Source organism: Gouania willdenowi, chromosome 10, assembly GCF_900634775.1.
Source record: "Gouania willdenowi chromosome 10, fGouWil2.1, whole genome shotgun sequence".
Lineage (NCBI taxonomy): Eukaryota > Metazoa > Chordata > Actinopteri > Blenniiformes > Gobiesocidae > Gouania > Gouania willdenowi.
In genome coordinates this window covers 7,916,044-7,988,132 of record NC_041053.1, presented here as the reverse complement: position 1 = coordinate 7,988,132, position 72,089 = coordinate 7,916,044, and the positions used below count along the sequence as shown (strand labels likewise).

At 39.3% G+C, this 72,089-nt stretch overlaps 2 protein-coding genes across 2 annotated transcripts; both read left to right on the top strand.

Moving 5' to 3' along the window:
• The first annotated feature begins 2,775 nt into the window (after positions 1–2,775).
• On the top strand, positions 2,776–20,235 carry slc25a43 (solute carrier family 25 member 43). The gene is made up of 5 exons (XM_028459767.1): positions 2,776–3,184; positions 8,039–8,280; positions 11,093–11,265; positions 18,705–18,839; positions 19,598–20,235. The coding sequence occupies exons 1-5, from the start codon at positions 2,913–2,915 to the stop codon at positions 19,808–19,810; spliced, it is 1,035 nt and encodes a 344-aa protein (XP_028315568.1). The 5' UTR covers positions 2,776–2,912; the 3' UTR covers positions 19,811–20,235.
• A 14,122-nt stretch (positions 20,236–34,357) lies between these two features.
• LOC114471559 (E3 ubiquitin-protein ligase BRE1-like) lies at positions 34,358–71,153 on the top strand. The gene is made up of 15 exons (XM_028460405.1): positions 34,358–34,418; positions 55,214–55,257; positions 58,389–58,547; positions 59,248–59,359; positions 59,480–59,530; positions 63,167–63,244; positions 63,317–63,373; positions 63,467–63,526; positions 64,989–65,053; positions 65,139–65,262; positions 65,351–65,428; positions 67,730–67,773; positions 67,858–67,945; positions 70,793–70,851; positions 70,943–71,153. Exons 2-15 carry the CDS (start codon positions 55,235–55,237, stop codon positions 71,151–71,153), a joined length of 1,209 nt encoding a protein of 402 aa, XP_028316206.1. The 5' UTR covers positions 34,358–34,418; positions 55,214–55,234.
• The last annotated feature ends 936 nt before the right edge of the window (positions 71,154–72,089 follow it).

Genomic DNA, 72,089 nt, shown 5'->3' with positions numbered 1-72,089 from the left:
GTTAGGAAATAGCGATGTTTAGCGATTTGGGCTATGAAAAGCACAAAATGCGGACACTCAAACTTGTAGGTACTGTAGGCTATCAGAAATTGAAAAATAAATAATTTATAATTATATTATAATTCAAAAAAATAATCAAAATATCAATTCACCCTTGGGTAGGCACTGCCTACCTTGCCTACCCTGACTGCACGTAACGGATCCTTTATTCCCTTCTGTGGTTCCTCTTAAACAGTGGATGAATTCAAATACACTCTCTTTGGCTTGAGCGAGTTCCTTGATTACATCATTCTACTGTGGTAGGAAAAATGTACTTATTCCCTCCACTCTAACTTGCAATTTTCCTATAAAATGTTGCATAATGACAAAAATAAATAAATAAACTCTCCCATTTGTAGTGTTTTTCTTTTTTTGCATGAGGTGCTTCGTCGAATACAATTTAAACATGCATTATTTACATTACGAGAGCCATGAACACACCCAAGCATGCGATTGAAGTAACAGAAAAAGCAAATCTAAAAGCAGCAACTATACAGGATAACACAACATAATTACCTTAATTCACCTATATTATATGGATGCTTCAAGCTATAGGAAGAATAAACCTTTTAAGAACTATTAGCATGAATTAACAGTTTGAGTAGTCAAACTAAAGTTTTTCCCACAATATAGAAACAGTTGAAAAGCAGTTTCTGCACTTGTTTGTGATCCTAAGAACAGTGAGGGAGCTTGTTCCAGATGACCTCAGGGCTGGGTGCACCCAAGATCATCTTATATTTTAATTGCTGCAATTATTATTTTTTAGTATGGCACCAGTGTTCATTTTGACAGCAGATTCTGATTTAGTTTCAGTCAGTAGTCTTTTTTTTTTCTTTTTTTTTACTAAGATGTAATTTAGTTTTAGTCTAAATGTAGTCATCAGGACTATAGCAGTTAAAGTTTTGGTCAACTAAATGACATTAAGGGCCTGTACTACAAAGCTGGATATCATTTTATTGCACTAACTTTTGGGATTTATCTGGTTTGTTCCTTGTCTTACCGGGCTAAATCACCATGGTAACACAAGCTGAACACCGAACCTGCTGGGGACCAAGACATGAAGTGGATCAGATCTGAGCGAATCGTAAAGCTCCGCTTCCTGACCAATCAATTCTCCTGGAAAATAATCTTGTTAAAAGATCCTGGTTGGTACAGATCTGACCGCATGGGTTTAGGAAACAAAGAATATTAATGAATTAATACAATCCTTTGATTTAGCGATGACATCTTTAGGAAAGGTATAGGTTTACATCTGATGGACTGATCTACAGTCAGCTGATGAAGCCTGTGTCGGACGCTCTCTGTATAACGGACGGATTAAGTCGGGGGTGTCAAACTCATTTTAGTTCAAGGGCCAAATATGGACCTGTTTGGTCACAAGTGGGCCGCAGGTTTTAGCCAGTGCCCAGGTTTGTACTTAAAGTTATAAATTAGACATGAAGGAAGGCATCAACAATATCTTAACAATAAGTGACAGATACAAAAATGTCCTTTGATTTTTGATTTTTTTTTTTTTTAACAATTTTTATTTAATTTTGGGAGATTTTGTGTAATATTTTGAGAAAAATTTTACATTTTTTTAGTTCTTTCTACAACAATTTACAACAAAATTATTTGGTAGTGGCCTGGAATTTAATCCATGCGGATTATGAACTCATTCATTCTTTCAGTGATGGTGTCAGCTTCAGCAGGAACATACTACAGTGAAACAATGCGCTCTCATCCCAGTGTGTGTGTGATAAATTGAGGAGGACTACATGAATATAAACACGTCTGTGCTGTAATAACGTGAAACTGATCAGAGCGCTTTATCATCCAATGGATTAATATTGTATAATCTCACGCTTTTACGCATTAACAGTGTCAGCAGCTTCCTGCCTGTGTTCCTTTCGTCCTGCTTTTTCTGCAGCAACAGTTTTGTTTTTTGTCTGAATTATGGATTTTAATTTTTCACATTTTAAAATAATTATTCCCCAATTGTGACGTAAATTGCTTTACACGCAGTTTGTCCGTGATTGTGGTTGGTCTGACGCATAGGCGGAGTTTGAGATTCTGCCAGGAGGGGCAGCGAAGAAAAAAAAGATTTTAAAAAAAGACCTCATATAATATTATTATTATTATTATTATTATTATTATTATTATTATTATTATAAATACATTAATAATACATTTTTTATAATTCAATTTTGTTCCGTGTTATTAAACGAGTGTTCGTTTTCAATAAATGTTTTTTAGACCATTTAGGTAAAATTGAATATTCCCCCACGGCACTCTGCGGTCAAGTGATCCGTCATCTGCAAAACTCCAGTCAAGCCAGCCGCCGCTCGAAATATGATGCGCGTCTATACTAAGGTTTACGGTACGGGTGCTAGGAGCGAATTACAACAATATAACTTTTGACAGTTTAAGATGTATTTTCCTGAAAAAGATTTTGAGACAATTAAAGTTTAGTTATGCTAAAGTTGCATTGAGACCGTCTGATATTTTACTCTTATTCAATATTTTATTTTGAAAAATGTGTGAGGTGGCAAATATCTTTCAATGGATTCTTGTTCCTCATGTCCCTGGTTATTATCTTGGGAATAATTTTCATCAGATTTTACTGCATAGTTTTTGAAAAAATGAAAGGTTAATTCTGATGTGTGAATGGTTCTAAACACGGTCTCTAGCGGCCTCTGGCGGCTGCTGCGCTCCTCTGCAGCAGTGACGTCACGTGAACGTGTCTGTCACATAACACACAGCACAACCCAGCAGACAGCACTGGTCCCCGCCTATAATTAGATTATTCACCGGTACAAACAGATCCAGTGTCGTGTCGTCCTTCGAGGGAAACCAGTGAGCTGTGAGGAAGCCACACACCAGCACAAACTGGGATGGCCTCAATGAAGAAGGACAACCGGCTGACCAGCTCCCAGAGCTTCATGTGTGTGGGTTTCTCTGGTGTTTTCAGCAGGACACTCACCTGTCCGCTGGAGGTGGTGAAGATCAAAAGCCAGGTGGGAACTTTCCACTGCAAAAGAGGCTTCCTGCAAACTTTTCTACTGCTCTACAAGCACGAGGGCCTCAGAGGGTTCTGGAAAGGGAACCTGGCCTCGTGCCTCCGCCTGTTACCTTACACTGTGGTGTACGTCTCTACTTACAAACAGTAAGTACTCAATAACACAGTGTGTTATTATCACCATTACACTGTGGTGTACGTCTCTACTTACAAACAGTAAGTACTCAATAACACAGTGTGTTATTATCACCATTACACTGCCTGGTCAGCTGACGTTAGAAAACATACACTCGACTCATATTTTAAAAGATAAAAACATTTAATAAGCCCAGTGCATTATAACACAATACATGACATGAAACGTCATTTACAATTTTTAATTGTTTATATTATTAGTTTGTTACTTTGTTTTGGCCACAGAAAAACATCCACTTCCTTTTCATAAGCGTCTGGGTCGTACCTTCTATTATCCACCAATCAGAGAGCTGCATTCAGCTAAGGCCATTTTCTATCGAGGAATTGACATTTTGCCCTCACTGTTGTCTGACAGGTACTCAGTGGTGGCACTGGACTGTGTTTTAAGTGCCATAATTCAGATTGTAGTGTTCCTATTATGTAACAGGCAGACCACAGCGTGCTGAACACTCACTTTTATCAGACAGACGTGTGGTGTTTGTTTTGACATTTTGTTTTTGATTTGACATCATTTTCATATTATGCGGTGTTGCTACAATAATGCATTTTGACAGATTTAATCTAAGATTATTTTTATATTCTAGAGTAAAAATTCAAGAAACCTATCACAGTGATACTAGACATTATCCACTACAGTGCGGTAGTTGTGGTTGTTCTTGACACTTTGTTTTTTCTTTTCTTTTATTCTATTTTTTTAATAATATTTTCCATTGCAGCCTATATTGATGCCTTTTTAATAGTGTCAATATATGTTTAATTCACAGTAAAGTCTAATTAAACTTATCACAGTGATAGTAGTGTCTTCAACTACTATTATGATGTATGTATTCATTTATTTTATTTATTTATTTTTTTCAGGCATGTGACATTTAATACATTTTGCGCAATCACACGTGTATATATAAAATATTCCTATACCTACACACATCCAATAATATATACACCATTTGATGTTAATAAATAAAATTATTTATATCTTGTGAAAATATTGTTATACAAAATATCTATAAACTATGTTTAATTAGACCCACACATACTTATCAACATACATACATACATACATACATATCTCTGATAAGCATGTCTGAAAAGCAGTAGGAAATCCTACCCCTTCTCCAATATATATATATATATATATATATATATATTATAATTGTCTTTCTGTATGAAAAATAGTATTACATATGTAATCTATGTTTATTGATAACTTTTTCGATATGTACTACTGTGATTTAAATTTTTAATTGATATTAGCCATAGTTTTGATTTTTATGTATTATGAACCACAAGCATAATCTGTCAATAGTGTATTTCATATGATCCTTTAGTTGGGTTGTTTTTCTATAATTTTATAGATTGCTTTGTTTATCTCTAAATCTAAATCTTACTTTTGCTTATCATACATCTGTATGAGTTGTTAACATCTTTAAATAAAGAAACAAGAAACTTAAAAAAAAAAAAAAATCTTTAACAGCAAAAGTTTAATCGAAAACAAAAGACAAACATAATGGTCTGCCACTAACATCGTTGTAAAGTATTTTACGAGCTGTCCTTGAACACACCATCGCCCCCCACAAGCCATTGCGTCTCTTTACCGTTGAACTCTGTATAGAAGCGCAACTATATTTTGAAGCCGGGATAGCGCGACCAAGCTTTCCTGACGCTTGTCCAGCAGGTGGCGCGGTAACAAACAGTGTGAAATAAGTTCTATTCTTGCTCTGAATGTTCTAGAGAACAAAGAATGGGTGTCAAACCCGAATGATGGTCTAATTATTCTGACATCCTTATATTGTAGATAGATAATACAACAGAATAAAGGCCTAACTCATCAAGTAAAACAAGATTACATTAAGACACATATGGCCATCATAGACAGTATGATTACAGTAAAATACACTGATTAAGAGCTTCTTCGGGCAAGTGCTTAGTTAAAAAAAATCAATATACACTAATAAAGAGAGTTAGTCAGTTACAAAAATCATTGCGTTACATTCTGGGCAAATATGAATAAAAATGAAGACATGAATGTCTACTGTATTCTGGCATCTAGGGGTTCTGTACACAATGGCTGAAAGTGTAATTGGATCTGAACTAACTACAATTTTTAGCTCATGAATTTCAACAAAGATACATATGTAAATGTGTAACTATGTATGTATATCTCTTTTGAGATAAAACCATTTTAGGCTGATATTTTAGTGTGAAATGCTTGCAAGAATGCAATCTTTTAATTTGGAAATATTTTTAAAAAGGGGGCTAAAGTTCATTTATCAATCACTGTTATCAGTTCTTTTTAATAACTTAATGCTGTTTAACACTACATGCAAGACGTCAACAGTCTGTTGTGACGGGGAACCTTTGCCTGTGAGTCAGAGGAAAGGGCACACTGAGCCCATCGTGCGGTTTGTGTCGGAAAAAGCGTGCGTGCGTGTGCGTGCGTGTGCGTCGTCGGCTCAGCAGAAGGACAATATAAACACAGACACGCACGGTCATAAATTCACTTGTTCACACACTTCGGAGAAAAGTATTTTTGTTTCCTGTCAGACACGTGCGTCAGTACTCTCTTCGCCCGCCTACATTTTGCCCAGAATACTATAAAATAAAACAACTGTAGAACATAATGATGGAATGATAACACATTTTAAAGACTTTCAGTATATAAATTAGTCTCATTTCATAATTAAAAAAAATGTATATATATATATGTATATATATATATTTGATAAATTATTATAATGATGAAACAGTATTTAGTGCCTCCCAAATAAATGTATTTCTATAGTTGTTAGAAACACTGAACTAGAGGACAGTGTACCGGGGCAGATGTTTACCCCTACCATGCTGCAAATTAAAGTGGCAGTGTTATGAAACATTTACTTTCTAATGGTTTTGCTACAGTGATATACATCCATTTAGCCTCATTCAGAGGGACACATTTGGAAAAAGGTTTGTTTCCTCCCTTGTTATTCCACATTTTTATAAAAAGTCAGCTCCAAATGGACAGTTGGATTTTTGCCCCAATATTACGTCATAAGAAGGAAACTCCTCCTGCAAACAATCCTGGCTCCTCCTACCCTACATAAGAATGTGAGCTCCTCCCTCTCAAACTACCTCACCGGTAGGGTTGGGTATCGTTTGGATTTTAACAATTCTGATTCCGATTTCAATTTCAATCTTTGTTCTAAATGATTCTCGATTCCGATTCTCTGAGTTGTGCACCTCGATTTTGAGTTGTGCGTCTCGATTCCAATTCTTTGAGTTGTGCAGGTCAACAGGTCACAGAAACATGCAGACTTTCACATGGACACACACGGACTTACTGTATGAAACACACACGGACCTCGGTAAATGGAACAGGCTTCACCGGACAGCAGGCACTAGGACCCGGAGGCAGAGTAAATGCATCCCAGTACTGCGTTCACAGGCTGTAATATCATCAGTTTATCATTTTACTTATTGTTAGAGCTACTGTCTTTATCAGGGCGCAAATATTTATTCTTAGTGATTGTTTTCCAGAGTTTTACTGGGCTTTTACCAGTGATTAGTTCCTATCTCTCTTCCGCTCCGTGGTCCAAACTGAAACCATGTGTTATTGTCGAGCTGCTGCTTCAAAACTACAATCAAAATAAAGGTGAAAACAGTTCTCGTGTGGTCGTCTGTGTTATAGCCAACAATAAAAGGTTTGTTGTGTGTTTTTCCTGATAGACGTGATACGTCACGTTCTCCCAATGTCCAATCAGAGCCTTCCTAACCCCTAGACCTAAAGCCGAATTATCTTAAGCCGAATAAACCTGTTTTCTATGTAAACCTCAATGGTGTTACTATTTCATCAATGGTTGGTCCCAAGGTCACAATGTGTAACATTTGACCTCCAGATGAAAGTAACAGCAGCAAGTATATATGGCACCAATAAACACTCAATGCTATTTTGGAAATTACACTTTAATTTAGATTCAGTGGACTTACCTGAAATAAATTGTCCTAAGTAACAACGTAAGTTTAGCTGAACATGAAACTACACAATCAGGTAATTGCTACATTCTAAGTTGCATTTGATTTATTCATGGGAAACATGCAACAAAGGGGTTCCAGACAAACACCTCCTGCTTATCCTCAACAAAGTAACACTGATGGAGCTCAGAACAATGCTTAGCTCCATTGCTATGCTGCAAAACAGCTTTTGACCACAAATGAAGATGTACCTGGAGGATGCTCAAAGATGGACCTGTTTGGTCCCTTCACATGATTCCAATAATGGCAGACTAATCTTCTTCTCACCTGTAGATCATCTTTATACCAGGACGTTACTATCATAGTGTACGTAGATTATGATATTAAAATGAAAGAATTAAAGTGTGCTTTTATAGATTCAGAGAACTTGTTTCCCATGATTATTGATCAAATCTTTTGTTTGCTTATGTCTATTTAACTTATCTACAGTATCTTATCTAGTATTACAGGGGCTCATATTTTTTTTCAAGCAGGGATGAGAAAGGAAAAACAAAATAACTCTTTGTGTACAAGGAAACTTCAACAGATGTTCAAATAATATATACGATCCATGTATAATTGCAATAATATGTATAATAACTGTAATAACTTATAATATTCAATGATAATGCAATGCAAATAATCAACAATGGTAATAAATTAAATTAAATTCACATATAGACATGACTAGCCATAGATGTAATTGGCCTATTATTTGCATTAAGCCCCGCCCCCATTCTCACTGTACTGTAACCAGACCATCCCCAGGATTAATACAGTGTGCACAGGTAAATCATGTCTTTCCTCTGTGTGCAGGATTGTTCACATTCACATGGATGACCTGGGCTTTATCTCTCAGTGGAGGGCCACATTAGCCGGTGGCATGGCTGGTGTCGCTGCTGCTTTGGTCACTTACCCTCTGGAGGTGGCAGAGACCAGGCTAGTGGTTCAGAACTGCAGACAGTCTACATATGTCGGCGTGTTTCACTGCCTATCAAAGATCTATAGAAACGAGGGGCTGCCGGCTCTCTACAGAGGCTTTTCCCTCACTGTCTTAGGTATGACCAACTCCTTCTGCCACGGTTGGGGTCAATTGTTATTGTAATTGCGTAATTGGTAATTCATTACAATTATGGCGTAATTCGGGCCCGAGCAACAATGGTGCATTGGGCACAATTGTAATGCACCTCGTTTTTAATTGTTATAATTATTATTAAAAGTATTATTAAAAGTGATCGCATTTTTGAGGGCCTAAACACGTTCAAAAATGCATATTAGGACGTGAAAATTTAACCCTAACCCAGATAGGACTGATGACATAATCACTGTAGAGATAGGACTGGTGACATCATCACTGTAGAGGTAGGACTGATGACATCATCACTGTAGAGGTAGGACTGATGACATCATCACTGTAGAGGTAGGTCTCTAACGGAATTTGTAAAGCATTTATTACCTCCGCCAACATATAGTGATGAATTCATCAATTAGAACATTGAAACATTGGTCCTACCTGGCTATCACTGCACTCCGTAGCCATGTGTTCGCCAGAGCCAATCATTGGAGAGATGATGTCATCCCTATGTTACAATGCTCTAATCCAATCACTGAAGGGCCCACCTCCACGCCCTGCCTATTTTGGAACATACATTGATGATGTCGTCAGTTAGAAATAATTTCTAAACTGTATCATTGCAATCCAAACCTACTCCCACAAATCTACAAGCTTGTTTGTTTTGGAGAATCATCATGCCGCTCCTTAAAATGTTCAAAAATTCATAATTTTTTTTCTGGTTCTTTTGCTCTAGAGACATGAAATGTAACTCATTTGTTGCCTCAGGCCTTGTAATTCTCTAATACAAACAATATAATCAAACACTCTAATGTTCCAATGTTCCAAAATGGGTGGGGCGTGGGGGTGGGCTCTCCAGTGATTGGATTAGAACATTGGAACATAGGGATGACATCATTACTGCAGAGGTAGGACTGATGACATTATCACTGTGTGTTCCAAAATGGGTGGGGCCTGGAGGTGGGCTCTCCAGTGACTAGCTCTGGTGCACACGTGGCTACGGAGTGCAGTGATTAGCAGGACATCATAGGCATATGTATTTGCACAGAACATTGCAGCAAAGTTTGCCATAATCCCTAAAAATGGTCAGCTACGTCTCAACACTTTAACATTTCTGACACACCCCGACATGTAACGCACCCCGACATGTAACGCACCACAACATGTGACACACCCCAACATGTAACACACCCCCACATGTGACACACTCCAACATGTAACACGCCCCGACATGCGACACACCCCAACATGCGACACACTCCAACATGCGACACACCCCCACATGCGACACGCCCCCACATGTAACACGCCCAGACATGTAACACGCCCCAACATGCAACACATCCCCACATGTGACACACCCCACCATGTAACACACCCCGACATGTAACACGCCCCGACATGTTACACGCCCCCACATGCGACACCCCCCCACATGCGACAACCCCCACATGCGACACCCCCCCACATGCGACACGCCCCAACATGCAACACGCCCCAACATGCGACACACCCCAACATGCGACACGCCCCAACATGCGACACGCCCCAACATGCAACACGCCCCAACATGCAACACGCCCCAACATGCAACACGCCCCAACATGCAACACGCCCCAACATGCAACACGCCCCAACATGCTACACACCCCAACATGCAACACACCCGACATGTAACACACCCGACATGCAACACGTCCCAACATGTTACACACCCCCACATGCAACACACCCAGACATGTAACAAGCCCCAACATGCAACACGCTCCAACATGTAACACACCCCGACATGTAACACACCCCGACATGTAACACACCCCGACATGTAACACACCCCAACATGTAACACACCCCTACACGCGTATGGTTGAGAGGACCCCTTCAATGCTGCTTGCAGCTTTAATTATGATTGTAATTATAATTTAAAAAAAATGTTGCTGTCGTAATTGTAATGAAATTGTAATTGAGTTTAAAAAATTGACTTTGTAATTGTAATTTTATAAAAATGTCAATTATAAGTTGTCAATAAAAAGTAAAAATAAATAAATACATATGTCAATTATAATTTAATGCAAAAGTGGGGAACAATGTTACGGTTCATTATACATTTCTACACATATGTAGTTTCATATCAAGCTTTCCCACATTTCATTTATAAAAAATGTTTAATCGAGGCGTATACTGACACAAAAAAGGCTCAGACACCCACACCAAAAATATTATAACCTATATTTTCATTGATCAGAAAGCCTAACATGGTAACTAAGAGATAGAAAAGAAATTATATGATATTTGTTTTTAGTGTATTTTACAGCTGATTTAGGACAAGTAACAGAAAGCTAACCTAAGGAAGGTTAACTGTTATTATTATTTTTTTTTATTTCAGGCTCAGTAATTTAGACTAATTGTAATTGACTTTCTAAGGATAAAGAAAATAATTGTAATTTATTTGTAATTGGCAACTGAAATGTAATTGAACATGGGTAATTAAAAATGTGATTGTAACTGAAAAATGTAATTGGCCCCAACCCTGCCTCCTGCACATGTCAGACTAAAATATGGTCAGTCACAGCATCTCATCAGATCTGCAGAATGATGGAACATAGAGTAAGCAATGATTACTAAGTAAATCACCATTTAATGGTCATTTGTTTTGCAACTTTATTGATTAGAAATATGATCATCTTATTTATTGTAAAGTTCAGTAAGTGTATGTATAGGTTGCTGAGTTTGTATTTGAAATGCCTGTAGTTTTGTGTATTCTAAATGATTAATTCATGTAACCTTTGCCTTCACAGGAGCCTTCCCCTTCTCTGTGGGCTGCTATGCAGTCTACATGAACCTGGACAAGCTCTGGCAGGATCCGCCCTTCCGCTTCTCTCCTCTGCAGAACTTCATTAACGGCTGCCTGGCAGCAGGAGTGGCTCAAACACTCTCGTACCCTTTTGAAACTGTGAAGAGGAAAATGCAGGTGTGTGACCACGACTGTTTTACTTCCTGTGAATTGTTATTTTAGGGGAACCAAAACTGAAACAGAAGTTTTCTTTTAATGTTCCTTCTGCTAGAGTGGTTTAGAGATACTTTAGTGCAAGTGTCAAACTCGAGGCCCGGGGGCCAAATCCGGTCCTTTAGAGCAGTGGTTCTCAAACTTTTTTAGCTCAAGGACCCCCTTTCTCTTGCTTTTGAATCTGTGCACCCCCCTCATGTCTAACTACTACATTTTGCTCAGAATTCTGTGGAAAAACAACTATAGAGCATAATGATGGAGTAAATGAGTGAAATCACACATTTTAAAGCATTTCATTTTGTATTTAGTGCCTCCTGAATTGATATATTTCTATAATTTTTATTATTTCCAGTCATCTCCCTCCGGACCAAGAGACAGATCCTTGTTTCATTTCCTTGTGGGTTTTCTGTCTCATTTTGTTTTTGCTTGTCTGTTCTTTTTATTATTAAGTATCTTTCACTCTTAATTTGTGTTATTATTGTTTTTGTGTGTTGTTGGTATTATTTCAATTATTGTGTGTTTTTGGTGTTGTTTGGTTGTTTCTTATGTCCTTTTGTATCTCTCTCTGTCATTTTTGTGTATTTTGTAGTGATCATAGTGTATTTTTTTAATTTAGTGTGTGTTTGTTGTCATTTTGCGTGTTGCTGGTAATAGTATTTTTCTCTCTTAGTGTGTGTTTTTGGTGTTATTTAGTGTATTTCGTTGTTTGTTGTTTTTATTAATCAGTCTTTTTTTTTCTCTTATGTTGTGCTTTTATTGTTTTTTTGTGAGTTGCTGGTAATATTTAGTATTATCATCTTTTTTAGCTAAAAATAAACATTATAAAACCCCATATTTTAATGCTTTCAATTTGTTAGTTTTCCTCTCTCTCGCTCTTTCTCTCTTGTACCCCCGTAGTGCCAATGCGTACACATACCCCCATTTGAGAAACACTGCTTTAGAGCATCCAATTAAAAAGTAAAAATGACTTTTTACGTGCTGACGTGGTGACGTGGTGACGTATCGATCATTTCCTGTTTACGCTCTACCGCTGCTTGCAGCGCTCTACTACTGTGTTCTGCTAACTCTAATCAAACTTGTTGTCATTGATATTTTAGCCTTGAAAACACTTGTTTTAATTTTTACCGTACAGTTAAACGTACGAAGGTTAAGTAAAAAGCAATCTCGCCTCTTATAGGCTGTACAATCTCCTTTAAACTTCCTTTTGTCCTTAGCTTAGCTTAGCTTAAATTTAGCACCTATGGCTTCTCTCTCCTCCCCTCCGCTCTCCTGCCCGGTGTGTCAGATGTTTAGTTACTCCTCGTCCTCCTTTAGGGACAATGGTAGTTGCATAAAGTGTAGCGTACTGTTAGATATGGAGGCGAGGATCAACAATCTGGAGAAGCGGTTCCGCACCCCTGATACCAAAACCGAAGCTAGCAAGCAGGACCTAGCCGGTGCGGACCGTGCTAGCTCTAGCTTAGCCTCCCCCCCGGCCAGCAATGAGTGGGTTACTGTCCGTGGTAAGCATAGTCGAAGGTCAAAAAGCCGCTCGGGACACCACCATGTTCACGTCTCAAACAGGTTCTCCCCCCTCCGTGAGGACAACACACTCACCGGGGAACAAACTCTGATAATTGGCGACTCCATAGTGAGAAACGTGAAGCTAGCGAAGTCAGCGGGCATTGTGAGGTGCATCCCAGGGGCCAGAGCGGGTGACATAGAATCAAATCTAAAGTTGCTGGCAAAGAGTAATCGTAAGTTTGATAGGATAGTCCTCCATGTCGGCACTAATGACTCCCGACGTCGCCAGTCGGAAGCAACCAAAGTGAACATTGAATCAGTTTGTGCTTATGCTAAAACAATGTCGGACTCCGTAATTTTCTCTGGTCCTTTACCAAATCTGACCAGTGATGACATGTATAGCCGCATGTCATCATTTAACCGCTGGCTATCGAGGTGGTGTCCAGAAAACGAGGTGGGCTTCATTGATAATTGGAGATCCTTCTGGGGAAAACCGAACCTGATAGGAAGAGATGGAATCCATCCTACTTTGGAGGGAGCATCTCTACTATCAGAAAACATGGCACATTTATGACATCTCATGAATGAGACCATGTTACAGAGGTGGAGTCCTCCACGCCCCTCTGCGCTTGCCTTAGGACAGTTTCCCTCCCATTGCTATCAGGATAGCTGTGTTCATCGCCATGACAACTGTTGTGATGGTGATGAATATTATTTTATGGAGACGGTGTCAGTCCCCCGACCCATATTTCACAATGATTTTAACATAAAATCAAATAAAAGAGCTATCAATTATAAAAATCTGAAAAAAATTAAAATCTCAAATCTAGAAACACCAAAACATAAAACCATTAGATGTGCTCTATTAAATATTAGATCACTGAGATCCAAATCTCTACTAGTAAATGACCTTATCTCAGAAAATAACTTTGATTTATTCTGTTTAACTGAAACATGGCTGTATCAAGATGAATATGTTAGTTTAAATGAAGCCACTCCTCCCAGTCATTTAAATACTCATATGCCACGAGACATAGGCCGTGGAGGTGGTGTAGCAGCTATTTATCATTCCTCTCTCCTAATCTATCCTAAACCAAAGGCCAATTACACTTCCTTTGAAAGCCTGGTTCTAAATTTATCTCATATCGAATCAAAAACCTGCCAGCCAGTCTCATTTGCGATAATTTACCGTCCTCCAGGCCCTTATTCTGAATTTCTATCAGAATTCTCTGAGTTTATATCAAACTTAGTCCTCAGTTCTGATAAAATACTGATAGTAGGAGATTTTAATATCCATGTGGACAAAGATAGTGATAGCCTGAGCTCAGCCTTTATGTCCCTAATAGACTCAGTTGGCTTTTCTCAAACTATTAATGAAGCTACTCATCGTTTAAATCATACTCTTGATCTTGTTCTAACATATGGCCTTGATATTAATGAACTTAAAGTCTACCCTGAAAATCCTCTGCTATCAGATCACTTTTTAATATCTTTTAACATTATCCTAGAGGATCTCGCACTGTGCAATAAAATAGTTACAAGTAGAAATCTATCCAACAGTGCTGTGGCTGAATTTAAAGAGGCCATTCCTGCTGCCTTAAACTCAGTGCACCATCCAATAAATAACTATGATATTAATTATAACCCCTCTCAACTGGATCTGCTTGTCGATAGCTCTGCTAGTCTACTAAAATCCACCTTGGACTCAATTGCCCCATTGAGGGAAAAAACTATTAAACGTCAGAGGAAAGCTCCGTGGTTGAGCTCTGAAACTCACACACTCAAACAAACAACCCGTAAATTAGAGAGAATGTGGCGCTCCAATAAAACAGAGGAGTCACGAATACTCTGGCAAGAAAGTCATAATAAATACATGACAGCCTTACGACATAGTCGATCTACATACTACTCCTCACTAATTGAAGAAAATAAAAATAATCCGAGGTACCTTTTCAGCACTGTAGCCAGGCTAACACAAAGTCAGAGCTCTATTGAGCCCATGATTCCTCTAGCCCTCAGCTGTGAGGACTTTATGACATTTTTTAACGATAAAATTCATAAGATTAGAGATAAAATTAGCCACTCCCTGCCTTCACCTGGGCCTGCTGTACCATTAAATGTAAACAGGCCTAACCTAAACTGTTTCACACATATAGGACTTCAGGAACTTAACTCTATTATTTCATCCTCCAAACCATTGACCTGCCTTTCAGATCCGATCCCAACTAAGCTGTTTAAAGAAGTTATTCCCCTAGTCTGCCCATCTTTGTTGGAGACAATAAATATATCCCTATCAATAGGCTACGTGCCACAGTCCTTTAAAGTAGCTGTAATCAAACCCCTTCTCAAAAAACCTACTCTTGATTCCAGCACTTTAGCAAACTACAGGCCTATATCTAATCTTCCTTTTATTTCAAAGATTCTTGAGAAAGTTGTGGCAGCTCAGCTCTGTGAATTTCTTCAAAACAACAGCCTGTTCGAGGACTTCCAGTCAGGCTTTAGAGCTCAACACAGCACAGAGACTGCTTTAGTTAAAGTAACTAATGATCTACTCTGGGCTTCAGATGAAGGACGACTGTCAGTGCTGGTTTTATTAGATCTTAGTGCAGCTTTTGACACTATAGATCACTATATTCTACTAGAGAGATTAGAGAAATTACTTGGAATCACAGGGACTGCCCTAAACTGGTTTAAGTCCTACCTATCTGATAGGTACCAGTTTGTACACGTGAATAATAAGTCTTCTGTGTACACTAAAGTAAGCTACGGGGTTCCTCAGGGCTCTGTGCTAGGTCCAATCCTCTTCTGTATCTATATGATCCCCCTTGGTATGTTATGAGAAAATACTCTGTTAACTTTCACTGCTATGCTGATGATACCCAACTGTATGTATCAATGAAGCCAGGTGAGACAAATCAGCTATCTAAACTTGAGGCCTGTCTAAAGGACATTAGGGCCTGGATGGACCAAAATTTTCTTCTTCTCAACTCAGACAAGACTGAGGTCATTGTACTGGGCCCCGCGACACCTTAGAGAAACCTATGCTAGCCTAACTGCCCTAGATGGCATTACTCTGGCACAAAGCACAACTGTTAGAAACCTTGGGGTTCTATTTGATCAGGACTTATCCTTCAACTCTCACATAAAACAAACTTCAAGAACTGCCTTCTTTCATCTCCGTAACATTGCTAAAATCAGATCTATCCTGTCTCAGGGCGACGCCGAAAAACTAGTCCATGCTTTTGTTACCTCTAGACTGGATTATTGTAATTCTCTTTTAGCAGGCTGCCCGAGCAAGTCGCTTAAGACACTTCAGCTGGTTCAAAATGCTGCAGCACGTGTACTGACTAAAACTAGGAGAAGAGATCACATTACTCCTGTATTAGCCTCTCTGCATTGGCTTCCCATAAAATATAGAATAGAATTCAAGATTCTTCTTCTCACTTATAAAGCCCTAAATGGACAGGCACCAGTCTATCTCAAGGAGCTTGTAGTGCCATACAATCCCCCCAGAACACTACGCTCTCAAAATGCTGGACTACTCGTTGTTCCATTCATCTCTAAAAGTAGTATAGGAGGAAGAGCTTTCAGTTATCAGGCCCCACTTCTCTGGAACCATCTACCAACCACGGTTCGGGGGGCAGACACCCTCTCTACCTTTAAGGTTAGGCTCAAAACATTCCTCTTTGATAAAGCTTTTAGTTAGGAACCAGCTCATAGCTCATAATTAAGATGCAATAGGCATAGACTGCCGGGGGGGGGGGGGCTGGCATGCTCGGTTGGAGAGAGGTTGGAGAGGGCGTTAAGAGAGAGGTCATTTAGGTTAGAGAGGGACCGGAGAGGGTCCCATTCCTCTTTCAAACACTCCCTCTATGTCTGCTTCTTCCCTTGTGTGTTTGCTCCTGTACTCCTTCTGGCTTTTGTCTTGCAGGTCCGTGGGATCCTCAGTGTGGAGTTACAGAGACTCAGCGGCTCTGTCTCCACCCTTTTCTCTGCACACACCCACACAGCATAACGTGGATGGCTGTTCATCATAGGAATGGGATCCACACAAGGTTCCTGCTGCTTAACAGAAGGTTTTCCTTGCCGCCATGATGAATTCATGTTGGGTGTGGGATACATATGTATGTGTATATACGTATATATGCATATGTGTGTATCCATAAAATGAAGAGTCCGTCCTTAAGACTGCTCTACTGTAAAGTGTCTTGAGATACCATTGGTTATGATTTGGCGCTATACAAATAAAGATTGATTGATAAAGATTGAAATGACAGAGAAAACATGAATTATTGCGTAAATTACCAAATAATCCAGTTGTTGATATTTCAAATTCACCAATTTAATGAAACTCCACAATATTTTTAGAGTCTTGCTTTTTTCCTTAGTTTATATCACATGAATGCAGTCATTTTTAATGGCAAATCTAGCAATTTCTTACAATTGACTCTAAATTACACAAAAGTTGAATTGAACTAATATTAAAAACTAGGGTACTGATGTTTAATTTGTTCTTTTCAAACTGGTTCGTATTTGGCCCCTGAACTGAAATTAGTTTGACACCCTTGTTTTAGTGTGTGTACCTGAGAACACAAGTCAGGGTGAGAATGATGTAGACAATCACAAACATGGGGGCGTAGGAACTATTTAACATGTTTTCAGACTGTATGTGAAAAGCTGGAACACCCAGAGAAAATTACACTCTGCTTGTTTTTAAACCATGGGAGGAAAACTAATCTTTAGGGAGAATGTGCAAACTCCACAGAATGACTGTAACTTCTATTATATCACTTTCATTTACACCCAATCACCAAAAAATTAGCTTGTGAAAGATTGAGAGAGAATTACAGTAGTCGTCAGGATGACGTGTTTAGTTAGTGTAACAACATAATTCATTTGTAGATGAGGAATAACTACATACATAGTATAGCTTTGATATGTTGTCATGTTACATTCACAGTAAAGAAAAGCTATCTCATTACAATAATATTTATTCTTAACCACAAGATGGCAGTGGATGCACAAAATATTGAAAACACTCCAAGTCTGGCTGATCAGGCTGATCAATAAATTGAACAGATCAAACATCAAGCATAAAAAAAGTCTTTTTTTTGTCAGTTTTTTTAAAGTTGTTTTACAGAACATGTAAATGAACAAGTTAGGAGAAAATGCAGTTTTCCTCCACAGTTGATTTGAAAAAAAAAGTTAAAGGTGTCGACTACATGTATACAGTATGAAGGAAACAATAGTAATGCAGAGGTAACAATTCTACATCCAGTTTGATCAGAATATATTTGGAAACTACAAGATGTGTGCGTGAGCGCGTGTGTGTGTGATAACACCAGCTCAGAGGGTTTCTTGGTAGGCTTGTTCTGAAAAAAGATGCTACATGTCACTCAAACATCTGCATGCTCAAACAGACGTTTAAAATTATTCAATGACATCTGAAATCAAAAAAAGAATAAAGCCACACATTTAATTCCTCCTAAACATGATATTGTGAGAGAAGCCCAAAGACGAGCTGCACCGTTAGATTAGATTATTCTTTATTTTTTCCCACAGTGGGGAAATTCACACGTAACAGCAGCCAAAGACACAAAGAGCAAGCAAACAAGAAAGCTTAATACAAATACAGAAAGAAAAAATTAAATATACAGTTGATATTGGTCAAAATAACTACAGGGGAAAAAAAAACTATATATATATATATATATATATATATAAGTGGTAAATGAAGTTTTCCAATGAGGATGAGTAATATTGCACATAGTAAGGCTGTGGAGGAACATTATTATTTACACTTCAGGCTATGCCAATGTTATACATTATTATGACAGATGGGAGGAATGACCTATATATGTTAAGATTTGTCTATTTAATTTGGTTATTTCTCTCCTCAGGCACAGAGTGCCCGCCTCCCACATCTTGGCGGAGTAGATGTCCATTTCACAGGGATGATTGACTGTTTCATCCAGGTTGTCAAAAACAAGGGTGTCCTCTCACTGTGGAGTGGCCTCACTGCTAACACTGTTAAGGTACGGTAAGGGTTCACATTTTGTCTTCTCAGTTCCTTTATTTTTCATGTGAGTAAAGAATTATTAAGTTAGGGTTATTTGCTATTTAGGGTTCACCGGTACATACATAGACTAGAAAACACATACATAGCACGTTGAAATGCTCACCTTTGTGGGCGTGTCTGTTTACATGTCAGTCACGGCAGAGAGCTTCCTGGAGACGCGGCTTCTCTAGCTCAAATTGGAGTGAGGTGTTCGGGCTCACCCTGCAGTAAGAGAGAAGCAAATCATCCTCTAACTAAAGATTGAGGGAATCAATGAAAAAACACTTTGGCCATGTGTATGAAGCCCAGATAGGACTTTATGATGTTTAAAGCACAGAATAGTCGATTAGCGTAACATGGGCCCTTTAAATGCTTAACCATAAAACTAAAGGACCTGCCTGACAGAAAAAATCTCAAACTACCAAAATGTTTGCTTCGCCAAAAAATACAATACTCAAGTAAAGTACAGATAGATACCAGAAAAAAAAACTACTTACGTACAGTAACAAAGTATTGGTACTTCTTTACTTGTCAACTGTGGACATGAGCGCCTTACATGAGGGTGGTGAAACTTAGGGGTCGGGACGTAGAAGGTATTGTGAGGTGTGTAAACCGTGGCAGCAGTAATGTGAGACCCCATGCTATATCCTCAGATGTCAGCTGTGAACACCAAATTTGTTTTTTGTTGTTGTTTTAATCTCATAGTGATTTTACTTTCCTCTTTTTTATTTACAGATTGTTCCTTACTTTGGGCTTCTATTTACCTGTTTCGAGATGTGTAAGCAGATGTGCCTTTACCGTAATGGTTACATTCTCTCACCTCTGAGCTACCAGCTGACTCCAGGCGTTGACCAGAGTCTCAGACCACATGAACTGCAGGAGGTGCAGCGCTACTTAAGAAACAGGAACTATGGATCAGAGGGTTCTGCTCTGGGAAATCGCTGGTAGAGCTTGAAGGGAGGACTGAGACTTTTTTAATCCCCTGCTGGACCATATTTTAACGCCTAGGAACTTTTAAAAAAACAGGATTTGTGGTCTACCTCACTCCACACTAAGTATTACACGTGTATGAACTCCTCAATCATGCACAATTTATGAGCAATTTTATTCACAACAATGTGCCTTTTTGTCTTTCATATTTATTTTTGCACTTTTTTGCTGCAGTAAAGCTGAACAGTGCCATAATTCATTGGCAGTTTAGGCCCAACTTTAAATCAAAGTCTGTATTCTACTGGGACAACATGTTGGTATATGTGGAAATGTAATTCTTTAAGAATTTGATAAGGTTACTTGAACTTATGTTCTTGTACAACTGAAATATTAGAAATTTGTGCTTAGTGCTAAGCAATAAAATATTCAGTTCTTATGTTTAACTCTTGTAATTGCAATTTTTTTTTTCTTTTTTTTTTTTTTTTGTAAAGTTAACCTTTCTCTCAAATTTAATGAGATATACTATTCCAATTGTACTAAATTTAAAGCTGCTATCTGGAGTTTCTGAGAAACATCTCAATGTCCCGCCCTAAACAGCCTCACTTCCTCCCCCTGCCTCTCCCAATCTACCAGAAGCCACGCCTCTACTTTTCTGCATGCGCATCGCGGAACAAAATAAGGTCGCACTGATATACAGGTACAGGTGAAAAAGTTGAACTATTTCAGTAATTCTATTCAAAAAGTGAAACTTGTAAATTATATTCATTCATTACACAAAGACTGACATATTTCAAATGTTTATTTCTTTTACTTTTGATGATTATACCTGACAACTAATGAAAATACCAAATTCAGTATCTCAGAAAATGAGAATATTACTTAAGACCGATACAAAAAAAAGATTTTGAGAAATGTTGGCCAACTGAAAAGTATGAGCATGTACAGCACTCAATACTTAGTTAAAGCTCCTTTTGCCTGAATTACTGCAGCAATGCAGCGTGGCATGGAGTCAATCAGTCTGTGGCACTGCTCAGGTGTTATGAGCATCCAGGTTGCTCTGATAGTGGCCTTCAGCTCTTCTGCATTGTTGGGTTTGGCGTCTCACATTTTCCTCTTCACAATACTTCATAGATTTTCTATGGGGTTAAGGTCAGGCATGTTTACTGGCCAATCAAGAACAGGGATACCATGGTCCTTAAACCAGGTTGGAAAATGAAATCTGCATCTCCAAAAGTTGGTCAGCAGCAGAAAGAATGAAGTGTTTTAAAACTTCCTGGTAGACGGCTACGTTGACCTTGGACCTAAGGAAACACAGTGGACCAACACCAGCACATGACATGGCCCCCCAAACCATCAGTGACTGTGGAAACTTTACACTTGACCTCAAGCAACGTGGATTCGGTGCCTCTCCTCTCTTCCTCCAGACTCTGGGACCTTGATTTCCAAAGGACATGTAAAATGTACTTTCATCAGAGAAGATCACTTTGGACCACACAGCAGCAGTCCAGTCCTTTTTGTCTTTAGCTCAGGCGAGACGCTTCTGACGCTGTCTCTTCTTCAAGAGTGGCTTGACACAAGGAATGCAACAGCTGAAACCCATGTCTTGTATACGTCTGTGTGTGGTGGTTGTTGAAGTACTGACTCCAGCTGAAGTCACTCTTTGTGGATCTCCCCCACATTTTTGAATGGATTTTGTTTCACAATCCTCTCCAGGGCGTGGTTACCCCTATTGTTTGTACACTTTTGACCACATCTTTTCCTTCTGTTATGGTCATTTTTATATTCATCATCATATCCTCAAATGTATGTTCATGTGTACAATTTGTCATGTTTTAATACATGACGACTCCATTACTCTTTACACTTTTGAACAGCTGAATCATGATTAAACAGTACAGATCGTATTATTCTCAGTGCAGCACAGTCTCTGCCAAGGCCAGAGTCTCTGCTCGCATGCAGCACACACTATCAAGGAGATAAGAGTGGCGACACATCTTCTTCATAACATACGTCTTCATCATCCTCAAATCTTTCCACTATTGGGCATCTGACTCTCCCCTCCTCCTTACCCCAGAGTGGAACTTTGCTCTTATCTGTATAAAAAGCTTAAGCTTTGAAACTGTTAGAGGGGCGCGGCACTTCCTTCGGACGTCCGCCTGGACGGACGCTAATTTTGTTTCACTTTGTTCCATTTTGTACCTTTTTTCTTAGTTTAGAATAAACATTTTTTATATAAAATCATCAATGCTTCTCCTGGACTCCATCATTCAACCAGAGCAATGAATCATGTCTTCAAATGAGGTCAACCATAAATTCAGCCGTAACAATTGGCGATCACGAACAGGACCATCTTCTGTCCACCCCTCAGACAGAGACTGGATCACGAACCATCGGTTGAACCTCAAACACCAATTCGGACTAAGGTAAAGCTGCCTTTATAAACATATATATATAAATTTTCATTTACATATATATTCGCTCTGTGTTGATTTTTTTGGAACCAGTCAAGCATTGTATTGATTTTCAGCTTTGAGCTTTGATTTTGATCCTCAGCTGTTCTGTGTTTTGACAGTGAATAGAATGCCATGAGAAGGGCTCAAATGGTTGAGGTTCTATGCTTTTTAATGCTGTAGGTTCTCTCTGGTTTTCTTCGGGCTCGGATATTTTGTTTAGGCATAAAATACGGCTGGTCATTATTTACTTTGTTTTGTTCGGACACCCACAGCCTGTGAGGTCCTGACCATAGATAGACGGGCAACCAAAGTTTCCAAAACATCCCAGCGGTGCCATGATCTGAGTTCACCTCTGTACCGAAAGATTAAAACCCCGAATCTAACCTAAATTGTGTTTCTGTGAATCAAACAGATGAACAACCCAATAAACAAATAATATATGCATACGCATATACAATCTTGGTATGATGTGAACTCAGATCATGCTTTCAGGCGAGTTTTACTTTTTTTTATCTTTGTTTTTATTTTGTTTAAACGTGGAATCAGATTTCTCCCTTTGGCTTGGCTTTAATGCTTTCATTTGGACGAGTGTCAGCTTTTGGCTTCTGTGCGCCTTGGTTTTTTCTCTCGCAAAGCCGCACACACACACACACACACACACACACACACACACACACACACACACAAGACAGAGAGCGAGAGGGAAGCGCGCGCACGCACACGCACAGGCACGCGCACGCACAGAGAGCCACACCCAACAGAGAGAGAGAGAGAGGTGGCGCCCCTCACTGGCCAGTTTAGTGCACTACACACTTGTGACACAACATTGTGATTTCTCACCTTGCCCCCTGCCGACAGAATAGTGCCATTACACACAGACACTATTTTTATTTTTATTTTAAATTTTATTTTGATTTCATGTTTGATGGGCAACACACACTCAAACACACACACACAGATGAATACAGTATTTCATTTTATTTTATTTTAATATTACTGTTACCATCATTATCATTTTTTATTATTTAAATTGTTAGTTTCTGTTAGCTTTGTGGTTGCCCCCCTGAAGAAACGACATCTTCAATGAAAGAATGAAATCACCTTCAACTCTTACGCTAATGAAATGTCAACATCATTCAAAGGACCAAGCATCAGAAGGAAATGGACAATTAAAGGTGTGTGACCTTTCAGGACTCAAGGACTCAACTCCCATTCAGCAAAGCAATGCTGAAATAACTCGCTCAGTCCCAAGTCAACTCTTCATTGTCTATGAATGGGCCGCATGCCAATGCTGGGATTAACACATCCTGCCCCATCATCAAAGACTGAGAACCTGTGGGCGTCGGAGTGGACACTCCCCCACCAATGAGTTGCGAGTTAAACGCCACGACTACTGCCTGAATGATGGGCAGCAACTGCAGACTGGTCACACGTCTGCTGGATATCTTCACCAAAAAAGACACTGTTTCAAAAGCCACAAGGATACCAAGCCACAAGAAGTCCACCACAGCCTTTGGTGGTAGTGCTAAATCACTTTAGCCTTGAACTTTGGCATGGAGGGGGACAACTAGCAAATAGCCAACAAGCTTCTCCTTCGCACAATACTAACCCCTCTATCTTCTGACTGTGCACTAGATTATTTTGCCACATGAGATCAAGTGTGCCCATCATTTATCTTTGCTTTTATTCATTATGTTGCTCATTTATTTACACTGCTGTTGCCTTTATGAGAAAAGAACAAACAAAGGGGAAGAAAATAGTGTTACTGATAAGGTTGTTTTTGTTTGCTTTTCTTTCATTTATTCTCTTGTTGAGGGGAGGCCCCCCACAATGCAAGATATGGTTACATCCACTGAAGAAAGAGCCCTCTGTTGCCTCAGCTTTTGGAGCTGAAGTTATTATTTTATTGGCCATGATTTTTTTGAGCTCACACGTTTTTCTCCTTTGTTATTTCTGAACGATTCTTCTTTTTCTCTTTGTTTTTACTCAATTTCAGGAAAATTGAGACAGAGATTGAGGACTGCAGCCTCAACCAAGTTTAAATTTTGACATTTTTTGACCGATACCCTCGTAAACAATCTGTACCTTACCCTTTTTGAAGCTGCTTGCGACAGACAGCCTAGTTCAACATTCATTGTTTTCATTTTGCGCGCCTCCCCCTTACCGCGTCGGACTGTCTGGCCGGCCCAAAGCCACTCGACAGCATGGGGGGGGTACCAAATTTTTCCTGAGAAAAAAATGTCCCATTAGTTGCTATGAGTACATAGGCAATTACTTTTCAAACAAGAAGTCCTGGTTTAATGTGCAGAAAAAGGATAAACCTTGCTAGGGAAAGCGCTCTTTGGGGGATAGCGGTCCACCTGATTTGATACATGCTTGGTAACCGAATACCGTTCTGAACAAATTTCTACGTTCCCTTAGAGTGGGGGTTAAGAGAGGTTGCGTGCTCCGTTCAATGTTGAGTGATATTAGAGGTGCCCAGAAAGTTCTGACAGTTGAGTTTCCCTCAGGTTGCAGACCGAGGTTGAGTTTCCTGCCGATTCAGAGGTTTTTTCTTAGACTTCTGGAGTTTATGGTGGTTGAGTTATTCCCAAACTCTTATTCTTCAAGAGTGGAGGTTGAGTTTCATGCTGATTCAGAGGTTTTTTCCTTGACTTCTGGAGTTTATGGTGGTTGAGTTATTCCCAAACTCTTATTTTTCAAGAGCGGTGGTTGAGTTTCCTGCTGATTCAGAGATTCTTTTTTACATTTCTGGAGACGGACAGCGGTTGAGTTTCCCCCAGGTTGGGTACCGGGGTTGAGTTTGGTTATTGTGCATGGCCGTGCGATTTCTGCCTGATCAGCAGCTAGTAGACTGTCAGTACTGCAAGGGACAATACTCTAAGTGTAGACTCCGCCAAGGCGGAAGTAAAAAGGAGCGTACCTCTTAGTAATCAGACGATACCAGTAAAAAGCAATTAATTAACACTAAAAGGTTGCCAAGCATGGGGGGGCAATAAGAGCTCATTGACCCCGAGAGATGAGGTGGACTGGCTATCGCCATTGGTGGGTTAGATGAGACCTATATTCTACTTAGACACTATGCAACAAAACCTTGTGAATGCATGGACGTGAAAATTGAGGCATGAACGTGTGCGGTGCATGAGTGACTGAATGATGACACGTTACGTATGCCTGAGAGAACCGCGTTGTGAGTGCGAATGTGCTGTGGACGTGTCATTGAGTGATTGACCGATGAATGGCTGTTTGACTACACATGTTCCTCTGTTTCACCTTCCTTTCCTCCTGGGTTTTGATGCACTAGATCTTCTCCCTGTTTTTGCCAATTATGTAGTGGGGTGTTCAGAAAACACTGCTGCTTGTTAAAAAATTATGGTTTTAGGCCTTGGGCCTTCTAAAAAGTTACCAGGATTTAAAGGTTTTTTTCTGGGTGTTTAAAAACACCAAACGACATTTTTTTATATATGATACCACTTTCAGTGGAATGACTGGCTTTGACCTTGACTGACCTTACATGTTCAGTGTCCATGTTTTTTGTTGTTATATGTGTATACTCGTTGTGGTGTGCACTTGTCTATGTCTTCGTCTTAGTTGTTGTTATTGTGTAGCTTTTTCCAAAATACAGGTCGCTGGCTGTATACTCAAAGGAGACGAATCAGATCCAACTAAAGAAAAGAGATATTTTAAATTATTCATTTAAGTCTTAATGTTTTCCTCTCTTTCTGTTTCTGAGTGTTTCCTAACAGAAAATGCCACCGCCTTCTCGACTCCGATCCTACCTCTTTGCCGCCATGCCTGGTCACTGCTCTTATGATGAAGGATGAGAATTAAAGGGAAGTATTGTCCATAACTGTAACTGGGAAGCAAAGGGGAAATAGAAATAGACACGTGACAATATGACATATTGTGGATGTTCTAACATAATATCTATTCCAGAGACTACAGAGACTTCCAATCCAACTGCAAAAGTGGGGACAGATCTTCAAATTTCCAAAGGGAGCGTACAGTTGACCCTGGCTTTGACCTTTTAAGGCTGAGGAGGAGGAGGTCGAGGAGGTTGGAGGGCACAAAGGCAGGCGGACACAAGAGAGAGGAATACGGAGACACATCCAAAATGATCAGATAAGTGATTTTCCAATGATATTTATCATATGGTTTTAAGAATCCAAATGTATTCTTATGTAAAAAAAGGGAAGGGAGGGACCAACGTCCCTCTGATTTTTGATTTATATTTTATCATAGGAAAATATACCTCAAACCCTCCAACCATTTTCTTCTTGTTCCAACAGCACTTAGCGTGCAAGACCATAAAACACCTTCAGTGGGTTTAGACACGTTTAAGGGAAAAATTAAGTGTTCTCAACATTGGGTTGGTGGCCCAATCTGAGATTTAAAAAGGGTCCTCCTGAAACTCTTGATAATTGATTGAAATAAGAGATAGTTTAAAGTTAAGTAACTTCCAAGTATTTAAGGAAGCTCTCCAAACCGTGCTGGGGCTCGTCACCCCTACGAATGGGATAAATACAGAGAGCAAAAGACAATATGATTGTTCGACTCAACTTAACTTTAATTCTGTCTAACCTTAAAGGGCCAATAATCTTGCTAAACTCTGGTTCAGACACAGAATAGGAGACACTTTTGCCACCAATTGACCTTCAAAATTAAGTAAATTACATCTCAATAATAATTATGAGGGAAATGAATGAAATAAATGAACTGACAAATTCAGCTCTATAAAAGAATTAGGCTATGTAAATAGGTGTGGAGTGTTAACATTATTCAGAATAATAAAGGATAGAATAAGATTTCTCCTTCACAAATAAGAGATAGCAACGAAAAATGAAACAAACAATTTAATAAATAAATAACATTATTTATTTATTTGGTTAAAACTCATTAGCTTTCTCACATCTCCATGTCTCCCAATTGTATGTATTCATCTTGAGAAGACATGTAACCACACTCCACACTTGTCCGACTTGCATGTCCTTCTCCGTCCGACTTGCATGCCCTTGTAAACAGTGGTTCTCAAATTGTTGCTTCTCACCAGGTAAGTAGATGTACCACAGATAATCACTGCAACTCCAGCTATGCTTCTCCTTACTCCAGGAAAAGAAAATCGAATTAATACTTCCTGCTTTTCTTTCAGCCTCATATTTTCCCACTCGCGTGCGAATGGGCTACAGAGCTAGCATGGCTAAAAGCTCACTAACCCACACCTAACCATTGTGTGATTGTGCAGCAGCACCTTTTAGGATCTGAAAAGCTCTCAGATCCTGACCTCTGACCTGTCTCTGCCTTCCTGGCCATACTAACTATTCATTTAGTTAGTTAACTAAACCTAACACCCCTAAACTTTTATTTTATTCTATTCTATTCTATTCTATTCTATTCTATTCTATTCTATTCTATTTTATTTTATTTCGTTTCGTTTCGTTTCGTTTCGTTTCGTTTCGTTTCGTTTCGTTTCGTTTCGTTTCGTTTCGTTTCGTTTCGTTTCGTTTCGTTTCGTTTCGTTTCGTTTCGTTTCGTTTTGTTTTGTTCTGTTTTGTTTTTTTCCCCCCCCTTTTTTCTGTCCAGGTACCAGCTAAAGCCTACCAGGTACCAGCTACCAGCTAAAGCCTCAGTAGTGGGATCGCGCCTGTGTTCAGGTACCAGCCAATCCCAAGAGTTCTGTTTCGGTGTTTTTCCCCCTCTTCTGTTCAGGTACCTTCCGATCCCAAGAGAGGTTGCCAGGTGTGTGGAGACTACCCTTCCTCAGACAACAACCAATCATCTACAACGCCGACCGGAAACGAACGACCCACACGGCAGTGAAGGTCGCGGAGCAGGCAACATGGATCCAAGATGATTGCCGACACCAGCTGATGCTGAGACGGAGGCTGAACCGAACAATGAAAGGGGGAACCGACAAGGCCACGTGAGACACACACAAGAAAACGCTCTAGAACAAGGGCCTAGCTTGTTTATAAGCCACACCAAATGCTCATAGCTAGGTTGAGGGAGGACAACCTCACACCTAGCTGCAGGAATACAGTCATAAACCCTTCTGCTACGATTGAGGAAAATACTCAAGGTTCTTCACTCATGATGCCGCCAATCAAGTGTGATTCTAACCATGGCTATTGGTTACCCCAGTTACCACTGAACTAAGCCGATGAAGACGAGTTATGTCCTTGATGCAAATGATGATTTTTGCTTATCTAGATGTAATAAAGGATGATTTTTGATGATTCATGCCATTGATAATAATGATGAAGTTTTTTTAAGGTTTATTTCCACATTTTTCTTGATATATCTGTGCCTCACAAAAGAAGAATATATCCAATGTATGACAATAAACGATGCTAATGGTTAACCCTGACAGACAGCAAGGTGGAATATAATAATTTTTGTTTCTTGATTTGGTCGTTGAGGCGACCAAAGTGGGGAATGTTATGGTCATTTTTATATTCATCATCATATCCTCAAATGTATGTTCATGTGTACAATTTGTCATGTTTTAATACATGACGACTCCATTACTCTTTACACTTTTGAACAGCTGAATCATGATTAAACAGTACAGATCGTATTATTCTCAGTGCAGCACAGTCTCTGCCAAGGCCAGAGTCTCTGCTCGCATGCAGCACACACTATCAAGGAGATAAGAGTGGCGACACATCTTCTTCATAACATACGTCTTCATCAATCCTCAAATCTTTCCACTATTGGGCATCTGACCTCCCCTCCTCCTTACCCCAGAGTGGAACTTTGCTCTTATCTGTATAAAAAGCTTAAGCTTTGAAACTGTTAGAGGGGCGCGGCACTTCCTTCGGACGTCCGCCTGGACGGACGCTAATTTTGTTTCACTTTGTTCCATTTTGTACCTTTTTTCTTAGTTTAGAATAAACATTTTTTATATAAAATCATCAATGCTTCTCCTGGACTCCATCATTCAACCAGAGCAATGAATCATGTCTTCAAATGAGGTCAACCGTAAATTCAGCCGTAACACTTCCCTTCGCCTTTCTATTATTGTGCTTGGACACAGAGCTCTGTGAACAGCCAGCCTCTTTAGCCATGACCTTTTGTGTCTTGCCCTCCTTGTGCAAGGTGTCAATGGTTGTCTTTTGGACAACTGTCAGGTCAGCAGTTTTCCCATGATTGTGTAGCCTACAGAACTAGACTGGAGACAATTTAAAGGCCTTTGCAGGGCACCAGGTGTCTTCAATATTTAATCTCTCCACCACAATATTCTAATTTTCTGAAATACTCAATTCGGGGTTTTCATTAGTTGTCAGTTATAATCATCAAAATCAAAAGAAATAAACATTTGAAATATGTCAGTCTGTGTGTAATGAATGTATACATTATACAAGTTTGACTTTTTGAATGGAATTACTGAAATAAATCAACTTTTTCACGATATTCTAATTTTATGACCAGCACCTGTAGTTCTCGTCAGGTAAGAGTCAAAATCATATTAACCTGTCAAAAAACAGAAGTCGAAGCCTATTGGCTGTGCGCACTCGGCGATCGTTTCCATTTGTATAGGGGTCTATAGGACAAAGGAGAGACTTAAATACATTAATGTATATGAATAACCACCAGCAGTAGACCAGTAAAAGACTAGTTAGGTATTTTTTTTGCATTCCAAAAGAATCATACATAAACATAGATTTCTCAGAAACTCCGGATATCAGCTTTAAGTTATGTTTAAAGAGGTGGAAAAGACACATTTAGTGAGCCACATTTTGTTTTTTTTAGTCAGTGATGAGACAATTGCCCAGTTTTTGACAAAGTAATACACAATATCATGTTGAAAGGAAGATAAAATGTGACCCAGAACCGCAAAGATAGATCTTTCCTCATTTCCAATTCTCACCTGGGTCGAGGCCCGCTCCAAACTTTCCCAGCTTATTTGAGGTACAACGATGGAAGACAAAATAGATCAATACCATTTTCCAAAGACACCTCTCGGGTGCTTTGACCTGTCCAAGCTTTAAAACTGGAACCCTAAGGTCATGCTGTGGTGCCTGGCTTCACTGTTAGTTACGGATCTTTTAAAAAGCATTAACAAGTACACTTTCCATTGAAGGTTGTAGCTCTGTGATGCCAAGATAGGCACTTACGGCCAAATATCTAGCTTGATGCCAGGACCCAGGTTTGCACAGCACACACCCGCCTAGGGAATGCCGATGCAAATGACAACTTTTTGTTATTATATGGCATATTTACATGTATTGTTGCTAAAATAGATGTTCATTAATATGTCCCGTAATAAGGCCGTAACTCTGCTAAAATCTGCTCTATCGGAGAAATTCCAGCAGTGTCTGAAAGCTAAGGAGTTGATCTTTACAGCCAATATAATGTAATTGCGGTAATGTTACATACACGTGGTGGAATCATTAAATGTGTCGCTTTGTTTTGAAAAAATTGTCACACACAGCAGAAAGACGAGAAAGACTGAAGGAGACCAAATATCGGTGGAATGAATGAAAAAATGTCAGTGGGAAAAGTGAACCCTCCTGGATGATAAAACCTCCATGGAGGTTCAGAGATTTTATAAGAAATCAAGGTCACAGTTATTCGTTTAGGACAGTGCATATTTAATGATTATTTAATCTTCTGTAAGCCTTGAATTTAGTTTTTTTGCTTCAGTTTCTAGCAGGAAATGTTTCTCATTGTTTCAATGATGGAGATATTTTAAAAAGGTTTACAGTATATGAGATTTTTCAAGGACAGATTGTTGTAATAAAGGGGATTAACTTGAGTCACCTCTGATTTATGATTGTTTTTAAAGTCTTCGTTATAAACAGAGTAGTTAATTTTAAAACCTTATAGACAATAACAACTTATTCATCTACTATATTGTATTTTGCAGTTACCCAAACCTGATTTAAAGACATATCGACACAAGGTGACGTTAAATAACGCATCTCGTTTCCATGGCTACGACACCATGTTCACGTAAACACATACAAAATGCATCAAGATACACGGACTATTTTATTTTTTACGTGTATGCATAATATGATAAAATACTCCATGAGCTAGTCAACCCCACAATCCTGCTTTTCACCAGGTTTTGCTGACATAAGTGACCCTTTGTAGCATTCAATGTGGGCCACATTGGATGCTATAAAGAGCCGGATTTGGCCCTCAGGCCTTGAGGTTGACTCACGTGGCTTAAACTAATTATCGACAGGGGAAAGTAAAAATGACAAAGAAAACATGAATCATCAATAAATCACTAACTAATTCATTTGTAGATATTTCAGCCTCTCCAAATACAAAAATTACATGAAACTCCACAGTATTTCCAGGGCTCACAGTTGTCCCATGCCATTCAATGATGGCAGAAAATTTTAATCACATATTGGTGAAAGGATTATTGAGTTTAAGATTCCAAAACACTGAAATATAAAATGATTAAGAGGTTAAGGTTATTCTGTCTTCTTCTGTGCAGGAATCTAATGATTTTAAGTTTGTTCATGGATTTAGACTTTAGACATGATTTGTGCTGTTTGGAAGTAAACCAGATCTTTGAAATTATTTATTTTTTATTTTAAGAATAGTGGCTGTACTGTATGATCCAGAGCCTTAATATTCTTAGTGCTCATTTCTGCTCTATGGATAGTGATTTATAGGTATTTTCCCAGACATCCACACAGTAATCTAAATATGGTAACACCAGTGAACAGGATGTGGAGGGATTTCTGTTTGAATATTTTCTATAATTACTATTGAAATGATTCGTGACATTCTGTGCTAAACGTTTTATATGTGATTTCCAACTTATTTTATCCTCTAATATTATGCCCAGAAACTTGTTTTCATGAACTCTTACAGGATCTATCAATAACTGTGCTCAAGCTTTGTTTTTGCAATTACCAAATAACTTTCATGTAGTTTAACTTAAATTCTGTAATGATTTGTTCCCATCAAACCACTTTTTTTTTTAATCTTTACCATAGATGTTTATGTTTGCAAATTATCACTAGAATATAAAAGATTAGTGTTAACCACAGATATTACTCCTTTTGACATTTTTTAAACCTTAAAATAGCAATTTATTAATACAATAAATCATGTTGGACTCAATACTTATATGTGGGGGATGCCACAAGCAATGTCCAAGCACGACGATGTATGTATATATGTATGTATATCAAAATGTTCTGAATGATGTCAAATGATTTTTTGAGATCCACAATTACTCTTTTGAATTGATTAATGAAGGCGTTTACTGCACAAGTACAGTCAGTGTTATAAAATATGGTGTTAATCTGTTTTTAAACCCTTATTGTTCCTTCTGTATACTTACAGTTTCATTTCAAGGATTAAAACATGTTCATGTTTGAATTGGACACCAGGTTAAGCTTCTTCTAATTACCTGCAGGGACATTGGAGGTGATTTAAAGACATTTACACGGAGTGCATTTCTTCTAATCCATAATTTCAACGTCTTTGAAAAATATTTTCTCATATTACACCACTAACCATTACATTTTGTTTTAGTTCAGTCTCACTCATAGCTAGTTATGCTTTGCACACCTAACTAACTACACACATGAACGTGTGCATTCATTAGAACAGGGGTTCTCAACTGGTCTCACCCTGGGACCCACATTTTGCCATGGACATTAAATGGCGACCCACTTTTTTTTAGAATTCAGTCAACCAAACTAAGTTTTTCAAAACCAGCTGTTGAAAATACACATATATGATCTGTTTTAAACATAAATCTGTATATTTTCCTGTGCAACATGCATTTCACAGCATGCCTGTCAAAAGAATAAAAATTCTTTCAAAATAATACAAGTCCAACTTCTGAACCACCAGTTGAGAATCGCTGCATAAGAAAACCATTACATGTGTGCAGATGTCCACGTCAGGCCTACTAGGAGAGCACTGGGAATCATTAGATTGTAAATGATCAATAAACCAACATGAACCCTCAAAAAAACCCTGATGTCTTAATAATAATAATAGTCATAATAATAACACATTGCCAAATTATTGTAAAAAATTTCCTCAAATTAAGCAAGAGCTGCACAATTAATCTAATTTTAATCACGATTTTGGTTCATTTTAAATTCTTGAAATAATTTTATTTATTTTTTAAATATAATTCAATTTTGAAGCTTAATTGTGTACAGTAACCTGTACACATGTTTGTTTAGAGGTAGTGCAATAAAAACACCGATTTTTCCCTAATTTGATAAATAAGTGTAATTAGAATTGTGATTACAATATTAATCAAATTTATCAAAATTATCATTTTGGCCGTAATCGTGCAAGCCCTTAATTAAGCTAAAAACTTAGTAATTTCTTTAAAGAAAATTGTGGTTAGAATGTATGCATCATACAGTTAAAACACTCTGCTTTTAATATTAGAACCTTATATTAAGCTAATCTTTCTTTGTCAGAAAAGGAAAAGTCTTCAATTCACCCCTGTAAATACTTCTGTTTTGTTGTAGCACTGATGTGTTGACGTTCATGAATTAGGAGCCTGGATGAGATGTTTATACTTATCATAAGAAGAACATTTTTTTTAACTATTTTCTTATGATAAAAAAAGGTCTCTGAGTTCACATGTCTGCAGTGCCGCCAAAAGAGTCAAATAAAACTCTGGGATTCTTTAATCTTGTGCTATATCAAGATATTTTCCATAATTTCTGTTTATTTCTAATGAGCCATTGAGTAATTCTTTAGGTATTCTTATTCTAGACTGCTTTCAGGTAAAGGTCAGCCAGAAAACTATTTTTAATCTCAATTTTAGTTAAAACATTTACCTCAGTGTTTTCTTTTTTTTTATGTAACAAAAAAAAACAATAATAATGATTCAAACCACCCAAATAAATATTTATTACAACTAATACAACTAACAAAACTGGAAAAACTCAATTAAAATTACTCTTGAATAATTGACATTTTCACAGATCAGTTTAAAGTCTCCATATGAGCCACTTGTGCTGCGTTCACTGTCCTCAGATCAGTTTAAAGACTCCACCTGAGCCACTTGTGCTGCGTTCACTGTCCTCAGATCAGTTTAAAGACTCCACCTGAGCCACTTGTGCTGCGTTCACTGTCCTCAGGTCAGTTTAAAGTCTCCCTGACTGGACACCGCACGAGGGCGCGGCAGAGATCCACCTTCTAGCTAACCGCTAATTGAACGTCCGTTTCTGGTGAGTTTTTGGTTTTATTCACTTTTATAAACGGAGAGAAAGATTCATAATCATTTTGTAACTGTATAACAGAAGCTAATGCTAACTAAAAACTGCTTTTTGCCGAGTGCTTGTCTTAATGCGCAGTTCGGATTTTTTCAAAAAGTATGTTTGTGTGGTCTTTCTTTCACATGTTAAATGCGTCTTCAAACAGTTTGGTTATAGCAAATATTTATATAATACATTTTATTACCTTCATTTTAGCACAACCCCCCCCCCCCCCAAAAAAAAAAATCTTAATTGCATCTAAGCACCGAGCTACAGAGTTGGTAGCATTTTGGTAACTATGCTAGTTGGTGTCACAGTGAAGGTCAGATGATGGAAGTGCTCAGTTTCCTGCCTGCATTAGTTTCTCCCTGCTTTTTCTGCAGCAACAGTGTTAGTTTTGGTCTGAATTGTGGATTTTATTTCCTTCATATTTTTTAAAGAATTATTCCTCTATAAGATAACTAGATAGAAACTTTATTCATCTCCAGAAGGGTGTGTCTGCAGAGCCGGTGTCACGGTCTGAGTTCACATCGTACTGAGTTCCTCTTAAAATCTCAGTAGTGACTGCTACGTACTAAGATGTACCCGTACTGGGTTATACTGATTAAAAAAAAATAAAGTTACATTAGGTTAACTTTGATTTTTGATTTTTTTTTTTTTTTTTTTTTACTGCAAAGTATATTATAATCATGTTTTTTTGGAAAATGAATTATTTATTTTCGTATGGAGTTTTATTATAATCATGTTTTTTCCAACATGTGCTTTATTTTTATCCAAACAAAATACAAGTAATAATAATTTTTAAAAAACCCTGCATTGAATACATTACGTATAAAACACATTTTTAATACAAACTCAATACATCTAATCATAAAAACTGAAAAGGAGCCATTCAGCACTCATCGAATAACATGAGCTTTGAACCTTAGCTTTGAAATCAAATTTTTTATCTCAGCACGGCGGAAGTAGAAAAAAGCTAAGCAGAAATAGCATAAATTGATAGCACCAGCTACAGGGCTGCACTCTTCTTCTATGGCTGCACGTTTACAGCACTTATTATACACAGAGCCACCCATACTTACGGTTTGATGTACAAAGTCCCTGCTAAATACACCAAATAATAAATTTTTACAAAAAAAAAAAAAAAAACAGAGCCCGAGCACTTATAGGGCTGTATCCTCATTTTCATAGACAATGCCACTTTAACTTATGGAGTAAATATAATTGAAATTTAAAAGGCTTATTCAAAGAGTATGCCCCTTTTATTTCTAACCCCAGTTAGTTTGTCTACAGAGCTGGAGTCTTCACTTTCAGGGTCAGAGAATTCTACACAAAGTACTACTCATAGTCTAGCTAAGATTTTGAAGATTCAATTCAGCCAAATAGTACTTATTATATCATACCTTGAATTGAGTAATTATCAGGTAAAATAATAATGGAATCATATGTAATGGCCTTTGTGGTTTATTTCAAACATGACAGTTTGAAATACAGGAAAGAGACAATACACAAGGACAACTCTGGAGTAGGTATATATTTATTTATACAATAATAAAAAAAATAAAAAAAAGAAGCCGAGCACACACTAAAACGATGACTCCCACTTAAAAAAAAAAACAGAAATTAGCAACAAAAGAAGAAGACAGATATAGTAGATATAGCACTGACATATCTGATAAACTGTGCATATTTCACTTTTACCTGGTAAAATATTATTTTTCACATTTCATACCAATATACCCACTGTTAAAGTGAGCACCACCTACCGACTGAAAAGTGTCCCTTCTTTCCTCAGCTCTTTCTCAATCCCCTCACAAAATTTCTCCATTCGCTGTAATATTAGAAAAAAAAATCACTGCATGGTTGACAGAATAATGGTAACATGTGAAAAGGGTACATTCACTAACACTGGTACTCCTATATTAAAGATGTCAACTACTCGTATTTGTAATTAGTTAAAATAACAATAACATTTAGTTAACATCTAACTAAAAAGCAAGGGAGGTCTGTGTGTGTGCGTGTGTGAGTGCGTGTGGAGCAAATATCTCCCCGACGCAGTGCGAGTTCGACCTGAAACTTGGTCAACGGGTTCTAAATAACCCAAGTGTGTGTATCTGTTATTTTGGAGTAATTTGGTCATTTCAAAATGTGTATTTTAATTTTATTTCACTTCTGGACGGCCCCGAAATGAAACCTATTCAAATTTTGACCTCAGGGTGTGAGGGGGCGCTAGCGTACCATCTATATCTATTTCACTGCACAACTCCTCACACGAGCAAGAGTCACGTGTGCGGCCAGAGCCAATCGCTGCGCTCACAGCCAAGCAGACACGGACTGTAAACACACGAGTGAGAGAGAGGGAGATAGTTTCGACCGAAACACGGGAGCTCTCTGAATAGATCATTTGAAACCGTCAGCCACTGGTGAGTCTTTTGCAGACACGTTTCCCATTGTATAAACCATATAACTGTTGTTCAATAACGCGCTGTTTCACTAGAGTCGGTATTGAACTCAAACTGTTCAATACTCCATCTGGAAAACTGCAGATTTTGTGTGGTGCCGTGCATGGAAGCTAAGCTCTGATCACTCGGTTCGAAGGAACAAAATGATTTTTGTTCTTTAAAAAGGCAGCCGAATTGTAGATAATACTTTAATTTACTTTCTCACTGATGTAGTTTGGAGGTTTATGTTTTGTTTTGCGCAGTTTTGTTACTTTTCTGATTGGCGTTACAATGTTTATGGAGTTTGGTTATCAGCGTCTCAAAGATTTCATGGAACACACAGACACGGTATTTATTTATTTATTTAAATATACTAAATGAGTAAAATAAAACAGAAAAAAATGCACAAAAAGACAACTGAAAGAATAAAAAATATACGACTCCAAAAAACATACATTACAGAAAAATACAACAAAAATATGAAAATGACTCAAAATACACAAAACTAAATATTTATACAAAAAAATACACAAAATGACAACACAATCACACTAAAATGGCAACAAAAAAACTATAATTATACAAAAAATACACAAAAACACAACAGAAAGATACACAAATACACATAATGACTCCAAAAAACATACATGACAGAAAAATATACCAAACAAAAAAATATAAAAGTGAGTAAAAAAAAACAACAACAAACACATTTATCATGTTCATGTCCCATAGAACTAAACCAGGGAAATTGCACACGCTGTTTTATTTTGCACCCGAAAATAAACCCCTTTTCTTATTTGGGATGATGTAGTTTCAAAACGTTTGTTTGACCGTACTCTATTTAGACTGGACAGACCTCACCCGGAAGTGATTGACGGCAATGGCTGCTGTGTTGAAAGCTACACATTTCTCTGTAGCCCATGTGTGAGAGAAAAAACAAATTACAGAAACAAAAAACCAAACGACAACAATAATGTGAAAATGACTCAAAATACACTAAACTAAATACTTATCCAAAAAACATACATTACAGAAAGATACACCAAGCAAAAAAAACAACAAACACATTTATCATGTTCATGTCCCATAGAATTAAACCAGGGAAATCGCACACACTGTTGTATTTTTCACCCGCATAACCCCTTTATAACACTACAGAGTACAGAGTATGTACACCTCTTTGTACATCCAACCTTCAAACACATACTCATTTGGCCATAATTAACTCTACTTAAGCACCCACATGAATGCATACTTCCGACTGGCACTGTACTAGTTTTAAAAAATACATCATTTAGCCTTACATTCGATGGTAAGCCAGACCACTGAGGTATAGCCGCTCAGCCTCTTGCAGGGACAGATTTTCCTGCACAGACAGGCCATATCTGATGACCTTTCAAAAGAAAATGGTTAATTTTTTTAACAAAATAATTTACATACACCATTTTACAGCAGAGCAAACCATGTTAGACAAGTACATACACAAGTACCAACATTAAGGTGGGCTATTAACTTAGCCTTTAAAAGTGCAGTAGCACAAATATCTATAATAATATTACATGTTGCAGCCTGCCTCCGGAAAAAGAACACCACAGATGAACTGGACTTCATCTGTGAAGCTCAGTTGTGTCGGAGTTCTGTACAGTACAGTCTTTAGGAAGGCAAAGAGCTTGTCCTGTTGTTCCTCACTGTGCAGGTAGATGGGCATTTTGGAAGAACTCTGATGAACCAAAGTAGTGAGTTTGCCATTGAGTATGTCCTAAGGGAAAACCAAGGCTCAAAAACCTTGAATTTGGGGAACTTTGGTTTTCTGTTAAAACAGCCACAAAATGTTATGTCCACTGATAATATCAGCAACAAAGACCCTAAGTGAATCTTTTCTGAGTTAGTCTGCAATGATGAGAATACAGGAACATTTTTAAAATACCACCAAATGCTGTTCAGCTTCCCTCGACTGGACAATGAAGTTTACCAGCCTGGTTTTCTTTGCAGTGCGGTCAGTGGCCGCCTGCATATGGAGCAGAACTTCTTCAGTTATGGCACTCTGCCTTGGCACTCGGTAAAACGGTTTCAGGTTTCCCTGGAGCAAGCTTCTGGCTTCAACAGTCCAAAAAGCGAACCTCTGGCCATGCCTTTCAAACAATAACGATCAACTAAGGTAATGAATGGGAAAAAGCTAATGCATTCAGGGATCTACACTAACTTCTGCAGTGGTGACACTGCAGAATTTGGTCGCACCTTTTTTTTTTCTTTTTTTTGAGCAGGGGTGGGGGAGTGTACAGCATAGCCATGCATGCTAATGAATAATTGACTTAACTGGCGTACTGTAGTTTTGTATGAAGTAAAGACTGACAATGACGCGAGATATATTTGCTAAATGTTTTAGTGTCGATATTAAGTTTTACTGCAACAAGCAGTGGCTGAAATAACAGGTAATTTATTTTATATAATTTTAAAAGAAGACATAACAATTTTTTTTAAATAACAGCAAAGCATAACAACTGGTTACATGTGTTCATTTTTTTTGTTTTGCAGAAATGCTGAACTTGAATTAACTTAACAGTAGCAAAAGTAATTTAGCATCTGCATTGCTTCACCCCATGGAATTAAATTCAGAGGCTCTTATAGTGGGGTCTCCTAACCCTCTTCCCCTGGTCAGGGGTCTGCAACCTTTACTCTACAAGGAAACATTTAACCTCATCTCACCTGGATTAAAGTCCTCCTGGAGACTGTTTTTTTTTTTTTTAAAGCTATAGAGGGCCATTGCATCGCTGCGCTCAGCACGTTCTTCCTTTTAACTGCTGCTCTCAATATGAGCGCGCACTCACCGTTATTCCTGGCTCCGTTCATAGCGGACTGCACACACTCCAAAAGAGCACATTGGTGTTTATACTCGGTGCATTCACCGTTGCATTACCCGCAGCCATGTTGCGTGAGCGTGCACCGTCTGCTCACCCGGAGCACTGCGGTCAAACCAGCCTCCACTCAGAAAATCTCGATCAACCTAGCAGCCAGCCAATTCACAGTGCCTGTTTATAGACGGTTTTACAGTAATCTCGCAGAGAGGGAGAGAGAAAGAGAAGTCTACTCTGTGGGAGTGACAAAGCGCTAAGCCGCTCCGTATAAAATAACGTCACCCAATACGAACTCGCATGGATGCGACCAGATAAAATTTTCACTCGCACACACTGAAAACATTCTCGCATATGCGACCATTTTGACCGCAGTCTCGAGCCCTGTACATTGGTGAAAAAATTGACAAGAACAAAATACTCTCAACAAAGAATGCACGACAGTCTGTGGTGACGCTGTTGTTGTTGGCTTATGCGTGCTGTGCGAGTGGTGGCGTGGGGCCTTGGGGTTGGGGTCGGTGGCGGGATGCGCTGGATGCTCGGCTGCTTGGGGCTTCCTCGGATGTGTGTGTGGGGGGCGGTGGCTGCCTCTTGGCCTGGGTTCTTGGGGGCGTCTCGGGGGGTTCTCGGCCGTGGGGGGGTGGCCTGGGGCTCCCTGGCCCTTGCTCTTTCTGCTGGCCTGGCTGCATCTGCGGGCCTGGGGCAGTTTCCGGGTTTGCTGTAGCGGTTATGCACATATACTGGTATACGATGCACTGGCACGCCTTGGGATGTGGGATAAAACTTATACTGGGCTCAACTTTAGACACGTTAATCCCAAAAACCTGCTTTAGGTACTACCACTCACTCATTCCCCCTGTCCACAGCCACCAACTTTATAGCTAAGCTTCACACTTATCACTATACTGGCTTGATTACACAACATAAAAAGCACAATATGTTCTACAACTTCACATCTCACCCTCACTGTAAATAATCTATTCTTCCCCACCCTTTCTATTTCCTACCTGAGTCTCTCCTCCCTGCTCCCTTTCACCTCCCCCCCTCCACCTAGATGTAACACTGCTCTCCCTTTTTATATCCTCCCTATAATAAAAGATTTCTTACCTTTCCTTGGGGAGGGCTGGTGATGGTCACAATTAAGCAATAAAATAAGTCAATTTATTTTATTGCAATAACAAAACATGCATTGCTGTCTCATATTGATTGCACTTCTTGTAGTGTTGACCTTTGACAGCATATGCAGACAAGTAAAAAAAAAAAAAAAAATGAATATGAACATGGCAAACAGTGTCTCATCTGTGGACCTGAAAATGTATTCAGCATCACCAAACCCAGACTCATGTTTTGTGTACTGTGTGAGTCTAAAAACAGCATCTCTCTCAGAAGGGGCCTCTTGATCTATATTTTGATAATAGGTAAAAAAGGCACAGAAGTTAAAAACTAATTAGTGCACGGAAGTAGTACAGGAGTGCACTTTGCTGTAATACACATAATTTGAACATATTACCACAACATCTAGTATCTTGAGCAGTGTCATTTAATTACACAGAGAACGTAGTGATCTGACCCATTTTCCCCAGTTCATGCTGGAAAGACTAAGAAGTCTTTCATGTCGGCATCCTCCTAACATAAATGAAACGTCATTACTGGTTAGCACATTTGTACAGCAGGAAAAATAATTTGGTATTTTATTTACCAGTACAATGCCTGTCGGAAGTATGCATTCATGTGGGAGTATAATGGGTATATTTGCGGGTCCAATTTTCCTGGTTTAATTCTATGGGACATGTGCATGACTTCATCATCACTTTTATATTTTTTTGTTTGGTGCATATTTCTGTAACGTATGTTTTTTGGAGTCGTGTATTTGTGTATCTTTCTGTTGTCTTTTTGTGCATAAATGTTTCCTGTTTTTTTATTTAAATTTTTTTTGTAATGTATGTTATTTGGAGTCATGTGTATTTTTGTATCTTTCTGTTGTGTTTTTGTGCATTTTTTGTATAATTGTTTTGTTGCCATTGTAGTGTGATTCAGGAGTCATTTTGTGTATTTTTAGTATAAATATTTAGTTTTATGTATATTTAGTATAAATATTTAGTTTTGCGTATTTTGAGCCATTTTCATATTTTTGTTGTACTAGTACAGTGCTCGTCGGAAGTATGTATTCACATGGGAGCATAATGGGTATATTTGCAGGTGAAAAATGTGGGTGCAATTTTCCTGGTTTAATTTTATGGGACATGTGCATCACTTCATCATCACTTTTATATTTTTTGTATGGTGTATTTTTCTGTAACGTATGTTTTTTGGAGTATTGTGTATTTGTGTATCTTTCTGTTGTCTTTTTGTGCATAAATGTTTGCTGTTTTTTTATTTTTATTTTTTTTGTAATGTATGTTTTTTTGGAGTCGTGTATTTTTGTATATTGTATTGTAGTATGAATCAGGAGTAATTTGGTGTATTTTTCTGTAAATGTATGTTTTTTTTTAAGTCGAGTACAGTGCCCGTCGGAAGTATGTATTCATATAGTGAGAGCTTAAGAAGAGTTGTCAATTATGGGCATCATAATAACAACATACTCTGTAGCATTATAAAGGGGTATATTTGCAGGTGCAAAGTAAAATAGCGTGTGCAATTTCCCTGGTTTGATCCTATGAGACATGCGCATGATAAATGTGTTTTTTTTGTTTATTTTAACTAGGGATGTAACGATTCACTCAACTCCCGATACGATTCGATTCACGATACTGGGTTCACGATATGATTCTCTCACGATTTTTTCATTTACAAAATGGGACTGTAGACAAATTTTTTTTTTGGGAAAAAATTAGAAAATACTGTATTATTTTCCTTTTATTTTTCATTGTCAAAAGAATTCCTTGATAAACTATTCAAAACAATGCAATTTAACTAAAAATAAATCTTGAATTAAATAAATAAAGGAATAATACAAATGAAAATGAAGCCTATTAATTTAAATTCTGGTTCTATAATAAACAATGCAAAACTGCATAATAGTTTTTCTTTTAAAAGTGCAACTGAAAATGTATTTTGAGCCTTAACAATTGGACTTTAAAAAAAAAAAAAAACGTCATTGCACTGATTTACGTCATATTTGTTTGGACCAGCAGAGGGCGCAGGTAACACAGTGGCCGGTTGGCATGCAGATATTCTAGCAGTGAAGAAGAGAAGCTATGCTAGCAGACAGAGCTAATAGAAAAACGTGACTTTTGCAGATATTCAAGTAATATTACAGATATTCTTTCGGTGCTAAAGGGGTAATGAATCATTTATTAACATATTTAAGAGTAGAAGGCAGCCAGAAAGAAAGTATTAGCAGACTCCGCCCGCCGCCAACACTTCCGGATAGCGCCCTCTGCTGGTTAAAAAAAGTACTGCGATTCAATTGTCAAAAAATCGATATCAACCGTGATACCTATGAATCGATTTTTAACTGCCTTACGATTAATCGTTACATCCCTAATTTTAACTCATTTCAATATTTTTTTTGTTTGGTGTTTTTTTCTGTAATGTACAGTGCCCGTCGTAAGTATGCATTCATGTGGGATTATAAGTATTTAGTTTAGTGTATTTTGAGTCATTTTCATGTTTTTGTTGTCGTTTGGTGTATTTTTCTGTCTTTTGTGTAATTTTTGTATAAACATTTAGGTTTGTGTATTTTGAGTCATTTTCATATTTTTTGTTGTTTTGTGTGTGTGTGCCTGCCTAACTTTCACTAAACTTATCTATTTTCAGTAGTTAGATGTAGTGGCAGGTGTGTCGTGAGTGAAGCGACAGTAATCATCAGGCGGGCTTCACTATGTAGCACCGTTTACTGATCTGACTCAACACTGCAGTCACTGCCACCCAATGGACGGGTGTCGTGACACAGACTGTAACCGGACTAAATGGTGGTCCGTTACACACACACACACACACACACACACACGGTGATCAATAGTGAAGCGCACCTGATCGGTGTGTGTAAGTGTGTGACTCTCTACCTTGGACACAAATCTCCATTGACTCTCTCACACACGCGCGCTGCTGATAAATGTGCAGCTTTCAACACAGCAGCCATTGCCATCAATAACTTCCAGGTGACGTCTGTCCGGTCTAAATAGCGTACGGTCTAACTAACATGAAAATAAACATTTCGAAATGTCATCACCAAATAAAGAACAGTAAAAAAGTATTTTTCCTCAAAAGGGAAAAGAGAAGTCCACGGGAGCTCATGCACACTCCGGAAGTGAGTTGTGCAGTGAAATAGATATAGATGGTGTGCTAGCGCCCCCCTCACACCCTGAGGTCAAAAGCTGAATAGGTTTCATTTCGGGGCCGTCCAGAAGTGAAATAAAATCAAAATAAACATTTGGAAATTACCAAATTACTCCAAAATAACAGATACACACACTTGGGGTATTTGGAACTCGTTGACCAAGTTTCAGGTCGAACTCACACCGCGTTGGGAGATATTTGCTCCACACACAGACACACGCACACAGACGTCCCTTGCTTTTTAGATAGATTTTTCTGTAATGTATGTTTTTTGAAGTCATCATTATGTGTATTTTTTTTTCGCCTTTCTGTTGTCTTTTTGTGAATTTTTTGTGTAATTATTGTTTTTTGTTGCTGTTACGGCAGAATTTACGGTTGACCTCATTTGAGACATGATTCATTGCTCTGGTTGAATGATAGAATCCAGGAGAAGCATTGATGATTTAATAAAAAATGATTTTATTCTAAACTAAATAAAAGAATACAAAGTGGAACAAAGTGAAACAAAATTAGCGTCCGTCCAGGCGGACGTCCAAAGGAAGTGCCGCGCCCCGCTCCAACAGTTTCAAAGCTTAAGCTTTTTATACAGATAAGAAAAGGTCCCAACAGTGAGAGACAAAAGGGAGGGAGTCAGATGCCCATAGTGGCAATGTTGGAGGATGATGAAGATGTTATGAGAAGGTTTGGCTCCAGTCTTTATCTGTCTTGATAAGTGTGTGCGTCAGTGTATGTCCTTGGCAGAGACTGTGCTGCACTGAGAATAATACGATCTGTACTGTTTAATCATGATTCAGCTGTTCAAAAGTGTAAAGATTAATGGAGTCGTCATGTATTAAAACATGACAAATTGTACACATGAACATACATTTGAGGATATGATGATGAATATAAAAATTGCCATAACATTCCCCACTTTTGGTCGCCTCAACGACCAAATCAAGAAACAAAATTATTATATTCCACCTTTGCTGTCTGTCAGGGTTAACCATTAGCATCGTTATTGTCATACATTGGATATATTCTTCTTTTGTGAGGCACAGATATATCAAGAAAAATGTGGAAATAAACCTTAAAAAAACTTCATCATTATTATCAATGGCATGAATCATCAAAAATCATCCTTTATTACATCTAGATAAGCAAAAATCATCATTTGCATCAAGGACATCACTCGTCTTCATCGGCTGAGTTCAGTGGTAACTGGGGTAACCAATAGCATCATGAGTGAAGAACCTTGAGTATTTTCCTCAATCGTAGCAGAAGGGTTTATGACTGTATTCCTGCAGCTAGGTGTGACGTTGTCCTCCCTCAACCTAGCTATGAGCATTTGGTGTGGCTTATAAACAAAACTAGGCCCTTGTTCTAGAGCGTTTTCTTGTGTGTGTGTCTCAGTGGCCTTGTCGGTTCCCCCTTCATTGTTCGGTCAGCCTCCGTCTCAGCATCAGCTGGTGTCGGCAATCATCTTGGATCCATGTTGCCTGCTCCGCGACCTTCACTGCCGTGTGGGTCGTTCCGGTCGGCGTTGTAGATGATTGGTTGTTGTCTGAGGAAGGGTAGTCTCCACACACCTGGCAACCTCTCTTGGGATCGGAAGGTACCTGAACAGAAGAGGGGGAAAAACACCAAAACAAAACTCTTGGGATTGGCTGGTACCTGAACACATGCGCGATCCCACTACTGAGGCTTTAGCTGGTACCTGGACAGAAAAAAAAAAAAAAAAAGGGGGGGGGGGGGAAAAACAAAACAGAACAAAACAAAACAAAATAAAAAAATAAAACGAAATGAAATAAAATAAAATAAAATAAAATAAAATAAAATTAAATTAAATAAAATAGAATAAAATAGAATAGAATAGAAGTTTAGGGGTGTTAGGTTTAGTTAACTAACTAAATGAATAGTTAGTATGGCCAGGAAGGCAGAGACAGGTCAGAGGTCAGGATCTGAGAGCTTTTCAGATCCTAAAAGGTGCTGCTGCACAATCACACAATGGTTAGGTGTGGGTTAGTGAGCTTTTAGCCATGCTAGCTCAATGTTATCTGTAGCATTCGCACGTGAGTGGGAAAATATGAGGCTGAAAGAAAAGCAGGAAGTATTAATTCGATTTTCTTTTCCTGGAGTAAGAAGAAGCATAGCTGGAGTTGCAGTGATTATCTGTGGTACATCTACTTACCTGGTGAGAAGCAACAATTTGAGAACCACTGTTTACAAGGACATGCAAGTCGGACGGAGAAGGACATGCAAGTCAGACGGAGAAGTGTGGAGTGTGATTACATGTCTTCTCAAGATGAATACATACAATTGGGAGACATGGAGATGTGAGAAAGCTAAATGAGTTTAACCAAATAAATAAATGATGTTATTTATTTATTTAAATTGTTTGTTTATTTTCTTTGCTATCTCTTATTTGTGAAGGAGAAATCTTATTCTATCCTTTATTTATTCTGAATAATGTTAACACTCCACACCTATTTACATAGCCTAATTCTTTTATAGAGCTGAATTTGTCAGTTCATTTATTTCATTCATTTCCCTCATAATTATTATTTGAGATGTAATTTACTTAATTTTGAAGGTCAATTGGTGGCAAAAGTGTCTCCTATTCTGTGTCTGAACCAGAGTTTAGCAAGATTATTGGCCCTTTAAGGTTAGACAGAATTAAAGTTAAGTTGAGTCGAACAATCATATTGTCTTTTGCTCTCTGTATTTATCCCATTCGTGGGGGTGACGAGCCCCAGCACGGTTTGGAGAGCTTCCTTAAATGCTTGGAAGTTACTCAACTTTAAACTATCTCTTATTTCAATCAATTATCAAGAATTTCAGGAGGACCCTTTTTTAAATCTCAGGCGACCCAGATTGGGCCACCAACCCAATGTTGAGAACACTTAATTTTTCCCTTAAAAGTGTCTAAACCCAGTGAAGGTGTTTTATGGTCTTGCACGCTAAGTGCTGGTGGAACAAGAAGAAAATAGTTGGAGGGTTTGAGGTATATTTTCCTATGATAAAATATAAATCAAGAATCAGAGGGACGTTGGCCCCTCCCTTCCCTTTTTTACATAAGAATACATTTGGATTCTTAAAACCATATGATAAATATCATTGGAAAATCACTTATCTGATCATTTTGGATGTGTCTCCGTTTTCCTCTCTCTTGTGTCCGCCTGCCTTTGTGCCCTCCAACCTCCTCGACCTCCTCCTCCTCAGCCTTAAAAGGTCAAAGCCAGGGTCAACTGTACGCTCCCTTTGGAAATTTGAAGATCTGTCCCCACTTTTGCAGTTGGATTGGAAGTCTCTGTAGTCTCTGGAATAGATATTATGTTAGAACATCCACAATATGTCATATTGTCACGTGTCTATTTCTATTTCCCCTTTGCAGTTACAGTTATGGACAATACTTCCCTTTAATTCTCATCCTTTATCATAAGAAGCAGTGACCAGGCATGGCGGCGAAGAGGAAGGATCGGAGTCGAGAAGGCGGTGGCATTCTGTTAGGAAACACTCAGAAACAGAAAGAGAGGAAACCATTAAGACTTAACTGGATAATTTAAAATATCTCTTTTCTTTAGTTGGATCTGATTCGTCTCCTTACAGCGACCTGTATTTTGGAAAAAGCTACATAATAACAACAACTAAGAGGAAGACGTAGACAAGTGCACACCACAACGAGTATACACATATAACAACAAAAAACATGGACACTGAACATGAACAGTAAGGTCAGTCAAGGTCAAAGCCAGTCATTCCACTGAAAGTGGTATCATATATAAAAACGTCGTTTGGTGTTTTTAAACACCCAGAAAAAAACCTTTAAAACCTGGTAAACTTTTTAGAAGGCCCAAGGCCTAAAACCTTAATTTTTAACAAGCAGCAGTGTTTTCTGAACACCCCACTACATAATTGGCAAAAACAGGGAGAAGATCAAGTGCATCAAAACCCAGGAGGAAAAGAAGGTGAAACAGAGGAACATGTGTGGTCAAACAGCCATTCATCGGTCAATCACTCAATGACACGTCCACGGCACATTCGCACTCACAACGCTCTCAGGCATACGTAACGTGTCATCATTCAGTCACTCATGCACCGCACACGTTCATGCCTCAATTTTCACGTCCATGCATTCACAAGGTTTTGCTGCAGTGTCTAAGTGGAATATAGGTCTCATCTAACCCACCAATGGCGATAGCCAGTCCACCTCGTCTCTCGGGGTCAATGAGCTCTTATTGCCCCCTCATGCTTGGCAACCTTTTAGTGTTAATTAATTGCTTTTTACTGGTATCGTCTGATTACTAAGAGGTGCGCTCCTTTTTACTTCCGCCTTGGCGGAGTCTACACTTAGAGTATTGTCCCTTGCAGTACTGACAGTCTACTAGCTGCTGATCAGGCAGCAATCGCACGGCCATGCACAATAACCAAACTCAACCCCGGTCCGCGGGGGAAACTCAACCGCTGTCCATCTCCAGAAATGTAAAAAAGAATCTCTGAATCAGCAGGAAACTCAACCACCGCTCTTGAAAAATAAGAGTTTGGGAATAACTCAACCACCATAAACTCCAGAAGTCTAAGAAAAAACCTCTGAATCGGCAGTCTACTCAACCGCTACTCTTGAAGAATAAGAGTTTGGGAATAACTCAACCACCATAAACTCCAGAAGTCTAAGAAAAAAACCTCTGAATCGGCAGTCTACTCAACCTCGGTCTGCAACCTGAGGGAAACTCAACTGTCAGAACTTTCTGGGCACCTCTAATATCACTCAACATTGAACGGAGCACGCAACCTCTCTTAACCCTCACTCTAAGGGAACGTAGAAATTTGTTCAGAACGGTCTTCGGTTACCAAGCATGTATCAAATCAGGTGGACCACTATCCCCCGAAGAGCGCTTTCCCTAGCAAGGTTTATCCTTTTTCTGCACATTAAACCAGGACTTCTTGTTTGAAAAGTAATTGCCTATGTACTCATAGCAACTAATGGGACATTTTTTTTCTCAGGAAAAATTTGGTACCCCCCCCCATGCTGTCGAGTGGCTTTGGGCCGGCCAGACAGTCCGACGCGGTAAGGGGGGAGCGCGCAAAATGAAAACAATGAATGTTGAACTAGGCTGTCTGTCGCAAGCAGCTTCAAAAAGGGTAAGGTACAGATTGTTTACGAAGGTATCGGTCAAAAAAAATGTCAAAATTTAAAATTGTTGAGGCTGCAGTCCTCAATCTCTGTCTCAATTTTCCTGAAATTGAGTAAAAAACAAAAGAGAAAAAGAAGAATCGTTCAGAAATAACAAAGGAGAAAAACGTATGAGCTCAAAAAAATCATGGCCAATAAAAATTAAAACTTCAGCTCCAAAAGCTGAGGCAACAGAGGGCTCTGTCTTCAGCGGATGTAACCATATCTTGCATTGTGGGGGCCCTCCCCTCAATCAAGAAAATAAATGAAAGAAAAGCCTTATCAGTAACACTATTTTCTTCCCCTTTGTTTGTTGTTTTCTCATAAAGGCCAAAGCAGTGTAAATAAATGAGCAACATAATGAATAAAAGCAAAGATAAATGATGGGCACACTTGATCTCATGTGGCAAACAGAAGGGTTCTGTGTGAAGTTCTGGTGGTCCTGTGTTTCTCATAGTTGTGAATGTGGGTGTGTGACTGTATGTCTGGTCTGTCTGCGTGTGAGAGAATAAATGAAAACAAAATAATCTAGTGCACAGTCAGAAGATAGAGGGGTTAGTATTGTGCGAAGGAGAAGCTTGTTGGCTATTTGCTAGTTGTCCCCCTCCATGCCAAAGTTCAAGGCTAAAGTGATTTAGCTCTGTGCGTGCGCGTGCCTGTGCGTGTGCGTGCGCACTACCACCAAAGGCTGTGGTGGACTTCTTGTGGCTTGGTATCCTTGTGGCTTTTGAAACAGTGTCTTTTTGGTGAAGATTTCCAGCAGACGTGTGACCAGTCTGCAGTTGCTGCCCATCATTCAGGCAGTAGTCGTGGCGTTTAACTCGCAACTCATTGGTGGGGGGAGTGTCCACTCCGACGCCCACAGGTTCTCAGTCTTTGATGATGGGGCATTGGCATGCGGCCCATTCATAGACGATGAAGAGTTGACTTGGGACTGAGCGAGTTATTTCAGCATTGCTTTGCTGAATGGGAGTTGAGTCCTTGAGTCCTGAAAGGTCACACACCTTTGATTGTCCATTTCCTTCTGATGCTTGGTCCTTTGAATGATGTTGACATTCCATTAGCGTAAGAGTTGAAGGTGATTTCATTCTTTCATTGAAGATGTCGTTTCTTCAGGGGACAACCACAAAGCCAACAGAAACTAACAATTTAAATAATAAAAAATGATAATGATGGTAACAGTAATATTAAAAAAAAATAAATAAAATGAAATACTGTATTCATCTGTGTGTGTGTGTGTGTGTTGCCCATCAAACATGAAATCAAAATAAAATTTAAAATAAAAATAAAAATAGTGTCTGTGTGTAATGGCACTATTCTATCGGCAGGGGAGAAGTGAGAAATCACAATGTTGTGTCACAAGTGTGTAGTGCACTAAACTGGCCAGTGAGGAGCGCCACCTCTCTCTCTCTCTCTCTGTTGGGTGTGGCTCTCTGTGCGTGCGCGTGCCTGTGCGTGTGCGTGCGCCCGTGCGCGTGCCTGTGTGTGTGCTCTCTCTCTCTCTCCCTTTCTCTCTCTCTGTACGTGTGTGTGTGTGGGTGTGTGTGTGGGTGTGTGTGTGTGTGTGTGTGTGTGTGTGTGTGTGTTCACACGTCTGTTCTGAGAGAAAAAAAAAACAAAAAACACAGCAGCTCACTGCGAGAGAACAACAAAACAAAAAAACCCAAAGCCGGCTCTCTCCAAAATGAGAGCCTTAAAGCCAAACAACTACAAAAAAAAAAGAAGTAAAACTCACTGAATCATGATCTGAGTTCACATCATACCAAGATTGTATATGCGTATGCATTTGTTTATTGGATTCTTCATCTGTTTGATTCACAGAAACACAATTTAGGTTAGATTTGGGGTTTTAATCTTTCGGTACAGAGGTGAACTCAGATCATGGCACCGCTGGGATGTTTTGGAAACCTTGTTGCCCGTCTATCTATGGTCAGGACCTCACAGGCTGTCTGTGGGTGTCCGAACAAAACCAAAGTAAATAATGACCAGCCGTATTTTATGCCTAAACAAAATATCCGAGCCCGAAGAAAACCAGAGAGAACCTACAGCATTAAAAAGCACAGAACCTCAACCATTTGAGCCCTTCTCATAGCTATTCACTGCGTCAAAACACAGAACAGCTGAGGATCAAAATCAAAGCTCAAAGCTGAAAATCAATACAATGCTTGACTGGTTCAAAAAAAAAATCAACACAGAGCGAATATATATATATGTAAATGAAAATTTACATATATATATATATTTATAAAGGCAGCTTTACCTTAGTCCGAATTGGTGTTTGAGGTTCAACCGATGGTTCGTGCTCCAGTCTCTGTCCGAGGGGTGGACAGAAGATGGTCCTGTTCGTGATCGCCAATTGTTACGGCAGAATTTACGGTTGACCTCATTTGAGACATGATTCATTGCTCTGGTTGAATGATAGAATCCAGGAGAAGCATTGATGATTTAATAAAAAATGATTTTATTCTAAACTAAATAAAAGAATACAAAGTGGAACAAAGTGAAACAAAATTAGCGTCCGTCCAGGCGGACGTCCAAAGGAAGTGCCGCGCCCCGCTCCAACAGTTTCAAAGCTTAAGCTTTTTATACAGATAAGAAAAGGTCCCAACAGTGAGAGACAAAAGGGAGGGAGTCAGATGCCCATAGTGGCAATGTTGGAGGATGATGAAGATGTTATGAGAAGGTTTGGCTCCAGTCTTTATCTGTCTTGATAAGTGTGTGCGTCAGTGTATGTCCTTGGCAGAGACTGTGCTGCACTGAGAATAATACGATCTGTACTGTTTAATCATGATTCAGCTGTTCAAAAGTGTAAAGATTAATGGAGTCGTCATGTATTAAAACATGACAAATTGTACACATGAACATACATTTGATGATATGATGATGAATATAAAAATTGCCATAACATTGCCATTGTAGTGTGATTCTGGAGTAATTTTGTGTGTTTTTGTTCGGTTTTTTTTGTGTAGTTTTGTGCATTTCTGTTGTTATTTTAGTGTATTTTGAAGTCATTTTCATATTTTTGTTGGCGTTTGGTGTATTTTTCTGTAATATATGTTTTTTCTCTCTCACATGCGCTGCAGAGAAATGTGTAGCTTTCAACACAGCAGCCATTGCCGTCAATCACTTCCGGGTGAGGTCCGTCCAGTCTAACTACGTACGGTCAAACTAGCGTTTTGAAATGACATCATCTCCAAATCAGAAAAGGAGTTTATTTTCGGGTGCAAAATAAAACAGCATGTGCGATTTCCCTGGTTTAATTCAATGGGACATGAACATGATAAATGTGTTTGTTGTTGTTTTTTGTTTACTTACTTTTATTTATTTTTTTTGTTTGGTATATTTTTCTGTAATGTATGTTTTTTGGAGTCATTATGTGTATTTGTGTATCTTTCTGTTGTGTTTTTGTGCATTTTTTGTATAATTATAGTTATTTGTTGCCATTTTAGTGTGATTCTGTTGTCATTTTTTGTATAAATATTTAGTTTTGTGTATTTTGAGTCATTTTCATATTTTTGTTGTATTTTTCTGTAATGTATGTTTTTTGGAGTCGTGTATTTTTTATTCTTTCAGTTGTCTTTTTGTGCATTTTTTTTTTTTTTTACTCATTTAGTATATTTAAATAAATAAATAAATACCGTGTCTGTGTGTTCCATGAAATGTTTGAGACGCTGATAACCAAACTCCATAAACATTGTAGCGCCAATCAGAAAAGTAACAAAACTGCGCAAAACAAAACATAAAGCTCCAAACTACATCAGTGAGAAAGTAAATTAAAGTATTATCTACAATTCGGCTGCCTTTTTAAAGAACAAAAATCATTTTGTACCTTCGAACCGAGTGGTCAGAGCCTAGCTTCCATGCACGGCACCACACAGAATCAGCAGTTTTCCAGTTGGAGTATTGAACGGGTTGAGGTCAAAACCGACTCTTTTGAAACAGCGCGTTATTGAGCATCAGTTATATGGTTAAAACAATGGTAAACGTGTCTGCAAAAGACTCACCAGTGGCTGACAGTTTCAAATGATCTATTCAGAGAGCTCCCGTGTTTGAGAAGCTAACGATAGCATGGTGGAGGAGCAGTGGCCGCACACGTGAGTCTTGCTCGGGTGAGGAGCTGTGCAGTGAAATAGATATAGATGGTGCGCTAGCGCCCCCTCACACCCTGAGGTCAAAAGATGAATAGGTTTCATTTCGGGGCCGTCCAGAAGTGAAATAAAATTAAAATAAACATTTTGAAATGACCAAATTACTCCAAAATAACAGATACACACACTCGGGGTATTTGGAACCCATTGACCAAGTTTCTGGTCGAACTCGCACCGTGTCTGGGAGATATTTGCTCCACACACACACACACGCACGCACACATCCACACACACACACACACACTCACAGACCTCCCTTGCTTTTATAGGTAGATACTCACTGGAAAGTGAGCAACAATGTTGGTTCATGTGGGCTTCCAGGTAGGAACGACGTACATGTCCTCTATATAAATGTCATTGCCCTATGAAAAAGTGAAGACCGTAAATAGACAGTAAAGCCGTATTGTTTAATTTAACCTTTTAGTTACAGCATTTATTAGCCTTTATATTACATACATTTTGCTGAGCTGCTTCATGGATGAGTTTCATGTAGGCATTTCCGATCTGTAAAAGAGGTAATTTCATATGTGAAAAAGCATAAACAAAAACAAACGTGGATTTTCCTTTTCTTGTTTTTACCAACTTTTCACTACTTACAATGGAATCCATGTATCGTTGCAAACCTGAGAAACAGAATTCCTCACGTGTAAGGCATGCGGACCCTTCTTTAACAATAATTTCTCCCGTAGGCCGTTTCTTGTGCAGCACGGAGTTAAGCTGCATGTAACATATATTAGTCAGACAGTAAAGCGTGCATTCACAAACTAATATTTCTACTGATTAACTTACAAATTGTTCCTGGATAGGATTCCAGTCTTCTTCCCAAGGCTTTGCTGTGAGGGGCATGTCAACGGCTTCAGTGGTGGGCATGTCAAAGGCTGCTGTGGGGGGCACTGCCTTTGCCGAAATGCAATGGAAAATGACAGTTAACGCCTGACCTGTCAATCCTCATATGAGCTTACATCCATAGAGAAAAATAAAATTATGACCATGACAGGAAAAGAGCATCATTACTCACCTGCTGGTAACTCAGTGTTCATTGGACCAGGTTTAACAGTACTGTATGTCCCTGACGATCTTTGATTTTCTAAATTAAAAAAAAAGTTAGGGCAAAAAATTCAATGAATAATTAATGTGGTGTATTTAACGTTGCATAGTAAAAGTAGGTTGAAGTTACCCAACACTGCCTGGTTGTAGATGTTCATTGATACTTCAGTTCTAAAGGTCTTTTTAATGGCATCCAATTGTTTTTTTGTTTTTGTGGGTGTTGTGATGGTGGATGATACATGTTTAAGAAGTAATTGTTTTTTTTTTCATTTTTGCAAAAAGTTGCTCCGCTATTTGACTGTTGACTTGTCCTGCAAGTTGTGGGACCAGCCGAAGTTTGCGCAAGGCATCTCGGGGATCCTTTGTATTGTCCTCATGGAATCGGTCATACAAAGCATAGTGCTCTGCTGAACCAGTTATTGGATGGCCATCACAGTCTGGTATCAGTTTCTTACAGTTCAGCCAAGGTAATATCACCTGCAGTTTTCCATCTTTGGCTTTTGATATGTTATCGGGAGTTGGTGCCACAAATGGGTTGACCGATATGGGTTTTTTAGGGCAGATGCCGATACCGATTATATTTCTTTCAGCCTTAGCCGATGACCAATAAGGACTGCCGATTTTCTTGAGCCGATATTTGGAGCCGATACTACCTTTGCTCGCTCAATTTACATCATAAAAATTACACTGTGATGATAACAAATGGTACAAGTTTCAAATAAAAAAAGGAACATTTATTGAAATGAACAAAGATGAGGTAGAGTGACACATTCACATCCCCCCCCCAAGATAATGCAAACTCTATTTAAAGTAACAGGTGTTTTTCTTCTTCCACCTCCAGTAGTACCAGTACCAGAGCCAAGCCATGGACTCAAGCATGGAAAACCTGTGAGTGCTAAACACGTTCACACACCACAGGATGTCAACAGCCACGGTTACATGATCATTTTTAATTCGGAATTAGTTTTTCCGAATAAAATCATTCGGAATTAAAGTGTTCTGCTTCATGTTTACATGGATATAATAATTCTCCAATTGAGGTTTACATGGAAAACCGGTTTATTTGGCTTTAGTTAATTCCGCTGTAGGTCTGGGCATTGGGAAGGCTTCTGATTGGACGGGGCGAACATCGCGTATCACGTCGATCGGGAGAAACAAGCAACATTTTCTTGTTGGCTGTAACACAGAAGACCACATGAGTGACACATCCGTGTACCCTTCTTTGGTTATTTTGTTTCAAAACCAAAAAAAGAAAACAAAAAAAAAACTTGATTATTTTTTTGTTTTATTAATCTAAAACCAGAAACAGGAAAACGGAAATACCAAACAAGCAGCGTCTTTTTGTTTTAAAATTAAATCTGGTTCTGTTTGTGTGATATTTGGATATTTACGGGGAAACGAGGACGAGAGCTTCATGTTTTAATCTCACCACACAAAGGGGACACACAGACAAACTTTTACTCTGCTGCGTTTGATAAAAAAAATTATCTTGTAGAGTGTTTTCCACCTCACACCGTTGGCAGAGGTGTAATTTGTGTCGATGATTTTGATTTTGTTAAAGAGTTATTGATGCTGGAAGTCCGAATCTGTGAATATCTGCCAACTTTACCGAACAGCGTTACTGTCCAAATAGTAAATGGACTAAAATGGACTTATATAGCGCTTTATCACCACACTGAAGCAGTCTCAAAGCACTTTACATGTCAGCTCATTTACCCAATCACTCTCACATTCACACACCAGTGGGACAGGACTGCCATGCAAGGCGCTAGTCGACCACTGGGAGCAACTTAGGGTTCAGTGTCTTGCCCAAGGACACTCAGACACCCTCTCTACCTTTAAGGTTAGGCTCAAAACATTCCTCTTTGGTAAAGCTTTTAGTTAGGAACCAGGTCATAGCTCATAGTTAAGATGCAATAGGCATAGACTGCCGGGGGGGGTCTGGCATGCTCGGTTGGAGAGAGGTTGGAGAGGGCATTAAGAGAGAGGTCATTTAGGTTAGAGAGGGACCGGAGAGGGTCCCATTCCTCTCTCTAACACTCCCTCTATGTCTGCTTCTTCCCTTGTGTGTTTGCTCCTGTACTCCTTCTGGCTTTTGTCTTGCAGGTCCGTGGGATCCTCAGTGTGGAGTTACAGAGTCTCAACAACTCTGTCTCCACCCTTTCCTCTGCACACACCCAACACAGCATAACGTGGATGGCTGTTCATTATAGGAATGGGATCCACACAAGGTTCCTGCTGCTTAACAGAAGGTTTTCCTTGCCACCATGATGAATTCATGTTGGGTGTGGGATACATTTGTATGTGTATATACGTATATATGCATATGTGTGTATCCATAAAATGAAGAGTCCGTCCTTAAGACTGCTCTACTGTAAAGTGTCTTGAGATACCATTGGTTATGATTTGGCGCTATACAAATAAAAGATTGATTGATTCGACACATAGTAGGTACTGGGATCGAACCTCCAACCTCTCGAGCAGAAGACGACCCACTACCACCTGAGCCACGGTCGCCCGTAGTATCCAGATTAACTGGTGACTGGGCAGACATATAAAGAAGCAAAGCATAAGTCACATTACTGGTGAATTGAAATGTTATTAATACATAAATAAATTAAGTAAAACATGCTCATGTTATGTGGAACCAGAGGTTGGTGTAATAAATCTACTGGTGCTCCTTGTTTTTTGTGATCAACTTCCGTGTGTGTTGACGGCTGCTGTTAGCGGTATTTATAACGTGCAAAATAAACATTTTTACTGCCCTCAAAAAAGCTGTACAGTAATTGTTTTTGCAAAAGTGTCAAATGGTAGAAGTTCTAACATCTATTGTTCCTCATACCAGCCACACAGTTGATAGTCAGTCACCAGTATATTTGGATGCTATTTGGACCGTAACACTGCAAAACAAAACATAAACGTGAGTGGCTTTTTGCGAGCTTAAACATCCACAGACTGAATGATAACAGGAGCAGGACCAGAAAACTGCTGAAATATATCCTAAACAGTCCTATTATGTGAGGAGATCTGGTCCAGGACCTGGGCAAGGAGGTCCAGAGGACTTCAGTTCTCGCTCTAATTTCCCCGTAAATATCCAAATATCACACAAATAGAACAAGTTAAAAAAAAACAGAAAAACGCTGCTTATCTAGTTTTTAGTGTTTCTGTATTTCTGTTTTGGTTTTAAATCAGTAAAACAAAATAACCATACTGTTTATTTGTTATTTTGATTTGATTTTAAAACAGAATAACCATAGAATGAATGGTAAAGGGATTCATGAGAACTGTTTTCACCTTTATTTTGATTGTAGTTTTGAAGCAGTAGCTAGACAATAACACACTTTGGTCCACGTAGCGGAAGAGAGATATGAGCTAATCACCGGTAAATAAAGCCCAGTAAAACTACGGAAAACAATAACCAGGAATAAATAGTTGCACCCTGGTAAAGATAGTAGCGCTAACAACCGTTACAATGATAAACTAGGTGATATTACAGCCTGTGCAACAGTATGGGGACGCATTTACTCCGTCTCCGGATTTTAGTATCACCCGTCCGATGAAGCCTGATCTGTTTGCTGACTCCATGTGTATAAGTCTACGTGTTAATGTCTGCATGTTTATGCCTCCTTCCATCCCCTTTTTTCATGATATCCATGTCTTTTAAGGCTCTTATTAAATAGTGTCGGCTCTATTCCAGGCCCCACCCAACACGCCATCACCGCAAGTCACACATGCGCAAAACGACTGGAATGAACTTAAAGCAGGTTTAAGTGTTATTAACTGTTTACAAGAAAGAGGAATTATTTAATTCGGATTTAAAAACGGAATAAACCAGTCATCTAATTCAGAATTAAGTTTAATTTGGAATTAAATTAGCATTAGGAATTAAGTGTTTACAAGGTCAGGTTAAAGAGGAATTAACTTTTATTCTGCCTTAAAGAGGAATTAAAGCTCCCATTTAAACGAGCTCCACCATAGTCAATAATAATTAACCTTTGTGTGCATGTGTGTGTGTGCAGTTCTTCAAAGCAGATGATGGAGCAGATAGCTGACCTCGCGCACAGTCAGAGTCAGCTGAAGGAGCTGACCAAGGAGATGAAACAATGGCTGGATGTCGCTGACGAGGAGATATCAGAGCTGCGCTCACAGAACACTAGCATGACAAAGCACATCAAAAGGTCTGTCATTGTAAGAAACATGCATCCTAAACATTAGAGATGAACAATATTGGATTTTTGGCCAAGATCAGATATTTTAGTTTACAAGATTACAATTTCATTTAGCAGACGATTCTATCCAAAGTGATGTACAACAAGAACAGGTAGGGTTAAAGGTCCAGTATAATGCTATTTTTGCCATCTCCAATTGTTCGAAGAACCCCAACAACATAGTGTTTGAGGTTTATTTTCACAACCTTGTCTGTTTTCTGGAGTTTTAGCCCACTGAAAAGTCGCTTTCATGACCGTTCCTAAAAACTGGCTGTTTTTGGGCCTTTGTGCATATACTGTACACGAGTAGTGTCTGAGGTTACACCTGGTACAGGGAATCAACTACTTTTTAGGGTCTCCAGCGGCCGCAATTCGGACTCAGGAATGATGCACAAAGTCGGATTCAGGGGGTATCTGTTGATACCTCGTCCGGTCCAATCCGAGGACTTTTTTTTTCAAAAGGCCAGGACTCTACCTAAGACTCTATCCACAACTCTACCTAGGGCTCTACCCTTGACTCTACCCACAACTCTACTCACCCTGCCCAGCCAAAGGGGCACCAGAGATGCCCCTATCTTTTAGTACCCATAAAAGCAACTCAATTACAGTCACGTGAGAACTTGTAATCCATTACTTTCACCTCTAAGGGTGTGTGTGTTTGTGTTTGCAGACTGGAGAAGCTCCTCAGTGAAAAAGCCCACAATGAAGCAGAGTCAAGCGGGTTACTACGAGGCGAGGACCTTGATGCAGATAAAATCAATGCGCAAAAGATGAACAAGATGGTGTGTAATAATCACAAGCTTTTCAATTAGAATTGATGCTTGAAAGAAGATATAGAAGAATATCACCTGTGATGACTTGTGTGGAGCTCTGATTTAAAGTTGAACTTTGGTGTCCTGCAGGAGAAAGAAGCTGCCCTGATGATGGAGGAAACTCAGAAGCTCACTGCAGAGGTAGATATGTTGGTAAAAGCTACGCCATGTGCAGTGTTAGGTATAACAGCGTTTAAGTATAACGGCGCTACCTTTTCAGTTACGGAGTACCGTAATTTCCGGGCAATAAATCGCACTGTTTTATTGGCCGCATTACAATAATTTAGCAATTTTCTAAGAAAAATCCTCACGAATGCCGCAGCTTAACATAGGCCACACTCTATTGGCTGATGAGGGTGCCCTTCAGACAACTCAGCCAATCAGAACAGGCAGGTAGGTGGGCTGCTGTACTCAACTTAGGTTGCAGGGAAATGTCCGTGTTTCAACTGATAAGTTTCCTTTACTACATGAAGTCACCTCCTCACTGCAATTTTGTGGTGGCATGAAGCTTATAAAACTGGGAAAAATCCATAATTTAGCCACGTCATTGTTTAAGCCACAGGATAGAAAGTGTGAGAAAAAAGTAACGGCTTATAGTCCGGAAATTACGGTAATCTAATTATTTACTCTCCCCATCGTTACAACGCCGTTATCGTTACTGGGAAAGTAAAGTGGCACGTTACCGTTTGGTGCCATGTTGTCAGGCAGCGGGCAGCCCATCTCAGCTGTTTTCATCCTGCAGGCAGCAGCAGGACAGTGGAGAACGCATGGGAGAGCAGGTGGTGATGACGGGCAAAAAGTTGGTTACTATTGAGCCAATGAGAGCCGAACAGGAAAATACGTGAAAACAAACATGGAAGACCTGAATTTATTGTTGAAACCCCAACAAGAAGAGGCTTTAAAACCGTCTATACCGTACTACACGCTGTTTTGGTCTGCTGGCTTCGTTTAGGGAAAAATAACTACGCTTGTTGCGCTGATTGGTTACTCTGCGCGTTTGTCACGCCCCACTCAGCCACCAGAACTCAAACGCCATGAGCACTTCCAGGCTAATGTCACGGCAAATTTGCGGTTGACCTCGTTTGGAGACATGATTTATTGCTCTGGTTGAATGATGGAGTCCAGTCGAAAGATGATGATTTTTATAAAAAAGGTTTATTATAAAACTCAATAAAAAAGAGTACAAAGATGGACAAAAATTAGTGACCGCCCGGGCGGACGTCCGATGATCGAGTGGCACAGTTCTAACTCATCACGTATATTCCCCCTCAGTCCCCCTCCCTCCTCCCCCCGGGAGATAAAGAGGACAGAGAGGAGGAGGTGAGGGAAGAGAGCGAAAAGAGACATTTTCTTCTTGGGTCAAAACAACCAGTTCTCTGGTATCTCCTGATTGTCAGCTGTGCTGGAGGTGTGTGCGTGTATGGTGCTTGTGTGTATGAATGGATGTGTATTGGGTGTGTATGTGTTATTATGTGAGTGTGTGTGTGTGTGTGTGATAATAGAGGATGCCTCTGTGTCTGGCATGTGTTTTGGGAAGATGACCTGACCCAGCTAGAAGTAGAGCAGGAGGCACAATGAAAGTTACAACTTAAGGCTTAAAGGAATAAGATACATGAGTAAATGTATTTATAAACATAACTAACAATTTTTGCCATAACAATCCACCCTTTTTGGACAAAGTCCAACACAAAAAAGCAAAATTAGTTAGTAAAATGTTTAACCTTAGCAAAGCACAGCCCAAAACACATAAAACTTTAATAAAAAATTAGTGTAATTGTAGCTCAACCTCGTGGTCCGTAGGACAAACGATATTGACACCGTCATAACACTATGGATATATGCATTGTTTTCCTGAGGACACAGGCATCCCCAAAGTTGGAGCAAGAGGAAAGGAGGAAAAGGCAAAGAACCCCATAAACACATAATGAATATTATGTGAGACAAGGTCATATGCACAATAAAATCAAATATCCTTAGCTACTAAAATCATTGGCAATCACGGCAATGAATATGGAATATATATATATATATATATATATATCACTAGTAGCAAAAACACACATGGTAAAAATATCAGCACAGCATAGCAACAAAAACATATGTAGGTGTCATCAGTAAGCAGAGTCATCATCTGAGACATCAAAAACATGAATCATAAACACTTCAGGCAGGACCTCCGGCGGTGGTAGGGTTATACAGACGTGGCGGTCTTTGTTCGTGGCGTCGCACAGCCTGGAAATGTTTTTGACTGCCTCTGCGATAATCTGACCGTCGGCGGTATTATCCGGGATAAAACTGCAACAAGATGCACCTACCATTGCGCAAACGCCTCCTTTGGCCGCGGTCTGTAGGTCTAGGACCATTCTATTTTGTAGGACCATTAAGCGTATATTCGTGATTTCCCCCGAGAGGCCAGTAAGGGCCAAAAATGACGCGTTAACGAAGGACTTAAAACTGTAGTCTAAGGTTTCGACGCGCAGTGTTTTGAGCACACCAGCCCAGGGAAACAGCGAATAAGTAACTTTCTGGCCTGTCGTCCACAGTTTATGTTGGGGGGGAACGTCCGTCCCCCAGATCGCGTCGTGTGGATCGAAAACCAAAGGAGTGTGAGACTCGCGTTTACGTTGTGACAAAGGGGGAATAGTTGAGCATAGTCAAAAACCGTTTGCTAAATTAAACGTGCCATTAGTCCCGGGTGTATGAACGTGGGCACATGTGTGCGAATTATGTGCAGTGTCGCATTCAGGACCCAGGGTATAATAAGCGGATTCGGCATCTCGCTGCGCGCAAAGCATGCTGGTCCGGGTCAAAGGTCAGGACTACCCAGCTCCCGCCTAACTCGTATCATAAAACGTAAACATGGCCGAGTCTGACAAAGATATTGAATATTTTGAGCGTTGTAAAGTGGATGTTTTAAACGAATATTGTAAGACACGTGGACACGTTGTTACTGGGAAGAGGAAGAAAGAACTGGTGGCCCTCGCTTGGGCATTGTCATTTCAAAAAGCGCCTATAGTTTTGACAAAACAGCAGGAACGAGATGCTGTCAACCTTGATTATAAATCTCTGCTCGAGATCGATGTTGACAGTTGATCCTGGGGGGATCGGGCATATTGTGGCGAGAAAGAAAAGGACGCCAACAAACCCCCGAAACCTGCTGAGTGAGAGACACCTCTCTAACATGTACACCACAATATAATATTTATATACTAGTTTACTAGTTAGCTTTAATGTAGTACAGTATATGTCAAACTTACTGATTTAATCCATTCGGCACGATGTTCTGGATCTTTTCTTTCATTGGAAATGGGATGAGTACGTATGGCGGGTCGCATATACATCGTGAGGTTCCTTTATTGCACTCGTGAATGGGGCAAAACTCTTTCATCCACGTATTAAGGCCACGTGTACCGTTGGAACAGCCACGCACTGAACAATGGGACCCTGGCATATTGCCTTAAAACGACCTTAAGCAAAGTAAATGCCTAAAAGTCCGTATAAGTAGCCGGTTGTTCCACTAGACAGGGGCTTTGTTGACACGCTGGGCAGTCGTGAACTCTGACCCGGATATATTGACCCGGGAATCGCGCATGCGTACTGATAATGCTGATTTGGCTTATTGCAATTGTGACCGGGAATCTGGCCGAGTTTACGAGTTCCGTTTCTGGCAAAACAGAAGGGAAAAAGTGTGGATCGCGTGTAACACTGGTCATGTGTTTAACAGAGAAGCTAAACATTATCACCAATGTTTATCATTAATCATTCAAATTGTTTCAGATGAGAAGCCTCCAGGAACAAAAAGAGAAGGATCAGGCCCGCATACGTGACATCACGACTGACCTGGAAACATTTAAGGTTGATATTTTTTTCCAATATTTCTGATAAGTGTCATGCTGTGGCTGAGTTTGATTCTGTTTGTTCCATCAGTGTTACATTGAACAGGGTGAGTTAGAGCAGCAGCAAAAGGATGAGATCATTCATCAGGTAGGAACACAGGAAGTGACCTAACTATGAGTCCTTAGTAATTACAACTCATCTTAACATTCAAATGAATATCTTTGCCGTTGTTTGTGATAGAGAACTTTGCAGTTAATCCATTTTGAGAAAACCGTTGGAGAGTACACCAACATCGTTGAGGTAATTATATCTGCATGTTTGTAATTTAAATGTTAAAAACTTTAAGCAGCCAATGTCAGTTTTGGTTTAAGATGTGGGATTCATTGTGAATAGACCCAATTTATTCATTTTTAGGTAGTAGTTGTTAAAGTTGCTGGAAATTTTCATCTTTTATCAGATACAGATATGGGCTACATCCTCAAAAGGATTGAGCTGAGTTTGCGAAACAAGACCAGCACAAACAAGCAAAAAAGAGACATTGTGCGACCCACAGAGCATACGCAAATCGTGATATATACAAAAACTGTATAGGACTGTAACGATTTGTTTTAGCAACGATTTGATTCAAATCACGATTCATTGTTGCCGATATAATTCAAGGACGATATTTATTGACTTAGAACGATTTGATCTGAGGGGGTGCCCTTGGGGTCCGGTGGGCTTGGCCTGCTGGCTGCAAATCTTGGCAGGGGTCCTCCGGGGTGGGCGGTTTTGGCAGTGCCCTTGCATGCTAGCGGGTGCGGTGTGGGGTGGTCCCGCTTGGCCGTGCCCTGCGGTTCTACCGCCTCTGGGCTGTGTGCGCTGCATACCGGTATGATGGTCTGGCTGGGGCCCTTGGGGAGGGTCCAGACTTTGACAATAACTGGGCTCATCGCGCTGGCGGCGTCGTTGGGGGGTGATCTGGGGGGCTCGGCCGGTGCGCCTCGGGGCCTGTGGGGCGACTTGGTGCCCCAGGCGGCTGGGGGTGCGGCCGTCGTCCTTGGGCGGGCTGCTGCTGGTGCTGCTTCTGTTCCGGTTCCTTTTGGCCTGGGGTCCGGTCTCTGCTGTCTCTGGGCCCGCTGGTGGGCACCCGCTGGCTACCTGTTCGAGGCATGGGCGTTTGCCCTTTGCCAGTGTCTCGGGCGCAATAAACACAATAAACATGACAAGCATATGTGACAGCACACCGCTGTCAAATCACTAATACGTTTTTTAACATCATTTATTTCACGTGTCAGAGGCCAGCCTTCCATTCACCGACTCAGCATCCATCTATGCGTCTTTCTTGTGCTAATCAATCACATCCAAACCTGACCCTTTGTCAAAATGAGATTTACAGCTCTATTTTGGAGTCTTGTAGACGGATGCATAGAAGTTACTTTCAGTCCATAACAACACCAGAACTGTGATAAGTCACTTAGGCAGATTTTGTGGGGCAAACACAAGAAATCACAGTAAGAATGAAGTAAAAACACTTCTATGCATCCGTCTACAGGACTCCACATTCCACACTGCAATGCGTGAATCTTTTCCATCAACATCAATAAGAGAATGTTTACGGTGGAGATCAAAACAAACTTTTAAGCAGCAATTTTAACTTTTTTTTTGTTCTTTGATTCATTTATCTGTGAGGCCTACGATATGTCATTATATGAGAAGTTCATCTGCAGATTTTAGATGGTTTGGATGTGTTTTATTGTCTGATATTGGTTCTGTGCTGAAGGATCTCCGACTGACAAACCAGGAGCTGAAGAGGCAGTTAGAGGAAGCACTGGAGAGGACATCTATGTAATAATAGCTCATCTGATCTTCTTATTTCCCATTAATCTATAGCACTGTATATTAACTCTACTGTCTGCATGTCTGCTTTTAGTGCAGCTCTTAATGAGCCAGAAGCTCAGAATGAAAGAGCGCTCAGTAGCCCTCTGTCCGTTGCTCAGGAAATTCAGGCAAAAGCGGCTGCCCTGATGGAGGAAAATCTGAAGCTCACTGCAGAGGTAGATATGTAAAAGCAATGTCATGTGTTAAACAGATAAGCTAACCATTATCACAAATGTTTATTATTAATCATTTAAATTGTTTCAGATAAGAAGCCTCCAGGAAGAAAAATTGAAGGACCAGGCCAAACAACGCGATATCACTGCTGACCTGAAAACAGTTAAGGTTGATATTTGTTTTCCAATATTTCTGATAATTACTGATGTATCATGCTGCGGCTGAGTCTGTGTCTGTGTTGTATCAGTGTTACCTGGAACAGGTTGAGTTAGAGCAGCAGCGAAAGGATGACATATTTGATCAGATAGGAATGCCGGATGTGACCTATGACTCCTTAGTAATTACAACTCATCTTAACATTCAAATTGAAATATTTGCCTTTGTTTGTGATTGAAAACACATGTACCATGTCATATTTTCTCGGAGATAAGTGGTCATGTGACCAGGTACGTCACGTTCTGTGATGTGTATTTGCAAAAAAGGTTTTTCCATGGCGCTTTTATTGCATTGCCAATAAACAAAATATGTGCACCTTTTTATTAAAAAAAAAAAAACACATCAAAAGGACTTTTTAGAACGATTTAATACCTTCAGGCATAGACTATGGAGAGTCGCCATTTTGGTCGTTCGTTAATTCCGGTTCCGATGGTGGTAAGTTTTTGAACAAGTTTAAAGTTTAAAAACAGTGGTTGCTATAACAAAAAGAGGAAAAACCCAGCAGAATAATTTCCTTTGTGTTTCTAAGCCAAATAATGACACTAAGTCAGAGTTAGCCAGACGTTGGCTAAGCTAATGGGCATGAAGCCAAAGTTACATCTGAAATCAGACATGTTCAGACAGAATTCCTTCACAGAAAGTCTTGTAAACGTACCTGTTCAGAGCACTACTACGTCTCTGCTTACAGGGGATATTAAGAGTGGGTGTCATGGCACTAACTGCACCCCTACCAGATTGTTCCCTTTGATTTCCTTATGACTAAATGATACCGTTACCAGTTTATTAGGGTGCTGTCAGGTGCTACATATTTTGTTTATTGGTAATACATTTAACAAATTTTTGTTAGATACATTTTCACTACAGGTACCCTTTAATATTAGAAGCGCTTTAAAAACACAACCAAAGTCGGCCATGCTTACATCCAATGCGTTATTTCCTTGTATCGATACAATTGATTGATTACCTTTGAAAACTATTTTAGATCGACGAATGTCCTCCGGAAGGCCAACTTGCCGATGACAGATTGATGTAGTTGGTTCATAGGAATATAAATTGATTCATCAATCTAATAAATTAATCGAATTTTCAAAGAATTTTCTGAGGATACGGCGCTAAAACAGTGCCGACTGCCGGCACAGACGCTGCGCAAACCGTTGCGCTGAGAGCGATTGCGTTCCATTCTTTGTGGATGAGGCCCATAGTGTAGACCTCATAAATCAATGAATCAAAGATCGTTTGCTTGAAAAGAGATTGAAATTGCAGCTCAAAAGATTTTATTGATCTCCACGCATTGCATTGTGGGATGTGGAATAGAGCTGTAATCGAGCCAGAAATTTAGATTTGAACCCGTCCGAACCCAAATGAAGCCGATCTCTTTTTAAGCCTGAACACGTTACAGCCCGACACTATTCACATGCGTGCATGCTATAGGTTGAACATACTAGTCGATTAGTCGACTTTAGTGTTGTCTCGCGACTCTGTCCACGTGACGTCAACTCGTCGCAATACCTGACTTTTGCTCAAGATGATTGCGCAACACAGCAAACGAGGGTCCTAGTACCCCTGCACGGCAAGGCAGCACAACATCAAGCGTTTCGCGCTCCTTCCTGGTTTGTGCTCAAACTGCAGCTGGTAGGCAGATACTATGGCTAATATACATGCTAACGTTAGCTGTAGTGGTAACGTCTGTGTATTAAGCAGCGCTGGAAAACAGATCTGCTTAGTACACAGAGGGGCTCTGTTAGCGGGGGAGGAAGACCACTGTTGTGCCAAAATCTGTGACTTGAAAAAATTTTCTGCGGACATTTACTCCCCCTTATACACGCATTTACTTCAACCACCAGAGCATCATAAGTAGCTCCTTAACAGCTACGAAGAGGTTTAGCACTCCTCTTCTCTACCGCCGAGAAGTCGCAGTGGTCAGATTTTTTTGGGTCGCAGACTTTGGCACAACACCGGCTTCGGTGAAGGAAGCCAAAGCTACTGTAAAAACAGCCCAAACAAAGTCTAAACGCCCGGCTCTGAGGAAGCCTCGGGGCTTAACAGTTACCGTAGACTCACGGGAGGTGAAGCAGCAGTGTTCCTGGGTTTACTTAGCTTCTATAGCCAGGGGCTGGCAGTGTTGTGCCAAAGTGAAAAAAATCTGTCACCGCTGCGGCTTCTCGTGTCATTATCTGAGAAGTTCATCAGCAGCTTTAAGATGGTTTGGATGTGTTTTATTGTCTGATGTTGTTTCTCCGACTGAAAAATCAGGAGCAGAAGAGGCAGTTAGAGGAAGCACTGGAGAGGACCCCTATGTAATAATGACACATCTGATCTTCTCTTATCCCATTAATCTGTAATGCTGTATATTACTGTAACTCATTACTGTTTGCTTTTAGTGAAAGAGCGATCAGTCTCCCTCTGTCCAATGACCTGCAGGGAAATGATGCTGCCCTAATGGAGGAAAATCAGAAGCTCACTGCACAGGTAGTTATGTCAGTAAAAGTATGTGTTGAACAGAGAAGCTAATCAATATTACCAATGTTTGTCACCAATCATTCAGCTGAAAAGCCTCCAGGAACCAGACCAACATAAGCAAACTCAGTGCTGAACTACAAACATCTATGGTTAACATTTGTTTTCCATTATTTCTGATAATTACTGATACTGTAACTGTCATGCTGTGGCTAAGTCTGTGTAAAGTTGTTGGAAAATATCATCTTTTATCTGATAAAGACATAGGGGCGGATTCACTAAAGGTTTACTGGTATAAAAACATGTGCAAACATCACTCCGCTATTAAGGGGTACAAACCCCAGGGAATCAGGACTGCGCATGTTTAGCGCGTCACAATGTGCCCACAAACCATTTAGCGCATTTCCCTCTGATGAATATGTAATGTAGCCGGATCGCATAAGGGGAGCAAAAAAATGGGAGGAAATGCAAATAAATTAATACAGTGGACGCAATGCAATGCATGAAAACCTGGAACTGTTTGTAGTGACTTTTCTGCGCCAGAAAATAGTACGACTCACAGGCAGGTGCAAACAGAGATCATAGCTGCAGTGAATGTTGATATAATACACAGCAGAGATGGGAAAAAAGGCTCTCATTAACCTTTCTAGTATATGAACAAACGTTAAATAATTCAATATTTATTATTATCAGCCACTGAAAAAAAATGTTGAGTAAAGTGTGTGTGTGAGGGAGAGAAATGCAAATGATCTTTGATTGTTCTGTCTATGAGGCCTACGTTATGTAATAGAAGCCTGTTTCCGCCACAAAAAAAAAAAAATCACTATGCCAAGTCATAAATACGAGTTAGTAAAGTCATAATTTCTAAAATAATAATTAATTCAAACCTACACTATGTACCATGTGTTGAATTCTAAGAACTGAATAAACAGCCAAAATATGTGTATTGAATAAATTATAAATATAATATAATAATTAAGAATAGTAAAAGTCAGTGTTGGTAACCTGTTGCAAATGCTCAGATTGTATCTCATAATTATTACTTTCTATCTCACAATTGTGAACTTAGTGATTTAAGTTATCCAGAGCTGAGCTGGAGATGATTGTCCATGTTTTTGCCTCATCAAGGCTTGATTATTGTAATCCAGTGTTTACATATGTAAAAAGTGTTTTTCTCAGCTTTTTGTCACAAACTGGCGATTTGTGTGAAACTTGTCTTTATTCAACTGCTGATTACAGAAGAACGAAACAAGCTATAAACAAAAAAAATATATTCCGATGAAAGTAGAGTCTAATATTTCAGAATCTGTTTTCAGATTTCAGATTGTCATAGGACAAAATATTCTGTGGGTCTTGAAAGATCGGTGAAAATAATCTAAAACGCCTGGCAATATTGGGTTGCCTGGCAATGAATGAGTTAATATGATACACAGTCCAAGTGAAAGACTAGTATATGAAACATCTCCTAGTAGGAATGACAGCTGAGTTTGAAGCTGCTGTGTAATAAAAAGCACTTTGAACTCACGCTGGTGGAGGTCGATATGTTTGACAAACTGTCACCTAGTGGTTTCTGGGGAAATGCTCCAAACTCCGGTGGTTGCCATGGTAGCGCAGGCTTCCCCACTTTAAAGTGTCCTCCCTTTTCATCTGGAGGACATGTGTAGGTCCGTAGTGAGATCTGATAATGGCTTCCAAAAGCTGCACCAACCGGCTTTTTCAGAGTCCAATTTTGTATTTTCCGGGTAAGTGCAACGTCAAAATCCGTCCCTCTGTAAAGTTCCTGGTCTTATAGGAATAACGTCATAACGTCTCAGGAACTAGATGACACATAACCAAGCACCAGACTGACATGTTTACTCTCAATAAACTCTGGCTGCGATCTCTAGGATAGGAACAGTAATTCTGATAAGACATGAACATGATGTGTGAAAGCTGATTGGCTGTAATCTCCAAAATGGCGATTCCCACATATTGAGGGATATCTCATGTGTTTAAGGCTAAAAGGTAAGGTTGTGAAGGATAAACCGATGCGATCGGATATCCAATTCAACAAGTGAGAGATACGGCTCCATTGGTAGCAGCCTCCTCAGTCAATAGGAAATAGCCATGAATTCCAAGATGAATAGATTGTAGAGTCATGGATTGGGTATCGAGGGCGTGCACTGCAGCTGTTCCTACTCAACGTTCTTGAAGCCAAAATACAGCGCTAAATGGTGCTTCCATCTTGCAAATTTGACATAATTTGACCCAGTGTCTGCGCAGTAGGGTCTGGCAGGAGGAGTCCTGGTAACACTCCCCGCCCATTTAGCACACTGCCCTGATGATTTACGCAGCCCAGCTACGCCATGAACTTAAGTATCTTTCCCACTGGAAATTCTACCAACATCTTGTTCAGATGACATGTGATTTTGTTGTTCTGTTTTTGTTGTGCCAATGCCATAAAGCCACAATGCTTGGGGATTTGTGGTCTTTTACATATTTGATTGTTTTATAAAATATCTACAACAAATATTTATCGTAGAAACAAATCATTATAGTTCCTACACTGTATCGAATCGATTCGTATCGAATCGTTCAGTGATAAAAGGATATCGTTTTTTAATCAAATCGTAAACTGTGTATCGAGATGCATATTAAATTGTTTATCACAGGGAGATGTGCAACCCTACTAAAAGTTAATATAAATGTCTCCAAGAACATTTCCTACACAAATTAGTAACAAAGTTTTAGTATTCAGTTTTAGACCAATCAAAAATATAGAATAGGTAAGATCTGTTTGGATGCTGTTGAAACCTTGTAAAGCTGCTGTATCAGTGTATATAAGCTATATTTGACCTGTCATGCTTTGTGTGTCTGCAGGAGGAAACTGAACCTGAGGATCAGACAGATCCTACAGTTGTACATCAGCACTACCAACGGTACCTCAGCTTTTACTCTTACATCCAGTCTTTTACTTTAATGTTTCACTTTTTTTAAACCATATTTCAATGTTTTCAATGCTTTCCTCAGCGATGATCAAAGCTGTGCAAATGAGAAGAAGGAGGAATCTTCTGGTTGGAGCTGGACCTTTTGTCTAATGAGTGTGTTGATCATTTTTCTTACACTTGTGGTCTTCGTGGCTCCAGGATGTTCCTGTCAGCTCTGCCCTCTTTTGAAGGACTTACTCAAGATGTTGCAACCTCATCTCAGCCTTACCTACAAGTCCAGACCTCCCATGTGAAATCACTACACAACCAAATTAAAAGCGTATGACAATGTGTTTGGTGTTTGTTGTTTCATATAGTGAACAGAAATCTAAGGCTGTATTATGTATATATATATATATATATGTGTGTGTGTGTGTGTGTACTGTTCCCACTCTAATCTATAAAGATTTAACTTCCGATTGTAGGAAATCATATTAGTGTATATCACATTTGATTGTTACCAAGGAGGCAATATTTTCACCGACATTTATTTGTTAGTTTGTTAGCAGGATTCTAATCAAAGTCAGACCTTACTTCAGGGTTGGGGTCAATTACATTTTTCAGTTACAATTATGTTTTCAGTTACCCATGTTCAATTACAATTATAATGACCAGCATTTTTTCCACTTACAATTAAATTACAATCATTTTTTATTCTCAGAAAGTCAATTACAATTGCGTTCTCAATTACTAAATTTCAGTTACAATTGATCATGATTACTGAGACTGAAATGAATAACCGAATAAAAATTAACCTGTTAACCAAGTTAGCTTTCTGTTAGCATCTTTTATGATAACGGGTCCTAAATCAGCTGTAAAATACACTAAAAACAAATATCTATCATCTAATTTCATTCCTATCTCTTGGTTACCTTGTTAGGCTTCCTAATCAATGAAAATATAGGTTTTAATATTTTTGGTGGTGGTATCTGAGCCTTTTTTGTGTCAGTATACCCCTCTCGATTTCAATTTTTTTTTTTAATGATAAAATGTGGGAAAGAGATTTTTCAAATCACAATTATAATTAAAGCTGCAAGCAGCAATGAACGCACCCTCGCAAGTCGGGACGTGGCGCACGTTGAGGTTTGTTGCATTTCGGGGTGTGGCAGAAATGTTAGTGTTGAGACGTAGCCGACCATTTTTAAGGATTATATCCCAAACTTTCCTGCAATGTTCTGTACAAATATGCC

What these genes read in the sequence shown, in the direction of transcription:
- LOC114471559 (XM_028460405.1), top strand. Translation starts at nt 55,235, where the DNA reads ATGGACTCAAGCATGGAAAACCT. An exon ending in CTGACCTGAAAACAGTTAAG is followed by an intron (nt 65,429 to 67,729) that starts GTTGATATTTGT and finishes CTGAAAAATCAG; the next exon opens with GAGCAGAAGAGGCAGTTAGA. An exon ending in GTACATCAGCACTACCAACG is followed by an intron (nt 70,852 to 70,942) that starts GTACCTCAGCTT and finishes TGCTTTCCTCAG; the next exon opens with CGATGATCAAAGCTGTGCAA.
- slc25a43 (XM_028459767.1), top strand. Translation starts at nt 2,913, where the DNA reads ATGGCCTCAATGAAGAAGGACAACCGGCTGACCAGCTCCCAGAGCTTC. An exon ending in TACGTCTCTACTTACAAACA is followed by an intron (nt 3,185 to 8,038) that starts GTAAGTACTCAA and finishes CTCTGTGTGCAG; the next exon opens with GATTGTTCACATTCACATGG. An exon ending in TCACTGCTAACACTGTTAAG is followed by an intron (nt 18,840 to 19,597) that starts GTACGGTAAGGG and finishes TTTTATTTACAG; the next exon opens with ATTGTTCCTTACTTTGGGCT.